Source organism: Lactuca sativa, chromosome 5, assembly GCF_002870075.4.
Source record: "Lactuca sativa cultivar Salinas chromosome 5, Lsat_Salinas_v11, whole genome shotgun sequence".
NCBI lineage: Eukaryota > Viridiplantae > Streptophyta > Magnoliopsida > Asterales > Asteraceae > Lactuca > Lactuca sativa.
In genome coordinates this window covers 219,657,698-219,729,786 of record NC_056627.2, presented here as the reverse complement: position 1 = coordinate 219,729,786, position 72,089 = coordinate 219,657,698, and the positions used below count along the sequence as shown (strand labels likewise).

Sequence of the window (72,089 nt, the reverse complement as noted above, 5' to 3'; positions counted from 1 at the left end):
TGGAGTTTGGCTATGCGTTTCTTGTTGACATGTCCAAGACGACAATGCCATAAGGATGCTTTATCCATACTAGTGGAAGAATCAATATTCAAAACATCATTTCCAAAGTCATCAACAATCATAACGGTTTCATATATTCCATTACATGGTAAAGCTTCAAAGTAAAAGACACCATTTAGATAAGCTAAAATAGAACCATTCTCATTATTAAAATAAAATCTAAATCCTTGTCTATATAAACCATGAAATGAAATGATGTTTCTAGCCATTTCTGGCGAATAGCAACAATTGTTCAAATCTAAAACCAAACTATTCCTAAGCACTAAAGAATACACTCCAATCTTGGTCACAGGCGACGATCTTCTGTTCCCCATGATTAGATTTATCCTTCCTTGCTCCACATCCCTACTTCTTCTTAGTCCCTGCACATTAGAACAAATGTGATAACCACAACCGGTATCAAGGACCCAAGAAATAGCATGATTAGAATCGTTAGATTTAATTATGTATATACCTGCGAAAGATGGCTTGATCTTTCCTTCTTTGATTGCTTGCAGGTACTCTGGGCAGCTTCTCTTCCAATGTCCTATCTTGTGGCAGTGGTGGCACTCTGCCTCCTTCGGGTTAGGACAGGGCTTAGCGGGATCAACTTTGGTCCCACTAGAAGAGGCACCATCTCGGGCTTTGACCTTGCGATAGTTCTTCGATGAGGCCTTCCTCTTCTTTCCCTTTCCTTGACCAATAGCCAAGACAGGAGCAGCAGGTGGATTGGGAGTCGGTGCAGCAGACTTGTCTTTGAAGTTGCTCTCAGCAACCCTCAAGAGACCTTGGAGCTTGCTTAGGGTGACCTCCTCTTTGTTCATGTGGTAGGTCATCCTGAACTGGTTGTACATCGGAGGCAAAGAGTGAAGCACCATGTCGATCGCCAAGTCTTCCCCGAAGTCAACATTTAACTTGCGAAGGCGGTCGACATACCTTTGCATCTTTTGCAAGTGCACGGTAAGAGATTCTCCATGACCCATCTTCGCGGAAATCATGTTAGTGAAAATCTCATACCACTCTTGTCTCGCGTTTTGGTGGTACCTCTCCAATAAGTCTTGGTGCATCTCGTACGGGTACATGTCCTCGTAGGACTTTTGGAATTCGGAGTTCATGGTAGCAATCATGATGCAATGTACCTTCGTTGCATCTCGCTCATGAGTTTCAAAGGCGGTGATTTCGGCTGGAGTAGCGATTTCGGTGTTGATTTTCTCGAGCTTCTCATCAAGGACATACTCCTTGTCCTCATAGCAAGCAATGGTGCGAATGTATCTTATCCATTCGCTAAAGTTCGTTCCATTGAAAGTGACCTTTTGGCAAAGGCTCATCAACGTGAAAGAACTAGCAGCAGCGTTGTTTGCGTTCGACATCGATAATTAGAAAAGGACAAGGATAGATTAGAATATGAATCCCTAATTATCACCCAATAAGAAAAATTAGGGCTAGGATCCAACAATGACATTTACATATTAGAAAAGGGATGCCGTAATCTAACATGCAAATAAATTGAAGGTAAGTGAATGACGATTCACTAATTCTCCATCACAAAAACCTAAACTATTAGTCCTAAGTGTTTTTGAGAATTCCTAGGTTCGGATGAGATTCATTGAAACTATTCAATGGCATGTTTAAATCTCGATATGCCCCTCTTGTTTGTGACTGGGATACCGAGGATCACAAAGCGGGTGTGAATTACCATGCAAATTCACATGGTGCCTTCATTGTAACGATCACCTATTCGATGTGCCGGTAAACCACACACGCTCCATCGAACTATGATAAACAATGAATCACCCTTTGCCACCTTCGCTTAGAACCAATTAGTGTGCCGGTAAACCACACATGCTCCACTAACTTCTTAGCAAGGTGCAAAGTGTAATTTCATGGGATTACATCAATTCACTTTTCCTAAAGTAACTAAGATTGGGAATTTTAAAATATGTGTAGTTACTTTATATTTCTTATTATACTTTTAATGAGAGGATGAGGTTGCCCTATCCTACCCGTTCGGCTAACGACCCTCCACCAATCAAGCAAGCGGTGGGTGTGAGTGTACACCCATTAAGCGCCATTTTATAGGCCGCAACCTTATACCCACCTTATAGATCGGCTTCGTGAATGAGGCCTACTAACGGTAAGACTAGCATTTAGTTATACATATATATATTATACTAGTAATATCATATTAGTATAGGGTTGTATTTTAAACCTTTTAAAATCTAGGGTTTTGAAATTTAAGTTGTCTAAATTAAAACTTTTAATCATAAATATAAATTTCAAAACTTGAGGGCAAGTTTTAAACATTTAAAACATGGAGAATCAAATAACAAATAATTCCAATTAACAATTAATATTCTAATTATCTATATTTGATTTATTCAAGATTTCTTTTAAGATAATTACCAAAATAATCAAAATAATTAATTAATTATCATATAAGGAAATTAAATATTTAATTAGTTGATAATTACCTTTAACTAGATCAAGATTGCAGTTGTATTTATCAGAAAAACGAATTAACATTGATCTAATTAGTTTATGGAAAGTTTAGATAAGATAATTACAAAGAAATCCCGAATCTGGCCATTCCTGACGCCTGGACTCGCCGAGTGCACAAGGGGACTCGCCGAGTCAGGCCTACTCGCCGAGTCCACCTTGGAACTCGCCGAGTCCATGACTCAGAAACCTAAAAATCGAATTTTGCAGGTTTGTTTCAGTTAATCAAGCAACAATTTAAAGGAAACCAAGCTAGGCTCTGATACCACTGATGGGTTTTAGCCATAAGAACTTTCCTATGTGCGCATGCAAAACCCTAATGCTCGGATCTAGGCTTTCTAATTAAACATGCTTTGAATCCAAGACTTCTAATAACTATTTAGGCTAAATAACAACATTGAAACAGATCTATAATCATACCTTTGAATTGCTTGTTGACCTTGTTGTCTTGGAGCTTCTAGAGTCACAAATGTCACTCCTCTAATGGCTTACAAACACCAAAGCAAGAAGGATGATTTAAGAGAGAGGAGAGGGGAGGAATTTCGACCAGAGGTTCCTTACTTTTGGTTAAGTGTCGAATTCCCCATGCCATAGGGTCTATTTATACTTGTAGACTCCTTAAGGATTACAGATAAGTCCCTATCAGATAATCTTCTCTTAAGGCTATCCAAATCCATTCCTAAGATAATCATATGGACGATTTTAGCTATCCTAAATCCCTTAGGATTCGTCCATACCATATCCAAATGGATTTACAGTCCAAAGTTTAACTATCAAACAATTGACAGTTTATACCCCTTTATTTAATTAACCTCTTTAAGCCACCAAATTAATTCTAATTAATTCTATGACTTATATTAATCAAATAACAAATATATTATTCATTATATTATTCTCATAATATATTAATAATATTTACTCTCTCTTAATAAATCATCCTATCAAGTTGCTATGGTGAAGGCAACCCAAAAGGACCATGCACAACCGGGTCAAATACTTGCCTAATATAGTTGCAGCCTTAGACACTATTCCAACATTAAGACCCGCTGAAATCGACTGTATAGTTTTGGACAAAGAGGGACTCGGCGAGTCGTTCTTGGGACTCGGAGATTCGGGTCATATTTTTCCATCAAACCCTTTCTATTTATGGACCAGATGCTAGTGTAGAAGAACACTCAGTTTTCTAGGCTCATTAGGGACCTGGAAATCATGGAACTCGGCGAGTGGATGAACAAACTCTGCGAGTTCAAGGCGATGCCCCAACCCCTATGGAGACGGACTCAACGAGTTTAAGGAGAACTCGGCGAGTCATAGACTGGACACATTCATGCGGATGAAGACGAACTCGATGAGTTCAAGGATGAACTCGGCGAGTCGGTTGAAGATGGTCCCGATGCTATGGTTGAAGGAGAACTCGTCGAGTTCTTGCTATACTCGACGAGTAGAGTCGGGGTTGTAGCATTTTGTAAGGACATGGACTCGACGAGTTGGTGGACCAAATCGGCGAGTCGAGTCAACTAGATGTTGATTTTGACCAAAGTTGACTTTGACCAGGGTTTGACTTTGACTTTGACCTGGACTTGAGTTGACCCTTATAAGGGAGGGTTGTGAGTATGAATTAGTAATCGAGAAAAGTTGTTGTGTAGGGATTGAGGAGTTGAGGCGAGTGGATTTCCGCACCGAGGACTGTGCAAACACTACGCGATATCGAGGTGAGTTACCTTCCGGTAGAAGTGGGTCTAAGGCCACAATGTCGGCCCACTAGTAGGAGTTGTAGTTAGATAATTTTTTGTGTGATAATTATTTGGTATGTCACTATCTGTTATGTTCTATGTGCCAGTATGTTATGAATTTAGGTGGTAGTGGTAGGGGTGAAATAGTCTCCGGTATCCGGTTGAAATAGGCCGAAGGGGAGGCCAGCACCCAGATATGCTAGGAAACTATCCAGTTGAAATAAACCGAAAGGGAGGCCAACACCCAGATATGCTAGGCAACTATCCGGTTGAAATAGACCGAAGGGGAGGCCGACACCCAGATATGCTTGCTAGATATGTTATTGTATGGTATGTGGTATGATGAGGGAACTCACTAAGCTTCGTGCTTACAGTTTTCAGTTTTGTTTCAGGTACCTCTTCGTCGAAGGGGAAAGAGTCGACTCGGTAGCAGCGCATCACACATACACACCAGATTCTGCACTTTGAGGTTCATGGGATTGTACTCTGATTTTATTGTTATTTGATGATATGATTTTGAGACATGTTTATTATGATTTTATATCGACAATGTTTTTGGTAAACGATTTTATAAGTTACATAATTAAAAACAAAATTTTTTGCCTTAAAAATTGGGATGTTACAAACACATACACATTATATGTTATTGCTATAACATCTTATAAACATGATTTTTTTTTTTTTGAATTTTGGTAACTCAAGTCATTGCTATTTTTTATTAGATTTCCTATTACCCTCGCCGCCACCCCCAATTTTTTTAACAAATATCCCCCATATTCGACGACCCACAAGACTTTTTGACATCCCCAAACTTTATAAATAAGAGGGTAAATGTTTAACAAAAACGCTTGTATGTATTTTGCATTTATTTATTGGAAATTTAAGATGTATATTTTGTTAACATTGAAAAAGTAACTGTAACAAAAAAACGTACTTTTATTTATTTAAGTGTTAACTTTGACCCAAAATAAATGTTTTTCTAGAACATGATATCAATGGTGATTAATGGGATGAAAGGAGAGTAGAATTTTCTGCATATAAAAGGTAACTAATTCAATATCAACAAAAAAAATAATAATAAATACACCTTTTATGAAAGATATTGATCTCAGGATGAGTTGTATTAACATTTATCCAACCAAATATATACCTACAATACAATGATGGCAACACATCAAATATCCAACCAAATTAATACTGTAGGCCGTGTATCATCATGAGGCCCGGGGTGGTCACATGGTTTATCCCTGGTAGCAGCATAAGCTAGCCCAACAAGGGCAACTGCTAGAAAAAAAAAAAATCAATTTTTCAAACATCCAGATATAACCTTATACAGACAACACTTACCAGAAACTACCAGAAGAGAACGCTTCCAGACTGTTTCCGAGAATTGGGAATTCTCAAATGAGGCTGCTCAGCTGCACTCACAATTTTTCTGTATATATGATTACAGTCTCCAAACTTTGTACTTATGGGTATAGGCACCTCTATTCCCATACTCACCTACAAAGACAAATACAATGTCACTTTTTTTAACTTAATACAGACAGAAAGACAGGGAAAGATGTATATGTATACCCTACCCTTGTTGTATCTTGTATTGTGGTTGCAAAAGGTACGAGATCGCATTTAGCTGCAACAATGAGACAAGGGACCACATACCCTGTGGATTCTACTTGAACAAGCAACTCTGTTGCTTTTGCCGACGAAGTCGCGCTTGCACTGGTTAGAAAACAGCAAAATAAAAAGACAAAAATGTCCCTGATTTAAAAACAATAAAAATAAAAAAGGTTACCTGTCATAAACAAATACTGCTATGTCACAGGCTGCCAAAGCATCCTTATGTGTCAACAACTTTCGGGTCGCATCTTCGGGAATCTCTCGCAAAATCAAAGTTTTTCTCCTTCCCTGTAAATAATGAAAAAGAAATTACACTTTTGGTCCCTGACAATACATTTGCAATTGGTCCCAGAAAGTTCTCTTGCAATTTTGGTCATCATTTTTGGTTTTTAGTCCCCTTTCCAAGTAAACCAACTATTTTTGGTCCTTGCGTATAGCTTTTCTGCAATTATGGTCATTTTCCATGAATAGGGAACACAAACATTACAAAAAACTCAAATAAAGACCAATATTGCAATAAAAAAACATTTTGGGACCAAATTTCCAAAAAACATATATACTCAAGAGACCAAAAACATAGTTTACTCAAAGAAACATCAATCACACTTGAAGCACATATATTATTGAGTAAAACACATTTTTGGTCATTGGGTATAGCTGATTGTTGCAATTTTGGTCCAAAAAATAGTCGTTTTACTTTGAACAATGACTAGACTCCATCCAGAGATATTACAAAAACCCTGAATAAGGACCAAAATTGCAATAGAAAAGTTTTTGGGACCAAATTTGCATAAATCATATATACCCGGGACCAAAAAAGTAATATACGGTACTATGGATTACAAAAGCATATATCAGGATATAAAGAAATGTACTTACATCCGGGAAATCAACAATATTAACAGCATAGCGCTCCTCGATTGTTGGAGTATAATCTTGAGAAAACGGCCTATGTGTAAAAATAAAACATAATATCATGAAAAACCAATACAAAACAAATAGTAAAATTTTGTCTTATTTAGTCATAAGAGAAAAACCTTCCAACAAAGGCATGCATAAGTGAGGATTTCCCAGCCTCTTTAGCTCCAAAAACAAAGCACTGGAAGACATTTCTGTCTGACCGGTCAACTCTTCTTCTTTGTGTGACTTTGACTGCAGAAGTAGGATTTCCAGCATATCCCATGTCTTTCAGAATTTCAACAGTAAGTACAGGGTTGAGCAATGCCATTAGAGCCCACTGCAAAAAGATTCAGCAAACATTAATAAAGATCGCTGGATATATATATATATATATATATAATTTATTTAATTAAATGGTTATATACCTTTGATAAAAATCCTGTGACTGATAACTCTCCCAATACATTTACCTCTACAGATGGAGCTTCATCCAGAGACTGTAATGTAATATTTGCAATATCAGTTTAATTAGTGTAGACAAAGCTACTTTTGATGAACATTGCCTTTTTTTCTACAATTCACTTTCAAAATTAACATCTTATTAAACTTCAGGGACCATTAATATTAATCTGATAATAGTCTATATTAAGTATTAACTTCCCGTATTACTCTATTAGATCTACCACTTTTGTTGTTTGTCATTTGTATATGGAGACGATAAAGATTGGTTCACTGATTACAGAATGGTATTTTAGTCTATACTAAGCTGTTTGAACTCTCCAATATATGTGATTAAAACAAATACAATGATTGTTATTAGAATTTGTATACAAACAATGGAAATCAATGTAACATTCTCTTGACCAGTTAAGCATAAAAGTTGACATTTTGCAATTTAAAAAGTTACTTTATTCAATATATCTTTTGTATTTATGCGTTTCACTTTCAAAATTAATATCTTATTAAACTTTGGGGACCATTAATATTAATTTGATATTAGTCTATATTAGTTCATTGTTTAATTTGTAAATAGTTTTATTTCGTGCTGTTGTATTTTGTATTTTGTTAATAAAAACTTAATCTGTTTAGGTTTAACCATATTTGGACCATTTTGCCCCTGATATTTACTCATATCTGTTGGGTTATTTTCTCATACCCATGCAGCCTTATAATGGTTTTCATTGCTCAAAAGTATGATGCTATTAGATGGAATTAAAAGTGTGGGGGAGGTTTGCTTTATTTTAGATTTTTTATAAAAAAAATTCATTTCACATATGTCAATTGGACTACCTGTATTCAACTTGTATTCAGGTAACTCATTTCCAACAAAGTTAATTTTTTGAGTTTGTTTTAGGATCGTTACGAAATAACTTGAGTTTGTTTTAGGACTATTTTACAGTATTTGGACCATTTTGCCCTTGATATTTGCTCATCATCTTTTTACTTGTGTTTTGATATGGGTGATGAATTATCTATTTGACAGGAAAATGAGTGAAGATCATGTATAGGTAGAGGAGAGTGTGTAGTTGAAAGATAACAGTTAATATTGGGAAGTCACCAATGGATGATTTCCACTTTTATTAGTAAAAAAAATGTGAAAAATAAAAGTATGGCGTTATTATGGGATCAAACTTTCTAAGACCGATGCTATTATGTGATACAAATGAAAGTATGCTGCTATTAAGGGAAAAAAATGCAGATATTAATTTTTTTTAAATAAACCCGTGTAGTACACGGGTCTCACACCTAGTTGACATATACAAAAAAACACAGCAAAAGAGAAATAACAGAATAAACTACAAAAAATGGTCCCTGCACTTTTTTAATTTTAGCTTGTTTAGTCTAAATCCGAAACCTTTTTTTCAGATTTGGTCCTTATTTCAAGGTTTTGTGTCGACTTTGGTCCTTATTTCGAGTTTCATATGGATTTTGAATTTTTGATCCTTATTCCAAGAACCAAATTCGATATAAAACCTTAATATAAAAATTAAAAAAAAAAATTAAAATTAAAAAGACCATGACTGAACTAGAGTACCTTACTGGTTGGGTAGAAAAAAGATCTTCTAGCTCACGTGCATTAGAGGCCCCGTCCTAATTAAAAAACAAGCATACTATCAATTTATTCAAATATTTAAATATTACAAAAAAGATTCTAGAACATACACCACGAATGTCAAACAAGGAGAAAACTCTTCTAAGATGTTCCAGAGCTTCAGTTGTCAGCTCCACACTCTACAAAATATAAAAAATAACTGTATTATTTTATTGCTAGAATAAAAAATTTTGCATTTCAAAAATGTTTACCAAATATAAAATCACCTGATCAAGGGTTCTTTTAATAGGAGGGAGCAATCGATCACAGCAGAACTTGATTTCATTGTCATATTCATTCTTTTTTAAGATGGTCCATGTAATTTCTGGATGATGATGTTCAATAAGCTCCGCATGGTTTGTGAGAAAGCCTCTTAATGTAAGCTTATTATCAATGACAGCTCCTTCTGGCATGATCTTTTCTACACAACTTTTCACACACTGCACCTTTATATCTTCCATAGGTGTCCCAAAACATTTGGCCTGTTCAAAAAATAAAAAAGGATATAAATCGTTAAACAACCATAGAACATGCAGTAACATAAAATAAATAGACATAACCTGGAGGTCGTTAAACTCTTTGTCACTTAAACACCCATCTTTATCAGAATCAAAAAGAGTAAAGACTCCAATCAACGCCCTCAAACATCGAGGCTTTAAAGTTTTTGTTTCACGATCGTAAAGTGGTGGAGTGGGGAAAAGGACGGCTTTTTGTGCGTATAGAAAAATATCGGGTGTCTGAAAAAACAAAAACAATATAAACATTAGAAACTTTAAACACAGAGAAAAGAGAAAGTATCATGTTGAAACAAAAAAAAAAAAAACATGGGATCTTACTAGAGTACGCAGTTTGGCTGAACACTCCAAGTAATTTTCAAGCTGAGGATACCGTTGGAGAATGGGTAACATCAGCTTTGGCAAATGAATTGGTTGTTTTATATCTGACTTACAAAATGCCACGACGACAGGAGCTTTTACCTGTATGTAAATGTTTAAAGATGATATTAGAGATTGCCTAATCAAGATAACAAATCTATTTTTGAAAACAAAAAAAATTAAAAGCCAATTGCCTTCTCAAAACGTAGGGGTGTTTTTAAAACCCAATAGATAGTTGGTTACCCACTTTTGACATTAAAGCTTAAAGTTACCTGTAAGTCTTGGAGATACTTTAGCCAAAATGTGCACAATCGATGATCAAGATCAAGTGTAGCAAGTTGATCATACGAACACGTAACCACAATCGCATCAGCTGTCTTGAGCTCCTCAGCAAGTTCATCTCTATGCTGCAAACTGGAATAAGAAAAAAAAAAAACATACTTAATTATATCTTCTTGAAATTAAACAAGGGGGTGTTATTCAATAACCCAATACCTTGAAGACGTATCGATCACCGTTATAGGAACACAGTAAGGGAACATATCATCAGGTAACCGGATAGGGGCCAACACAGAAGGAACTTCGGGTAAAACCGGAGGATCATTTGCAGGAATAGCAGTGCTAATCAAGCTGGACTTACCGGTGCCATGGTCACCGGCAACAACAATCCGAAGGCCGATCATGGGGCCCGGCTTGGGTGCAGACATACCTCCACCCATTGACAGTGAAGATGAACAGGAAATTGGACTGCAATTAGATTACTATAATATAAGCAAATTATAGCACAAGCTATACCAAACTTTACAACTAAAGACAAAACCTAACTTGTTGTACCCAAAACAATTAAAAGCTCCAATAAAAGAGCTTCATGATTCTTTCAACTATAAAAAGGGTACAACATGATTAAACTCCATGTATAACCTAAAACATATCTAAAAAGCAAAAGTCTTCTCTTCTCTTGTCAACTTTCACTTATTCCCCTCAAAAACCCCATTCAAAATTTTCCTAAAAAGAATGGTCAAAGAAATTGCATTCCTGCATCAGTAAGAGCACAAAAACAAGCAAATGGACTATGTTATTACTGTGACCAACCATATGATAGGAATCACAAATGTCAGTTCCAGAAAACTCAAATCTTTACAGTAGAGATTATGGGTTTAGATGAAGATGATAGTGGTAAAAACGAAGATGATATTGATATGATTCTTTTGGGTGATCAAGAACCATGTATTTCTGTGAATGCTTTGTCAGGAATTCAAGGATATCAAACAATGAGAGTTGTGGGGTTTGTAGGTAGAAAGCCTATACATATTCTCATCGATTCTGGAAGTACTCACAACTTCTTGGATTTAAACTCAGATTAAAGACCAGGGTGCAAAGTTGAACAGATAGCAACCCAAAATGTAGGGGTAGCTGGGGAAAATCATCTTCATTATCAACACATTTGCAAAAAGTTTACTTGGATGATACAATCTAAGGAATTCATTACGGATACGTTGCTTATACCATTAGGTGGTCATGATATGGTTTTAGGGCTCGAATTATTAGGGCCTATACAATGGGATTTCAAGAAACTGATCATGAAATTTGAATGAGAAGGTGAAAGTATAGTTCTAAAAGGAGAGTCGCTTCATAAAATCAAGATATTACACGGAGAAGTTTCAGAAAAATTGGTGCAAAATGCAAGTCAATTGTGCCTGTTACAACTTCTAACAAAACAAGATGAAGAACACCGGAGATGCGGAAGTAATGAAGGAAGCGAAAAAAAAAATCAAATTTCTTCACCTTGTTTGTGAATCGTGATTTCAGAAAAAAATCGAAAAATATGTTGCTTACCTGCGCTACTGTGGAAGGCTGAGGAACACCGGCGGCAATGTTCGATGGCGTCGCCGGCCAGGAGTAAGGAGGCACCGAAAATTGCAGACGTGAGGAAGGAGGCGATAGTTGCTCTCTGTTCGCGTTTTTTTCTAAATGGACATAGGGGCAAATTAGGGCAGGGCTTATTTTGCTTGGGTCAGCAAGGGAAATAGGGTGGACCGAGTCAGAGCCTGGGTACCTGACTGAATACATCTGACTGGATTATGAGTCTACGAATGACCATTTTACCTTTTTATTTTATTTTTTTGTTTTATTTATTGTGAGATAATTTTTTTTTTGTTAAGTACCATTTACATTTATATTGTTATAAAATTCTAAAAAAAGAAAAAACAAAACATAAAGTACAATGTTATTTATTTGTTTAAAAAAGAACACAAAAAAACCAAAAAAGTACATTGCCATCTAATGTAGGTTTTAAAAAAAAAAAACTAACCAAAAAACTAAAGTACATTGCTATGTAGTGCATGTATGAAAAAAGAAAAAAAAAATACATTGCATCTTTAAGAGCATGTTTCACCAATTTCTTTGCAAAAAACTAAAATACATCTAAATTCCATTGTAAATTCTTTTTTTGTCATATTTCATACTTGCATCACAATTCCATCTTTAATAGTCTTTTTCACACCCTTCTCTTGCACCATCAGAACCTATTATGATAAAAAAAAAATGTTATGTGATAGATTTTATAATAATAAATATATGCAATTTATGATTTACATCAAAGTATAGCCAAGAGATATAAATAGGGCCACAAAACAATTCAGTACATTATATGAAAAGGTCCTAAAAGTTTGATCAACTTGGAAGCCTTATCTAGAATTATATGACACCAAAATGCGATGAATCTAGTGTTATTTTAAATTAAATGAAGCAATCGTGACTTCACGTTTCTTGATATTGAAACTTTTATAGGCAAAATAGGCAGATAATCATTCATTTTCATCAAATTCTTGTTTTGGCTCCATACTTGAATCTAGTTGAAGTTATCAATTTTCCTGATTTGGGATCACCAACCCCAAAACCCCAAGAGTTTCATCAATAACAAACGATAATATGAAAAATATCCAACTGAAAACGTAAAACAACTAACTAATAATCGAGCACAAAAAAACTCAGTCAAAACAAAAAAGCAGCAAAAAATGTTATTTACCTGAATCGAGAGGGGAAGGATCAAAGAAGAGAGAACGAGAAAGGGTATGAAGCTTGATCGGCGCTGGCGAGAGGCGGAGGCTGGCGGATCTGCTTGAGACGGTGGCTTCAGAGTGGTGGGAAGGAAGAACTGCGTCAAGAACCTTGTGTGGAAGAACAAAGGGAGAACAACAATAGATGAAGAGATGCGTTCTTTTTATTAGGGCATATCAGTCTTTTTTTGGGTCAGCTACTTTTAAAACATGGACTTGGTAAGTAGATGGGTCAGTAGATGCTGACCGAATCAGCCCATTTTCGTTTTTATCAAACAGACTGACCGGACCCGGTCAGCTCAATATCAAACAAGGCCTCACTAACATCAAGTCAGACACATTTGAAGTTCATCAAATTAAAAATATTAAATTTCCCTTCTTCATACTTTTTTTATGTTTTCTTCTATTTATTTTAAAGTTTTATTAAAAACCTCTCTCTCTCTCTCTCATTAATACCATATCATAAGAACCCATCTCATATAAATATTTGGGTTCATATTTAAGATACACACGTCTCTTTGTAACACCCCAATAATACAAAATCAATTGCCAATAAATCCAAAAATGCAAAAATTAGAACCATGATTTACCACATCTCTTTTTAAACTCAGAAAGCCAAATCAAAACCATGATTTACCAAGAACCTTATCAACACATCTTCTGGTTAGAAACGAAATTGGTCGCTTTCTCCATATATTTTCCCAACCTCCTCGCACTTTCTCTGATCGACAACAATCCATGTAGCTCTTTTTTCGCTTTGTGTTCCATCTCTTCCTAGAACCTTCTGAACTTCTCCATCGCGCTTTCCATGGCGGAATCGAGGTAATCTTCCGCCTCTTTCATCGAATCCTCACCCGTTACCACTTTTGTCCCGTGTTCAAGCTCCATCGCTGCCCATGATTTGTATGATTCGAGCTCAAATAGTTGATGGATTTATAAATAACAAAATTCATATTTTTGTTTGAAAACAAAAAAAAAAACCCTGAGTTCGCATACACCCTAAAGGATCTATGTTCTCACTATGATATGCAAACAACAATTTGAATTTAAGAACCCTAAAGTACATAGCTATTTTCAATTTAGGAGAGTGGATAATAAAAAACATACCTTTAGTTTGTTATTGTAAATAAACTAGAAATCATGTGTTTCTCTTTCTGCTCTTGCGACCGCAGCTCACATCTGATTCATCTGATCAGTAGTGTCCTGAGCCTGGTTACCAATATCTCGCGTACGCCTCACTATGACCGAAAGTGCTCGGTCGGTTGGTCCACCATTACTAAGATCATAGAACCTTCTCTCCATACCAAACAGGGGTCGTCCCTGCTGCCTGCTCCATCTCCAAATATCATGAGCCCCATGGAGGCGTAGGGCCATTGGGGCCAATCAGTGTGCGGGCACCCTCGCTGGATATGGTGGGTTGATGACCTCGGACTCTGCGTCCAAGTCACCGTCATCAGTGTCACGGGGCTCCTCTTCCTCGAAATCCACCACTGGCTCAGCAGGTCCATCTTCAATTTCCACTTCCTGTTCCTCCTCGAGGTCCTCCTCTGGGTCAAGCCAGCCTGCGTTCCCCTGATTGGGGAAGTAGGGGTCTCCTGGCAAATGGAATCCAGCCATGTCGACTGCACAAAATGTATAAATACCAGAGATAAATAACACACCAATTTTTAATTGTTTAAATTTGGTTCTCTAATCTCTTTGGATAATTAGGTGGTAAGTTTTTGATTCATTGACCATCATGATTACTCCCGAACACATGTTGGTCGTATTTTGAATAAACGTAGTTGATCAGGCTACATTTACCCCCAATACGACTACATAATTGTCCGGGTTTAACCGCGATGTTCAAATCCTCCAAAGACTTTTACTGTTTCTTATTATGTTATTACCCTAAAATTGCACACATAGGTATGAATTTTTATTTTGTTCAGAGTATTTTAGTCTCAATGTATTTATTTATAGTTGCATATCTTGTATGACTAGATATGTCAGTTCACTATAAACATTGCTCTGATACCAATTTGTCCCCCCCCCTGAACCAAAATAAATCGGCGAAAACGTTCGGGGGTTTGGGTGACTTCGTCTTGGAATATCATCACACTGAATATAAATGAAACATGACAAACACCATCATCATACATACCAAATACAACCATCAGTGTTTACATCAAGTATTGTATTATATATTACATGCCCAAATAGTTAATGTATGATGATACAAAATATGACAATTTCCACATGTTCCTGTCGATCTTTCTGCTTAACGATTCCCTGAGAATACAAGTTAATTTGAAAACGTCAACACATATAATGTTGGTGAGTTCATAAGCATGTTTGAGTAAAATGTTTTGTATTACTTTGTAAACACCAGAAATCCGATATTTTCTGAAAAACGGTTTGAAGTGTTTGTGTACGATCTTGTATTAATGCATGTGTGTTAATATTTGAAAATGTATAAAGTGAATGATCCCAGAAAATCTGATATTTGTTGTTGTAAGTAGAAGGCATTGTATAGTTGTATGTTTTTCCCAGACAATCTGATATTATCTGTTTATAAAACGTTGTGGTCTTAACACCCTAAGACTGAGTACAAGTGTATGTATGTTACCGTGTTACCAAACTGTAAATGTATTCCGTAAATTTTATAATGGAGTTAATTTCTCTGTGAGTTCGTTATAACCATACTTGATATGACTGATCTGCCTGTCATGACGTTTTTCAGGCGCCGACTTGTTTAAAGTAAGGTTTGTCGCCCTAGACTGACCTAGTCTAACTGTAGCGAACAGCTCAGGCGTGGGGTGTCAACCCCGTATAGATCTATACACTAACTCTCGCTCTCCCTCCAGGAGACTCTGGTTATAACTACATGACTTAAGGTTGTACGCTAGATAGGTACGGATGAATACGTGTCTCACAAGAAACTTAACTAAATTTACGCGAATATTGTATCACACTATTTAACATAGTAAATAATGTTTTTCCGAATATGTTGTATTTATACAAGGCCCAAAGTGTATGTATGAGTATGTACAAAGTCACAAGTATGTAAATGGACTACAAGGGCCCAAATAAACATGTAATGTAAGTTTCAGGTCCAATAGCATGAAAAAGGACAACTAAGGCCCACTAAACATGTATTGTATATATTCCAGGCCCAATAAGCATGCAAAAGGACAACTAAGTCTCACTAAGCATGTAATCTAGAAGATAATCCAGCAGATCCCCTTACGAAGGGACTAGGTAGGGTTAAGCACTTGCAGCATGCTAGGAGCATTTGGCTAAAGGACGATATGAGTTTACTTTGCCTAATGTCTGGCTTTGGTTTCACAATGAAATTAAAAGTAATAGTTATGTTGTTTAATTTTTTTCATATAGTCCTATGAAAGGAAAGGACATCATGGCTAATCTTGCATTAAGATGCCAAAAGGAAATGTGACTGCCTCAACAAAAGTGCACAAGGAGTACAAAAGACATGTTTGATAGTCAAGAAGGAAAGTCTAACCCGAAAGGTATGTTGTAAATTATTTTTATTTATTTATTTATTTTTTTAATCGTTTTTCCAGAGGATTAATTAGTTCGCTTTTATGTTAAACTTTTTCTAGTTGATTTTATTTAATTTTAGTTCGTTTAAATTTTTTCGTTTATGTTTATTTTATTATGGTTTAATTCTAAAAATAAAAAAACAAGTGGTGACAGGTGGTGTGTAGGTCTTCTCGGCAAAGTTTTTCAAGTGTAAATTTTCTATCAACTGATAGAAATATAAGGGGAAGAATGCACTGAAGTATCAATGGAGTTAAACGTTCAACTCCAGGAGACAAATTTAACGATGTGTCTGATGTTCAAATTATCTATGGACATTAGAGCTTATTTACCCCTAAAGCTCCTAACATTTTTATCTTTTTGTGTGTTCAAGGTTCTTTGATCTCAGGCACTGATTTGAAGTTAAACAAGATATAACATGGATGCTTGATTGTGTGATGTTTTTAGATAGTTTCAACTAGGTCTTGATGATGGTTTACCTAATGTGTCAATATACATCTAGTTCATGATTTGCAATTTCATTGCATCACTTTAATGGAATTGTCGAGAAATGTCATGATGGTCATACATTGTGTTTAAAAGTGTCTCTAGCTATTGGAAGAATTGAACCACAGGGGTCACACCTCCAAACCGGAACGGCGGAAACGTTCGGGGGCAAATGACTTCATATGGTAACGTAACAAATGAATACATAGTAAAGAAAGCAATACAACCATCATATATATATATATATATATATATATATATATATATATATATATATATATATATATATATATATATATATATATAATTGAAAGTTTACATTGTCAAAAGGTACATGTTCAAAATCAATTACAATATGATGTCAAAATATGAATTTAAACTAGCGCCGCAGCGTCCTTTCTTCAAAAGCGGTTTGTTACCTGTAATTACTGAATCCCTGGGACATACAAGTAGTTTTGAAAGAGTAGATCAGCATTTAAGCTGGTGAGTTTCATAAGTATTAAATGACAATGTTTGTATGAAATGAAATGTTTTGTTCTTGTTTGTTTGCTTCTAGAAAATCCTATATTTTCTACTAGTATAAAAGTAGCCTTCTCTCAAGACCAATGTTTGTTTCTAAAAATGTATGTAAGTATAAAATTTCCAATACTTCTGAAAAACCCCGTAAATCAATATGTTTTTAATACTCCATGTGAGTTTTATAACCATGCTATTGACTAGAAATGCCTATACACAACGTTCTTCAGGCGTTGGAATGTTCTGACGTTTGTTACCCCAAATGGTGGACTGTAGCTAACAGTCAGGGCGCGGGTTGTCAAGCCCGTATAGATCTATACACAAACACCATGCTCCCCCTCCAAGGGATTCTGGTATATAATACAGGACTTGAAATGCGTACTCGAACGTACGTGAAGTTAATGTCTCACAACATTTAGTATAAAACTGATTTACGTGTGAAAATGTTCATTAGTTCTGGTATGTGAAAGTAAACTTCTTGAAATAGTGTTTCTAGTATGTAAAAGTTCGTAATGTTCTCGTAAAACTATATCTATTATAGTTTTCTAAAAGTGTGTCTCGTTTGTATAGTAATCCCTAGTAAAAATGCTCACTTGTTATGAAAAGTTATAATTTATATAGTACCCGGATGAACATATATACATACAGTACAAGCAGAGTGTTTGATCTATACATATATAACCACATTTTTCATTTCCAAAAATATGATGTTATCGTGATATATTTTGCATACGAAAGTTTCCCTATAATAGTTATAAATCACATATGATTCCGTTGATAAAAAGTGTATAACGAAACTTTATATTTAACACACGATAATTATCGTATGTTTTACTTGTATTCCCCCCTTAAAAGCATATAAAAGTTATTTATAAAACATTTAAAAGTGTAGATTATAAGGGTATGAACTCACTTGAAAGATCGGAAAAAGCGTGATGAAAAACTGGGCAGAAATTCTTCTCGGGAAAGCGGATTTTCTCGGGATTCTCGGGAATCTCGGGAGCACAAACGACCTTCGGGACTTGAGCAAAGTGATCGGGGCTTCGGGTTAGCACGGGCACGGAAAACAAGGCAAAACGCAAGAAAAATGAGAGAAAATGAGCAAGTTTCCCCGGAACCCTTGCATCCCTTTTATAGGGGTTGAGTGGCCTCGGTACGCTGGGCGTACGAGGTTACACGGGGCGTACTCGTGCGTCATGCGTGACCGGGTCCTCGACTGCCTCGGCTTCGGATGGGACGGGGCATAGCCTCGCATAGGGGCGACGTGGACGAACCGGAGCCTAGTCCTTGAGTACGCTGGGCGTACGAGGGTACGCCGGGCGTAACTCGGATGGACCCGGTGACTCACCCTTCGGATAATACCGATTTTTGAATTAAATTTATATATTAATTATTTAGCAAACTTCAAAAATTCATATCTCCTTCATACGAACTCCGTTTTCGACGTTCTTTATATCCACGCGTAGGTGAGACTATGCTCTACAACTTTCGTTTAGATTCCATCGGCAAATTTCGAAATTATTTTTATTATTTATTTTTAAAAGGTCGGGGTAAGAAAAGTTCGTTAATAATTCATAACTTCTTAATCTGACGTCAGTTTTTGCCAGACTTTTTACCGCTGAAATACCATTGTCGAGACCTTCGATTCTCGTTTAGGTCATTCCAGCCAAAAGTCGCTCGATCTCCGATTCGAGTTTTTAGCTGTCTGTTGCTAGGCCGGACTTGGAAAAATCATAACTTCAATATACGAAGTCGGATTTGGGCGTTCTGTTTTACGTACGATCACGGTTTAAAGACATCAAACATAGTAGGTAATTAAATAGAAACTTTTTGGACATTTTATTTTCGAAGTTAATTTCATTAACTCAAAAGTGGTTACAATACTTGACTTTTTAGGTCATTACAAAGAGTTGAAATATCGGGTTGTCACATCATCCCCCCGTTAGAGGGAATTTCGTCCTGAAATTTTAAAGTAGTAAAGATACTAGTGAATCAGAGAAAAAGATGAGGGTACTTTTGTTTCATCTGATCTTCGCGTTCCCATGTGAATTCAGGTCCTCGCTTGGCGTTCCAGCGAACCTTCACGATGGGTATGCCACTTTGTTTCGTTTGTTTGACCTCTCGGTCCATGATTTATACCGGTTCTTCCACAAAGTTGAGGCTCTCGTTGATCTCGATCTCGTCGAGTGGAATAACAAGAGTCTCATCGGACAGACACTTTTTCAAAATCGAGACATGGAAGGTTGGATGCACGTTACTAAGTTCACGCGGTAGATTAAGCTTGTAAGCCACAGGGCCGATTCTGGCAAGAATCTCAAAAGGCCCTACGTATCTTGGATTTAGTTTCCCACGCTTTCCAAAGCGTATTATACCCTTCCACAGTGAGATCTTCAATAAAACGTGGTCTCCTACCTGGAATTCCAAAGGTTTCCTCCTTTGGTCAGCGTAGCTTTTCTGTCGGTCTCTAGAGGCTTTCAATCGTTCACGAATTTGAACGATCTTCTCTGTCGTTTCTCGTATGATTTCCGGACCAGTGAGAGTGCTTTCAGGAACTCGTCCTTTAGCTAACTGGGTGTCGCCAACTTCAGTCCAACACAAAGGGGACCTGCACTTTCGACCATAGAGGGCTTCAAACGGAGCAGCCTTTATGCTTGTATGATAACTATTGTTGTATGAAAATTCGACAAGAGGTAAATGGATATCCCATGCCTTTCCAAAATCAATCACATAGGCTCTCAGCATATCTTTCAAAGTTTGTATCGTTATCTCACTTTGCCCGTCTGTTTGTGGGTGGTAGGTTGTACTCATGTCTAGCCTAGTCCCCAGGGAACTTTGTAGTGACTGCCAGAATCTTGAAGTGAATCTACTATCTCTATCGGAGATAATGGATATCGGAACACCATGCAGTCGCACTATTTCCCTTATGTAAGTTCTTGTAAGCTTTTCCATCTTGTCAGTCTCCTTGATTGGTAGGAAATGCGCAGATTTGGTCAATCTGTCGACGATGACCCATATGGTATCGAGTCCACCCGTCGTCTTAGGCAACTTGGTTATGAAGTCCATAGTAATCTGTTCCCATTTCCATTCTGGTATCTCCGGTTGTTGTAGTAATCCTGACGGTTTCTGATACTCGACCTTAACCTTAACGCATGTAAGGTATTTACTTACGAAGGTAGCAATTTCTGCTTTCATGTTAGGCCACCCGTACAGTTTCTTAAGATCCAGATACATTTTATCTGAACCTGGGTGAACGGAATATCTCGTGTTGTGTGCTTCGGCCATGACTACGTCTCTGAAACCACCATGTTTCGGTGTCCAGATTCGGTCCATGAGATAATATGCTCCGCCTCCCTTGATTTCTAGATTCTTTTCCATTCCTCTCAGGGATTCACCCGCTATATTTTCAGGTTGTAAAGCTTCCAGTTGTGCCTCCTTAATTTGTGTGGATAAGTGGGAATGGATAGTCATAGTCAGAGATTTGACTCTCCGACCAGTGTATTCTTTTCGACTGAGGGCGTCAGCTACCACGTTGGCCTTGCCAGGATGATAACAAATTTCACATTCGTAGTCATTGAGTAACTCAACCCATCGTCGTTGTCGCATGTTAAGTTCCTTCTGATCAAAAATGTGTTGAAGGCTCTTATGATCGGTGAAAATAGTACTCTTTGTTCCGTATAAGTAGTGTCTCCAGATCTTCAGAGCAAATACCACTGGTACTAACTCAAGATCGTGTGTCGTATAGTTCACTTCGTGTGTCTTAAGCTGTCGGGAGGCATAAGCAATAACCTTCCCTCTCTGCATAAGAACACAACCAAGTCCTTGGTTTGATGCATCACAATACACTATGAAATCTTCTATCCCTTCAGGGAGGGATAGTATCGGTGCGGTGCACAAGGCCTGTTTCAGTGTTTGGAATGCCTTCTCTTGTTTCGCTTCCCAGTCAAAGGCCACGCCTTTCTGGGTTAATGTAGTAAGAGGTTTCGCAATGCTAGAGAAGTTCTTTATGAATCTACGATAGTAGCCAGCTAGACCTAGAAATTGACGAATCTCTGTAGGTGTCTTTGGTGCCGACCAGTTCTCGATGACCTTAATTTTGGAGGGGTCCACGTGTATCCCTTTCTCGCTAACAACGTGGCCCAAAAATTCGACTCTTCGAATCCAAAATTCGCATTTAGAGAATTTCGCATAGAGTTTCTCCAATCGCAGTGTTTCTAAGACTTTTCGTAGGTGTTGACTATGCTCTTCCTTACTTCGGGAGTAGATAAGTATATCATCGATGAAGACGATGACGAACTGATCTAAGTAAGGGCGGCACACCCTATTCATTAGGTCCATGAATACTGCTGGTGCGTTGGTTAATCCGAACAGCATTACTACAAACTCATAGTGTCCGTAACGGGTTCGGAAAGTTGTCTTGGGAATATCCTCCTCTAGTACTCGTAATTGGTGATATCCGGATCGTAGGTCTATCTTTGAGAAATAGTTTGCTCCTTGAAGTTGATCAAATAGGTCGTCAATGCGGGGTAGAGGATAACGATTTTTGATAGTAAGTTTGTTCAGTTCTCTGAAGTCAATGCACATACGGAACGATCCGTCTTTCTTCTTTACGAACAAGACCGGTGCTCCCCAAGGTGAGAAACTTGGTCTAATAAATCCTTTTTGATGGAGTTCGTTAAGTTGACTGGAAAGTTCTTGCATCTCCACTGGTGCCAAACGATAAGGCGATTTCGCTACTGGGGTAGCCCCTGGAACTAAGTCGATTCTGAACTCGACTTGGCGTTGTGGCGGTAATCCCGGTAGTTCTTCTGGAAATATATCGGGAAAGTCGCGTACTTCTGGAATTTTCTTGATGTCCTTCCATTCCTGACTCGTATCGACGATGTGTGCAAGGAATGCTTGACAATCCTTCCGCAAACACTTTCGAGCTTGGATGCACGAAATGATGCGAATGTTTGTACTTGATTTGTCGCCGTAAATCACTAATGTTTCGTCGTTAGGGAGATTAAGAAGAATTGCTTTTTCAAAGCACATGATGTCGGCGTGAAGAAGACTTAACCAATCCATGCCGACTATAACGTCGAAGCTTTTAATTTGGAATGGCATGAGGTTGATTGGGAAAGAATGGTTGTCTAAAGTTAATGTACAACCCATGTATATGTAGTTAGTGTTTTCCGTTAATCCGTTTGCCATTTCTATAGTGAATGATTTTTCTAACTTGCTAGGTGCACGTTTAAGTAAGTGAATAAAGTTTTGACTCACGAAGCTTCTCTCCGCTCCACTATCGAATAGTATGCATGCATATGAATTATCGAGAAGGAACGTACCAGTAACTACAGTCGGATCAGCTACGGCTTCATCGTGGCCTATAGCAAAAACTCGTCCCACACCGCCGGTGCCTGCTGCCTTTGGGCAGTTCCTCTTGTAGTGGCCCGCCTCGCCACAGCCGTAGCAAGTTTGGCCTACACCTGCGTTGGGAACTTGAGTGATCGGCCTTGCGGAATCCTTGCAGAAACGGACAGTGTGTCCCTTTCTGTTGCAGTTGGAGCACTGCATTTCCCGACAAGGTCCATGATGGTGGTAAGCGCATTTGGTGCACTTTGGAAGGTTACCTACATAAGGCTTTATTGGGTAGGCATTTGTAGGAACGGTAGTATGTACAGTAGCAGCATTCACTGAAACCAGTTGTTTCTTCGCGGATGCTTGGGAGGACCCACTCTTCCCTTTATTCCATACTCTCTTCCTGTTATTGTTGTTGTTGTCTCCCCTCTGTGGTTCTGGTGCAGAAACTGTTGAGTTCTGATGACCTCCATAGTCAACAAGAGATTGTGCCAGTTCCTTGGCACTTTCAAAGGTGTTGGGTTTTGAAGCTAACACGCTTGACCGTATTTGGGGCGTCAGTCCCCAAATGTACCTCTCTATTTTCTTGCTCTTAGGAGCAATCATATCTGGGCAAAGGATTGTCAGGTCGCAGAATCGGTTGGTATAAGTTGCTATGTCGGTACCAACCATTCCCAGAGTCCAGAGTTCGTTTTCGAGTTTTTGAATCTCTCCGCGTGGACAGTATTCTCTCATCAGCATGATTTTTAAGCTCTCCCAGCTTATGGAATTTGCCACTATCAGAGTAAGTACCTTAACGTGGCCATTCCACCAAGTTAAAGCTCTATCGGTAAGTGTGAAGGTGGAAAACTTAACTTTGTTGTGTTCGGGACAGGAGCAGATTTCGAAGACTGACTCTGTCCTTTCAATCCACTGCCTCAAAATCATCACACCACTGGTCCCATTAAATATTCGTGGTTTGGCATTCGTAAAGTCTTTATAGGTGCACTCTCGGGGTTGTCCATGACTCTCGCCATGGTTGGAAGGAAACGTGTCAATTCCCGAGCCAGTAGCAACAGGGGTATTGAGTTGTGACATGGCAGCCGCTACAGCTGCGGTGACTGCTGCTTGGAACATGGAAGCATCAAATTGAGGTGGTGGAGGCGGTGGTGGTATCGGTGCTTCCTCACCGTTGTTTCGTCTCGGGTTTCTACGCGGAGGCATCCTTCAACTATAGGTTGAAAAGATAAAGATAAGATTTTTATAGCATAGAAAATGTATGTGTCTCATGAACTAAATTGTTACGGTTCAACAACAGATGATAGTATGAGTTTTTAAAGATAGAAGGATGAAGGTTATTCGTAAATCCGAATATATGAAACAAGCGCATGGTTTCTCCATAATATTTTAAAGGATTGAACGAAATACTCAAAGTAGTAATAATAGCGTGCCAATTATATTAATATAATAGTTGATACAATGATCACGAATATTTGACCCCTAAAAGGGTCTCCGGTTACAAAGTTTAAGAAAAATAAAAACTTTTAGCCGAGGTCCTAACTTATAACAAAATTTGAGATTTTGGCAAGCACTACTTGCGACGTAGGTTGCGCTTGGAGCTTGACTCCGCATCCGATTGCTTTGACTCCATTAGACGCCTATCGAAGACGGCCTGTTGTTCCCTTAATTCGGCGAGGGCTGCAATCATTTGCGCCTGGAATGCCTCGGTTTGGAGTTGGGCATTGTCCTGAGCTCTGTCCAGCCTACGGATGTCGGAAGTGTGAACCTATACTTCCATGTTGACTTCCCGAATCCGGCTAGCTTGCACTCCGGATTGGTAGGATTGGTTGGCGAGTTTGCCCACCATGACTGGGAGTGCCCGATCGGCTGAACCTCCGCCGCGGACATCATAGAAGTCTCGGCACATGCCATAGGGAGGGCGTAGACTTTGTTGTTGGCTCCAATGGTGGAGGTGACTTCCCCAAACGGGAGTCGGTCCTTGAAAGTTCCTTACGATGGCGGGAGGTTGTGCGGGTGGTGGGTTGATCACTTCCGACTCTGAGTCGGTACCAGAGTCATCCTCTTCATCCAATTCTATGGGTTCTTCGTCCTCCTCGGGATCATCTTCGATCCATCCCCCGTTACCTTGGTTGGGATAGTAGGGGTCGCCGGGGTGATGAAATCCAGCCATTTGACTGTACGAGAATAGGGTTATAAGAATTGAATAAAGTTGGAACATGTAAGACTAAACATGTAAGTTAAACTAGTTTATGTAGTAAATACTCCTATAGTATTTAAATTCTTGTGTTTGATCCTCGTGATGTTTTTGGTAAGTTTTCACTTGTTGCTCACTACAAGCGTTCCTCGATATACATTGTTCCGATCTCGGGCAAATATAGTTGATCACGCTATATTTGTCCCAAATCTGATTAGATATATCGAGTCTTAATCGGAGTGTCCAACTTGTCTAAATACTTGTTGTATAGTTAATAATCATGAAAATAATTTGTTGTATGCATGTATTTGTACTCAAATGAAAATAATTACTGAATCCCTGGGACATACAAGTAGTTTTGAAAGAGTAGATCAGCATTTAAGCTGGTGAGTTTCATAAGTATTAAATGACAATGTTTGTATGAAATGAAATGTTTTGTTCTTGTTTGTTTGCTTCTAGAAAATCCTATATTTTCTACTAGTATAAAAGTAGCCTTCTCTCAAGACCAATGTTTGTTTCTAAAAATGTATGTAAGTATAAAATTTCCAATACTTCTGAAAAACCCCGTAAATCAATATGTTTTTAATACTCCATGTGAGTTTTATAACCATGCTATTGACTAGAAATGCCTATACACAACGTTCTTCAGGCGTTGGAATGTTCTGACGTTTGTTACCCCAAATGGTGGACTGTAGCTAACAGTCAGGGCGCGGGTTGTCAAGCCCGTATAGATCTATACACAAACACCATGCTCCCCCTCCAAGGGATTCTGGTATATAATACAGGACTTGAAATGCGTACTCGAACGTACGTGAAGTTAATGTCTCACAACATTTAGTATAAAACTGATTTACGTGTGAAAATGTTCATTAGTTCTGGTATGTGAAAGTAAACTTCTTGAAATAGTGTTTCTAGTATGTAAAAGTTCGTAATGTTCTCGTAAAACTATATCTATTATAGTTTTCTAAAAGTGTGTCTCGTTTGTATAGTAATCCCTAGTAAAAATGCTCACTTGTTATGAAAAGTTATAATTTATATAGTACCCGGATGAACATATATACATACAGTACAAGCAGAGTGTTTGATCTATACATATATAACCACATTTTTCATTTCCAAAAATATGATGTTATCGTGATATATTTTGCATACGAAAGTTTCCCTATAATAGTTATAAATCACATATGATTCCGTTGATAAAAAGTGTATAACGAAACTTTATATTTAACACACGATAATTATCGTATGTTTTACTTGTATTCCCCCCTTAAAAGCATATAAAAGTTATTTATAAAACATTTAAAAGTGTAGATTATAAGGGTATGAACTCACTTGAAAGATCGGAAAAAGCGTGATGAAAAACTGCGCAGAAATTCTTCTCGGGAAAGCGGATTTTCTCGGGATTCTCGGGAATCTCGGGAGCACAAACGACCTTCGGGACTTGAGCAAAGTGATCGGGGCTTCGGGTTAGCACGGGCACGGAAAACAAGGCAAAACGCAAGAAAAATGAGAGAAAATGAGCAAGTTTCCCCGGAACCCTTGCATCCCTTTTATAGGGGTTGAGTGGCCTCGGTACGCTGGGCGTACGAGGTTACACGGGGCGTACTCGTGCGTCATGCGTGACCGGGTCCTCGACTGCCTCGGCTTCGGATGGGACGGGGCATAGCCTCGCATAGGGGCGACGTGGACGAACCGGAGCCTAGTCCTTGAGTACGCTGGGCGTACGAGGGTACGCCGGGCGTAACTCGGATGGACCCGGTGACTCACCCTTCGGATAATACCGATTTTAAATTAAATTTATATATTAATTATTTAGCAAACTTCAAAAATTCATATCTCCTTCATACGAACTCCGTTTTCGACGTTCTTTATATCCACGCGTAGGTGAGACTATGCTCTACAACTTTCGTTTAGATTCCGTCGGCAAATTTCGAAATTATTTTTATTATTTATTTTTAAAAGGTCGGGGTAAGAAAAGTTCGTTAATAATTCATAACTTCTTAATCTGACGTCAGTTTTTGCCAGACTTTTTACCGCTGAAATACCATTGTCGAGACCTTCGATTCTCGTTTAGGTCATTCCGGCCAAAAGTCGCTCGATCTCCGATTCGAGTTTTTAGCTGTCTATTGCTAAGCCGGACTTGGAAAAATCATAACTTCAATATACAAAGTCGGATTTGGGTGTTCTGTTTTACGTACGATCACGGTTTAAAGACATCAAACATAGTAGGTAATTAAATAGAAAATTTTTGGACATTTTATTTTTGAAGTTAATTTCATTAACTCAAAAGTGGTTACAATACTTGACTTTTTAGGTCATTACAAAGAGTTGAAATATCGGGTTGTCACAACAAGCGTAGGGGTAACAATCAAGTTTGACAAAGGCAAATGAGCACAAATTAACAAGCAGGTAGAAATGGTTTTTGAAGCTAAAACCTATGCCTTATCTAGTTTGGTCTCTTTTGATAATATCATTGTACTTTTCATGATTGGATAATGGTATTTCATAAGCCAAGTATGTAACTTTTGAGAAATCAACGTGCCTGGAACAAATGTTGTCGCATATGCCTTAAGTCTTGTGTCTACTAGCAGTTGGTGACCTAATGAGACGTCACTTCAGAAGTCTTTAACCCGACAGGTCATAATCTTATCTGTTAAGACTAAATGAGCCATCCATCTCTTATGGTGAATCTAATAGCAAAGTCTATTTTTCAACTAAGAGATATTGCCTGGTCACAAATGAAAACTCTTATAAGGCAAGGATGTTATCCCTTCTCATAGCCAATATTTTTCTCATGTCCTTTACCTTCTAGAATGAAGTATAACATGGTATCATTACGAATTGACGGTGAATCTTTGATTCTAGACTGCAACTAACTCTATGATGCAAGGATTAAACCAATTCTTACGAATTTAGACATCCTACTTCTTTTCCACAAGTCTTCTTTATAAGAACTTGATGATTCACTGTGAGATACTACAAACTGATAAAAGTTTGAAATTTTGTGCTGATGGTTAGTCTATGTATCGTAGGCTATCACACGCACCAACCCATTCTTGTCCTTATCATTCTTCTTAAAAGTTTTATGATTCCGTGTCAAATACCAGACATTGATGAGAACTTGAAAACTTTGTGCCAATGGGTATATCATTACCATGATATATTACACGCACCTATCCACTCTCGCCCTTTTTCTTCTAATATAAGAAGTTCATGATTCAACGTTTAAAACCATATGCTGATGAGACTTTGCAATTCTATGTAAATGATCTACTATTTCAACAACACAATAGTGTGATACACCTATCTTATCCTCTAACTTTGTTTGATTTTTTCTTTTTATTTTAGGTTACTTGATGTCTTCAAATAATAAAAAAAAATAAGTAGTACCTATTAATGTTGTCAAAAAGAGGGAGATATATGTAGTTATGCTATTACTATGCTATTACTTGATCATTCTACTTTCAATAGCAAACACTCTTGAAAGAAGAAGATTATACATATAAGGGGGGGAAATCTAAGGGGGAGCAGAAATCAATATATTACTTCAGTTGTATTTATCTATTAGTTCATTCTTTATTAGTTTAGTTTTGAAATAATCAAATAGGGGTAGATTGTTGGGTCACTCAGTTGTATAGGTTTGATGATGCAAAATATATAATGTATAGTTATGTTTAGCGAGTTAATCTGAAGATATGTTGATGGAAGTTCATATCTCAAAGATTGAAGAACATCCCCTGATGACTGAAAGACCCTGAAGACTCTATCAGCACGAAAGGCATGAGGAAACCATCTACGAAAGACTGATTAGTGAGTCCAGGCGTTGATGGTTATACAATGATGACACACTGATTAGATGATACGCTTATGATACTCACTGATGGTCATTCACTATCTCCAACTTACCCTGACGCTGATGACTGAAGTTGAAGCTGATATCCAGACACTGACACCGCTTGACCCTGACGTTGATGACTAAAGCTAAAGCTGATCTCCAGATGCTAACACTAAGGACCTGATAAGTGAGACTCCTTGAAGTTGATGCTCTGATCAACTTCTGATGTGTTGGTGCTGATATCTGAATCTAGAGAATATCTAATTTGATACATTCCTTATGTACTAGATCAGTTTATACTTAGATTAGATACAATCCCTTGATTGAAGAGATTCTCCATAATAGTTTAGTATATAATCTTGTATAGGATAAAATCCTAATTAGTTCTTTGTGATGGCTTTGTATCAATAGTCTTTGTGACAACCCGTTTTCTTGGTGAAAGCAAACCCTTTCTTGGTGAAAGAAAAGTTTTGATATTTCTGTGTTCTTCATTGTTCTTTCTTGTTTATATTTTATTTATGAATCTACAAAGGATTTGGGACTTTCAAGCCTGCTTCAATGTAACACCCGATTCCTGGTACGCATTTAATTCAAAGTATTCTTGTGTTTTCTCTGGGACTCAACGAGTTGGAGGCCCAACTCGTCGAGTAGAGTCGAGATCTACGGTCAGTTTAAGTGACCTACTCGATGAGTCGGGAGACTAACTCGACGAGTAGGTGTTGTTTAAGTGAAACCCTAAATTTGAGGGTTTACACCCTATTTAAACAACTTATTCCAGCCTCCATCGTCCCTTATGCTCCCAGAACACATCATATTGAAACCCTAACCGTTTTTGTGAGATCTAAGGCCATTTTGGTGCATTTGGTGGTTTGTGAAGGTTGAGAAGAAGAAGGAGGCGAGAGAGTTCGAGTTGGGGCTTGTAGATCCAGAGATCTTATTCCATTTTTAGCTTAATCAAGGTAAATACCCCTATTTTGGTCTTCCATTTGCTTAATCACCTTTAGGGCTTAGATTTTGGGTGCATTTAGGGCTTTCCAAGCCATTGTTGGATTTGTGAAGTGATTCATGGGATTCTACTTTCAGATCTGAGTCATTGGAGGGGTCTCATGGCATAAAGGTGCCAACTTTATAGCCATGAGAGCCCCATGCACATTATAGAACACTTTTTATGGATTTTTGAGCCAAAAACCCCATGCATGTGCATCAAGTTTTGAACTTTACGTATAAAAGGGACATTAGGAGGCCAGATCTAGGGTTTTGATGTGTTAAGACCCATTTAAATCGATTGTATAGTAAGGGTCAAGGATGGACTCGACGAGTTGTTCTTGGAACTGGCGAGTCGGTGTGTATTGGCCATCAAATCCTTTCTATGGATGGATCAGTGGAAGGAAGGAAAGTTCCTTAGTTGTTTAGGTACAAAAAGGCACCTGGACATCATGGGACTCGACGAGTGGATTGAGCAGACTCGATGAGTCCAAGGCAATCTCCCAACCCTTGAAGATAAACTCGACGAGTTGTTCATACAACTCAGCGAGTCATAGGCTAGACGTGTTCTTATGAGGGAGATGAACTCGATGAGTTCAAGGATGAACTCGGCGAGTCGGATGAAGATGGTCCCGATGATATGATTGAAGGAGAACCCGTTGAGTTCTTGCTAGATTCGACGAGTTGAGTCGGGGTTTGTATCTGTGACAACCCGAAGTTTATTCCGTCATTTTAACCCCTCCTTCCGTTGATAAGCCTCGCTGTATCAATTGTCCGTTAACCTTTTGGAAGAGGTTAATTAAATTGGGACTTTTATAATGATTTGGTAAGGGTTGAAATATATTAGAAACACCCACAAAATGTCCTTAAAAATGTTTAGTTTCAACATACCAAGTCAAAATTCGACCGTTTAATCGGGTGCGACCAAAAAAAGCCCCGTTTAACGGCAGTATCGGGTAGATTTACACTGAGCCCCAACTCAAACCCCTATATAAGGGGGAGTGGACTCCATTCACACTCTTTCCACTCTCTCTCTACACTCTCTCTCTACAACTTGTTTTCGAGCCAAAAACGCCCGTTTCGAGCCCCAAACTAGTAAGTAATCCATCCTAACTTGTTGTGTGGCTTAGTTAACATACAAATTCATGTTTAAGACATCAAATAGGGGCAAGATTATGTGTTTATGGCCCAAGAACACTCTTGGACCGTGAACACCCTTAAGTGGGGTTTTTAAGCCCCCAAACCCCTCTAAACTACCCCTAGGGCTTAGATATGACTTGTGGACTTACACCTTCAAGCTTAGAACACTAAAAACTTGCATTTTGGAGAGTAAACATGAGTTTACGGCCCAAGAACACTCTAGGACCGTAAACCCCTCTTCATAGGCTGTGAACACCTTTTAAGGTGTTAGAAATGCCCTCAAACACCTCCTATGGCCTTGGAAAATGTCTAGAAGCAACCCCCATTGAAGTAAAGGCATTAAACATCAATTTAACCAAGGAAATAGGAGTTTACGGCCGTAAACCCCCCTAGAATTGGTCCATGGGCCGTAAACTCCCAAAAGGTGGCCAAATGATGCCTTAACACCCCCATTTGACTTGGAAAAATGCATAGAACTTTATTTCCTACCATTTAAGACCCTAATACACCAAAGGAATGTGCATCTAGGAGATTACGACCGTAAACTCCTTGTTTATGGCCGTAAACTCCTAAAATGGTCCATTTAAGACTTTAAACCCCTTCATATGCATTATATTTGGACCTAGCCTAATTCTATGAGTGAGATAAGACCATTTAGCATCCTAGAACACCTCCACCATGAGTTTACGGCCGTAAACTCATGGGGACATGGTCTTAGGGCCGTGAACTCTATAAAGAGTTTACTCTTGAAGAGTAAACTCCCTATCTAGGCCATACATACCCATAGATGTTACCCGGGACACCCCTAGCACTTAATCAAAGTGTTTTCCGCACTTTAGGATGCATATACATGTTTAATTAGTATTATATTTACTAATTATATGTAAACATTGTTGGATAAGGTGTCTAAGTCCATAACTTATTTGGTACATACTTGACCCGACCCGGCATGGTCCATTTGGGTTGCACTTCACCCGAACTATTTATGGATAATTTTATGAGAGTTATACACATATGTTTATTAATATATTGTAAGTTATAATATATTAATATGAAGTTATTTAATTAGTCTTAGTTTTAAATTAATTATGAATTAATTTAGAGATTAAAAGGAAGACTAATTAAATTGTGGGCTATTGTTTTATATGGTGTGGGCTAACACTCATTTGTTAATGGGCTAGGCTTATATGGAAGTCCATGGATGATCCATGGAGCTTTTAACCCATGGATCCTTGGAAAAGGAAAGGTCATGGGTTATTAGGGTTTCACCCTAACCATGCACACTATATAAGCATGCTTATGTTGCATGAAATAGCCACTAGTGTGGTTTTGTGTGTGTGGCCGATTTTCTATGTGTGTATACACTCTCTCAAATTTTTCCAAGTGTTTATGGTGATTTGTGATTCCATTTGAGGCATTCACATTATTGGTGCTAGGCTCTCAAACTCCAAGCAATCAACCACCATCAAAAGGTATGTATTTCTACTAGTAGTTTTATGATTCATAATCCTTATGCTATGCTAGTTAGGAAGAAACCTTGGAAATTATTATTTGCATGTATTTTAGAAGAAAACATAGATCCAAGGTTTATTAGGGTTGCATGCACACTTAGGAAGTGTTAGATTGCTCAAAACCCAACAGTGGTATCAGAGCCTAGGCTTGTTTTCTTGAATACTTGATGTAGATTGCTGAAAATTGAAGTTTATGTGCTGTCTACACAGCAGACTCGCCGAGTCCATGAAGGGAATCGACGAGTCCAAGACAAAATTCATCCAACTCGGCGAGTTGGTTCATCCACTCGACGAGTTGGACCCCCAGACAGCATATCTTCGAGTTTTGGTGCTGGAATTGGTCTAGAATCATTACCTTAAACTGTTTTGGACTCATAAAACCTGTTTTTGATGTGGTAATGATGATGATGGTGGACCAATTTCAAAGTTATAATCAAAATTTCAAGTTTATATGTGTTCATATGATTCTTGAAATTGTTGATGTGGATGTTCATGTTCATATGAGTTTTGTTAGATCATAGGAATTATTTGCAAATTGTTTGTTAGTTAATTCTCGATCTTAATGTGTTTTAATGGAATTCATAATTTGTCCTCAAGTTATGGAATTCCAAAAGTTTTTTCTTTTAAATGTTTTTTTAAGAAGTCATAAGTTACACTTTAGAAGAGTTTTTCTAATAAATGCTTTTATGGACTTCATAACTTGTCCTCAAGTTATGGATTTCCAAGAGACTCTTCATTAAAAGTATTAAACACTTAATTAAAACTCATAAGTTATGAATATCCAAAAGTTTATGAATTGTTCAAAACTTGCCCTCAAGTTTTGGAATTTGTAAAGTCTCACACAAACTTTAATTCCATACCCTAGAAGTTTTAAAAGTTAAAATTCTACCCTTATACTATTATAAGATTAATGGTTAATTATTATATATATGTATAAGAACAAGTCGTTTTACCGTTAGTAGGCCTCATTCACGAAGCCGGTCTATAAGGTGGGTATAAGGTTGTTGTCTATAAAATGGCGACTTAATGGGTGTCCACTCTCACCCACTGCTTGCTTGATCGGTGGAGGGTCGTTAGCCGAACGGGTAGGACAATGACTTTAAATTCTCATTAAAAGTATGATGGATATTATAAAGTAACTAAATGTTTTATTTAATTCCCAATCTTAGTTACTTTAGGAAAAATGTGAATTTGGTGCTAGCCCATGGAATTCACACTTTGTACCTTACCAAGTCGTTGGTGGAGCGTGTGTGGTTAACCGGCACACTAACTTGGACTAGTAAGGATCACGAAGGGTGACTTAATGTTTGTCATAGCTCAATGGAGCGTGTGTGGTTAACCGGCACATTGATTGAGTGATAATATTAAGGGTACCAAGTGAATTGGTATGGTTATTCACACCTTGTTTTGTGATCCTCGGCATCCCAGTCACAAAATTTGAGAGGGCACACTCGAGATTGAAACATGCCATTGAAAAGTTCAATGAATCTCAAAAGATCTAGGAATTTCAAATCCAATTAAAACCTAATAAATTATTTCGTTTTTCATGGTGGAAATTGGTGAATCGTCATTCGCCTACCTTTAAATATTTTATAGCTTGGATTATGGCATCCCTCTTCCAAATTATAAAATATTGTGTTGGGTCCTAGCCTTAATATTTCATATTGGGTGTTATATTAAGGACTTTGAATCAACTAACTTGATTTTCTCCCATTATAGATGTCTGGTTCAGACAACTATGATCTTCCCAAATCTCTTGAAGATGGTGTCCCTCAACATCATGCTTCACTTCCTCCACCTCCTCCAATTATTCTCCCTCACCCATAAGTTCTTGAAAAGTTTAAAGTCACTCAATCCCTATTGGCAAGCATAGTCTATGTGTGCTCACATCTTGGAGATAAAGTCACATATTGACAAGCCGGGAGAGTTGGGTGTCAAAGTCTCGTGAAAGTTGGATATTCAATCACTTTCTTAGTAACATAGTGAGTCTCTTTGGGACTACTATGAGACAGACTATGACATGACGCTCCATGATGTTATCTATTTGCTTGGTGTTGTGGAATCAACAATGATTTGGAACACCAGTAAAGCAAATTTGATTAAAAGAACAACTTCCCAAGTCTACATAGACATTGACAATGGTAGCATTGGATATCTAGAAAAGCATTTCTCTTCCCAATGGAAAGGGATCGGCCATAGTCAACTTGGTTGACCAAATGGTAAAGAGAAAGGCTAAGTCTGAGATAGTCTCATGTGCCATTACCAAAGGGTCTATATGTTTTATTGCCAAAGGAAGGGGCATTGGTTGCGAAGCTGCCCTATTCACCTGAAAGGTCATAAGGTTGATCAAGTCAAGAAGTTTGACTCTACTTCGGGTAAAGTCCACTGTCTAACTCTATTAAGTTCCTATTTGGAGATTCTTATTACATAATGTGAATGGGTCACATGCTGATGTTTTTAAGAATCAAAGAAAAGATAGGAAGCTTAAAGTAAGTATATGTTGATTCTGATTGCAAAGGTGGGTTTCAATCGCATGGTTCGACAATCAGAATTTTGAGCTATTGCTTAAGAGTTATTATATATTGCTTATGAATAGATAACAACAAGGTTTTCATGTGGATTGTAAGGATAAGTTTTTCTGCAAAGTTTTAAAATAAAAGAAAAAAAGGGTTTTAATTTTATTTATTTTAAAAATATCCTTACAATGGCATCTGTGGAAAATTGTTGCTTATATGTTTCCAGTAATAGCAATATTGGAAAGTGGATTTGATTCTTTCATTTGTGGTAGTGTCTGAATTTACCAAATGAAGAAAGTTTTTCATCACCCAAGTTTCAATTGGACAGAAACTTGGAATCATACAAGTTGTATTGTATGATGAATGAGAATTTTCATCTTTGAAAATTAAGACTAATTCTTTGATCACATGTATATGTGAGTCAATTGAAGGACTAAGGAATTAGGTACACTGGGTGTGCGCTGGTCAAGGTGTTGGATAAGGTGTCTAAGTCCATAACTTATTTGGTATATACTTGACCCGACCCGGCATGGTCCATTTGGGTTGCACTTCACCTGAACAATTTATGGATAATTTTATGAGAGTTATACACATATGTTTATTAATATATTATAAGTTCTAATATATTAATATGAAGTTATGTTATTTAATTAGTCTTAGTCTTAAATTAATTATGAATTAATTTAGAGATTAAAAGGAAGACTAATTAGATTATGGGCTATTGGTTTTATATGGTGTGGGCTAACACTCATTTGTTAATGGGCTAGGCTTGGATGGAAGTCCATGGATGATCCATGGAGCTTTTAACCCATGGGTCCTTGGACAAGGAAAGGTCATGGGTTATTAGGGTTTCACCCTAACCATGTACACTATATAAGCATGCTTATGTTGCATGAAATAGCCACTAGTGTGTGTGCTTGTGTGTGGACGAAAATATAAGTGTGTGAACACTCTCTCAAAGTTTTCCAAGTGTTTGTGTTGATTTGTGATTCCATTTGAGGCATTCACATTATTGGTGCTTGGCTCTCAAACTCCAAAGAATCAATCTCATCAAAAGGTATGTAATCTCATCTAACTCTTTTATGTTTAAATGTTCCCCATGCCATGTTAGATAGGTTATGAACCTTGGAAAATTATTATTTTGCATGTATTTAGACAAACATAGATCCAAGGTTTATTAGGGTTGCATGCACACTTGCTCTAAACCCAACAGTGGTATTAGAGCCTAGGCTTGCTTGTTTGATACTTGATGCAAACTAGTGAAAAAAGTTGAAATTGTTGCTGTCTGGCTGATGGGCTCGCCGAGTCCATGGGGGGACTCGATGAGTTCAAGGCAAAATGCATCCTACTCGGCGAGTAGGTTCGTGCACTCGGCGAGTAGAATGATCAGAATGCAGAATTTTGACTTTTGCTGCTGGAAATGGACTAGAAACATTACCCTAAACTGTTTTGGTGTTATAAAACTTGTTTTAGTTGGTGTAATGGTTGTTATAATCCATTTGCAATAGCATATATCAAAATTCCATGATTTTTGTGTTCATATAATTCTTGAAATTTTGATGATCATGTTCATGTTCTTATGAATTTAGAAGATGATAGGAATTATTTGTTGAATTGTTTAGAATTAATTCTTGATCATTTATGTGTTTTAATGGAGTCCATAATTTTTCCTCAAGTTATGGATATCCAAAGGTCACTTTTCTTTAACACACACATTTAAACACATAAGTTACATGAAAATGAAGAGTCTTCATTTTATGAACCTTTAATTCATAAGTTATGAAATGAAAAGTTTTAGATAGTTACAAAACTTGCCCTCAAGTTTTGGAATTTGTAAAGTTTCACACACTTTAATAAACTTTAATTCGAACTCTTAGAGTTCTAATAGTTAAAGTTCAACCCTTATACTATTTATAACATTAATGGTTAATTATTATATATATGTATAAGAATAAGTCGTTCTACCGTTAGTAAGCCTCATTCACGAAGCCGGTCTATAAGGTGGGTATAAGGTTGTTGCCTATAAAATGGGAACTTAATGGGTGTCCACTCTCACCCACCGCTTGCTTGACTGGTGGAGGGTCATTAGCCGAACGGGTAGGACAATGACTTTAAATCCTCATTAAAAGTATAATGATTATTATAAAGTAACTAAACCTTTTTAATTCCCAATCTTAGTTATTTTAGGAAAAATGTGAACATGGTGCTAGTCCATGGTATTCACACTTTGTACCTTACCAAGTCGTTGGTGGAGCGTGTGTGGTTAACCGGCACACTAACTTGGACTAGTAAGGATCACGAAGGGTGACTTAATGTTTGTCATAGATCAATGGAGCGTGTGTGGTTAACCGGCACATTGATTAGGTGATAATATTAAGGGTACCAAGTGAATTGGTATGGTTATTCACACCTTGTTTTGTGATACTCGGCATCCCAGTCACAAAACTTGAAGGGCACAATCGAGATTGAAACATGCCATTGAAAAGTTCAATGAATCTCAAAAGATCTAGGAATTTCAAATCCAATTAAAACCTAATAAATTATTTCGTTTTTCATGGTGGAAATTGGTGAATCGTCATTCGCCTACCTTCAAATATTTTATAGCTTGGATTACGGCATCCCTCTTCTAAGTATAATATATTGTGATTGGGTCCTAGCCTTAATATCACATTTGGGTGTCTTATTAAGGATTATATATATCTAATCTAAACTTGCTTTCTTCTTTCAGATGTCTTCCAACACTAATGCTTCAGGCTCTAACCCAACTGGTTCTTTCTCTCTCATGAATCTTTGTGGGAGGGTCATCTTTGATGGTTCCAACTTCATGGATTGGATTAGGAACATCAGGATGGTTACTCGTTATGAGGACAAGGAATATGTCCTCGATAAGGAGTTAAAAGAGCTTGATGAGTCTACTGCTACTCCTGAGGAGATCGCTGAATTCAGGACACATGAGAGAGATGCTACTAAGGTGGCATGTATCATGATGGCCACGATGACAGACGAGCTCCAAAAGTCATATGAAGATTTCTACCCTTTTGAGATGCACCAAGACCTGATGGAAAGGTACCATCAGAGTGCTCGTCAGGAGTGGTATGAAATAATCTCCTCCATAATAACTACCTGAATGAAGGACGATGATTCCGTCACGGCTCACATGCAAAAAATGCAAAGGTATGTGGACCGTTTGCTGAAGCTGAATGTGAACATCCCTGAGGAGTTGGCAATTGACATCATTTTGCACTCCTTACCTTCTTGTTATGATCATTTTCGTATGACATATCATATGAAAAAGGAGGAAGTTACCCTCAGCAAGCTTCAAGGACTCTTGAAGACCGCTGAAACCGGTCTTAAGGGCAAGGCGGTTGTTACCTCTACTACTCCTACTCCAACATCTACCCCTGTTTTAGCTATCGGGCAAGGCAAAGGGAAAAAGAGGAAGCACCCTTCGAAGGGTACCAAGGGAAAGTCTCTTGAAGGCTCCTCATTGAAGACCAAGAACGTTTCTGTCACTCCTTCTGCCATTCCCAAGGATGCTGAATGCTTCTATTGCCATGAAAAGGCACACTGGAAGCGAAACTGCCCTAAGTACTTGCAGGATCTAAAGGATGGGAAAGTGAAACCCACCCATGCAGGTATTTACACTATATTGTCTAATTACTCAACATATTCTAACTCTTGGGTGCTTGATACAGGATGTGGTATTCACATATGTTCTGATTTGCAGGGCCTAAGAAGAAGTGAGGATGTGGAGCACGGGAAGATAAACTTGATCATGAGGAATAGGAAGGCTTCACCTGTTTCCAAGATTGGAGTTTATACTTTGTTGCTTAATAATGGGTTAAAATTAGATTTGAATAAATGTGTGTACTCGTCTGAAATGGTGAGGAATATTATTTCTTTTCATGCTTTGTACAAACAAGGTTTTACCTTTTCGTTTGATAATGAATGTGGTGGTATTAATGCTTTCTTTAAAAATGTGTTTTATTTTAAAGCGTTACCTTGTGATGGTGTGTATGAAACTGTGTCGATTGTAGACAACTTAGGAAATAATGTGTTGTATATTGATTCTTCTACTAGCCTAGATAAAGCATCATTGTGGCATTGTCGTCTTGGACATGTAAACAAGAAACGCATAGGCCAACTCCAAAAGAGTGGAGTCTTGGAGTCATTCGACCTTAAATCGGATGATAGTTGTGAATCTTGTCTACTTGGAAAGATGACAAAATCACCCTTCACTGGAACTTGTGAAAGGGGTGAGGGTTTGTTGGACCTAATACATACTGATGTATGTGGGCCATTCAAAACCGCCACAAGGGATGCTAATCGGTATTATGTGACTTTTATTGATGATTTTAGTAGATATGGGTATGTCTACTTAATCAAACATAAGTCAGAAACCTTTGAAAGGTTTAAGGAATTCAAACAGGAAGTAGAAAATCAATTGGGCAGGAACATTAAGATGCTTCGATCCGATCGAGGTGGTGAGTATCTTAGTACCGAGTTCCTTGACTATCTTAAGGAGTGTGGGATTGTCTCACAATTGACTCCTCCCAGGACACCACGGCTGAATGGTGTAGCTGAGAGGCGTAATCGAACCTTGTTGGACATGGTTCGCTCTATGATGAGTCGAGTTTTGCTACCAATCTCTTTTTGGGGGTATGCCTTGGAGACTGCCGCCCATATCCTTAATCTAGTCCCTACAAAGAAGGCTACCAAAACACCTCATGAGATGTGGACTGGGAAGGTTCCCAATTTAGACCACATCAAGATTTGGGGTTGCGAGGCTTTCGTGAGGCGTGATAAGCTCGAACCCCGAAGTGAAAGGTGTATTTTCATCGGCTACCCACATAAATCTTTTGGTTACCTCTTCTACAGACCCAGTGAGAATGTGGTCTTTGTAGCGAGAAGAGGGGTCTTTCGTGAGAGAAAATTTATAAGCCAAGGAGACAGTGGGAGGCAAATTGATCTTGAAGAAATTCAAGAAGCAATTGGTGAAGGAACCTCAGACACTAGCAATCAACCTGAGGAGGAAACTCCTGTTGAGCAGGCTGACATGTCTGTACCTCCGAGGCGTTCCACACGGGTTAGGAACACACCTTCGTTTTATTATGGCTTTCATATTACTACGGAAGGTGATGCGTTTATCAGCGATAGTACACTGGTAAAATTGGATTAACCTAGCAGTGTTAAGAAAGCCATGGCAGGCCCGGAGTCTGCTAAATGGAAGGAGGCTATGGACAGCGAGATACAGTCCATGTATGACAATCAAGTTTGGAACTTGGTTGACAATGTACCAGGCCGTAAAACAGTCGGGTGCAAATGGATCTTCAAGAAGAAGACCGACATGGAAGGAAAGGTGCATACTTATAAGGCTCGACTGGTTGCGAAGGGTTTTACTCAGACTCAGGGTATTGATTATGACGAAACCTTCTCGCCCGTAGCAAAGATTAAGTCTATTAGGGTTATGCTAGCCATTGCAGCATTTCATGATTATGAAATATGGCAAATGGATGTCAAAACCGCTTTCCTTAATGGAAAGTTGGCTGAGGATGTGTACATGAATCAGCCAGAGGGTTTTGTCAGTGCAGAGTACCCTAACAGAGTATGCAAGCTTGAGAAATCCATTTATGGATTGAAACAAGCATCTCGTACCTGGAATCTTTGTTTCGATGAGAAAGTCAAAGAGTTTGGCTTCTCGAGAAGCGAAGATGAGTCTTGCGTGTATGTCAAAGCTAGTGGGAGTATAGTTAGCTTCTTGGTACTGTATGTGGATGACATACTACTTATAGGAAATGACATCCCAACCTTGCAGGAGGTTAAGTCCTGGCTTGGGAAGTGCTTTGCTATGAAGGACCTAGGGGAGGCTGCCTATATCCTAGGGATAAGGATATTAAGAGAAAGGAGTAAAAGACTAATTGGACTTAGTCAGAGTACCTACTTGGATAAGGTGTTGAAAAGGTTCAACATGTAGAATTCCAAGAAAGGAGATTTACCGATCCAAAGCAATGCCAAACTGAGTAAGACTCAGAGTCCGAGTACAGAGGCAGAGATAGCTGAGATGAGCCAATTACCGTATGCTTCCGCAGTTGGCTCGATTATGTATGCTATGACTTGTACCCGCCCTGATGTGGCCTTTGCTTTAAGCATGGTCAGCAGGTATCAGGGGAACCCTGGCAAGGCTCATTGGACCACGGTAAAGAACATTCTCAAGTACCTGCGGAGGACTAAGGATTGCATCCTTACCCTTGGTGGGAGTGATGACTTGAGAGTATTAGGGTATAGTGATTCTAGTTTTCAGACTGATAGGGATAACTTCCGCGCTCAGTCGGGCTGGGTCTTTACCTTTAATGGAGGGGCAATTTCTTGGAAGAGTTCCAAGCAGGAGACGGTGGCTGATTCGACTTGTGAATCAGAGTATATAGCAGCGAGTGAAGCAGCGAAAGAGGCGATATGGCTAAAGAACTTCATCGGAGACCTTGGAGTTGTACCAACTATTAAAGAACCTATGGAGATTTTCTGTGACAGCAATAGTGCGGTTGCCTTAGCCAAGGAACCAAGAGATCATGGCAGATCCTGACACATTGACAGGAAATATCACTTCATAAGACACAAGATTGAAGAAGTACTCCTCGTGGCAAAGAGGGTATCGTCAGATGAGAATCCTGCAGATCCCCTTACGAAGGGACTAACGAGGGTTAAGCATTTTCAGCATGCGAGGCGCATCGGGCTGAGGGACGATATTAGTTTTACAGATTAGATAGTTTTCCTGAAACTTGTAAAATGTAATCGACATTTGATGATGAATAAAATTTGTGATTTATTTATGAGTAAAGTGTTACTATCATTGTCAATTATTTACTATTGTTTCAGTTTTGCATGTTTTGACTTCCAGAATAATTAATTTATTCAAACCTCCACAATCGGTCATACGTCGGAAGTAGGTATGAATCAAGATTGTCATGAATTGGGTTTGTAGATGGCTAAAGGTGTTTAGACATGGCAATGGTTGCTGCAACGTTCATGAGTACTCATAAGTTATGAGTATTGGTATAAACCCACGCTCACTTGTATCACTTCATGGAATTTATCTCGAGTGATCGTGAGATGATAATATCATATAAGTCTTCAAACCTAGAGATATGAGTTGTTACCTATGAGTTGGTTGTGCATTGATTGCACGTAAACGCATCAGTAACTTGATGTTATAAAACGTGCCTTTATGTACGATTTAACAAGTAGTAGAACAAGCATATGAGTCAAAGTTTATCTGTTCCTTCTAGAAATAGAAGCGATATCTGGGCCCCTCGATGATTTTGTGTTGACCCATGTACCGGGCCCGGTCAGAACTAAACTGATGTGTTCAGTAAAGTTCTTTGTCAAACAAATCGGAAATCGAGAAACAACTGCCAGACAATAAGCAAGACATAGTTCCATGTGTTTGTCCGGCTGATATCATGAGAACAGAGGATTATATGATCACTTGTCTTAAAATGGCGCTTCATAGTTCAACAGAGTTTTTGAGAGCTACGATTGCTGGTTGGTTCCTGAAGTTATATAGGCAAATACAGTTATTAGACTTATCCAAGTGGGAGTCTATTGGATAAGGTGTCTAAGTCCATAACTTATTTGGTATATATTTGACCCGACCCGGCATGGTCCATTTGGGTTGCACTTCACCCGAGCAATTTATGGATAATTTTATGAGAGTTATACACATATGTTTATTAATATATTATAAGTTATAATATATTAATATGAAGTTATGTTATTTAATTAGTCTTAGTCTTAAATTAATTATGAATTAATTTAGAGATTAAAAGGAAGACTAATTAGATTATGGGCTATTGGTTTTATATGGTGTGGGCTAACACTCATTTGTTAATGGGCTAGGCTTGGATGGAAGTCCATGGATGATCCATGGAGCTTTTAACCCATGGGTCCTTGGAAAAGGAAAGGTCATGGGTTATTAGGGTTTCACCCTAACCATGTACACTATATAAGCATGCTTATGTTGCATGAAATAGCCACTAGTGTGTGTGCTTGTGTGTGGCCGAAAATATAAGTGTGTGAACACTCTCTCAAAGTTTTCCAAGTGTTTGTGGTGATTTGTGATTCCATTTGAGGCATTCACATTATTGGTGCTTGGCTCTCAAACTCCAAAGAATCAATCTCATCAAAAGGTATGTAATCTCATCTAACTCTTTTATGTTTAAATGTTCCCCATGCCATGTTAGATAGGTTATGAACCTTGGAAAATTATTATTTTGCATGTATTTAGACAAACATAGATCCAAGGTTTATTAGGGTTGCATGCACACTTAGGAAGTGTTAGATTGCTCTAAACCCAACAACTTGTCCACCACAAAGATTGATTTGTCATGATTTACTAAAGATTAGTAAATATGATTATACTTATAAGGTTAAGTATAATTCTGTAACATTGGAAAGGTTACAATGTATGACAAAACTAATGAGAAGAATCAAATTAGGCAGAAAGATAAAAGTTTCTCAAATCTGAAAGGATGGGAGAGTACTTTAGTATCGTATTTCATGATTATCTTAATGATTATGAAACCATATCACAAATTCATACTCTAAGGACGTCTTAGTGTATTGTTATGGCTAAGAAGAGAGGTCATGAATTGTTGGATTGGTTAAAATCAAGAAGATGAGTCATACTTCGTTCCAAAACAATTCTTAGAGTCATACTCCAAGATTGTAACTTTGAGTGACATAAAGGAAGATTTATTAACACTAGTCAAATGTAAGAGTAAAATGTTTTCTACTCTTGTACATTTGAGATTGGTAAGTTGTGATGTCTTGGATGAGACAAAGACCAACTAAGACCAATTGTGTGAAGTGTTAGTCTTGATAAGAATCCACACTGTCCCTTGAATATTTGTTTTGTCAAGGAATGGTTCTTGACTGGGAAACTTATATGTCAAGGGGACAGTGGGAGCCTTAAAGATCCTGAAAGAGTTTCAAGATTTAATCAAAAGTAAAACCTGTAATTTATCACTAGCACACAACTTAAGGTTTGCAACCTATCGTGTTGACATAATTCTTATTTCTGTACCTACTTCAAATAAGTTGAGTTTGCATGTGAGTTATCAGAGTTCAACTTGGAAGCATTGGTGGGCCTTGTACTACCAAGGTGACAAGAAACTAAGACTGAAAAAGTTTAATCCATGTAAGGCTGAATTTGTCACTAATCTTATCTTGTGATTATGGTTTTGACAAATTCACATGGATAGGAACTCATACACTATAAAATCTAAGTATCATAAGGTTTCTCTCTGATTCATGAAAATGATGGTGAGGAAACGCTTTCACTAAGTAGATTTTACGTAGATATCAATTGTGTTATTTGCATTTTCAAAAGTCGTTAGTGGAGCGCGTGTGGTTAACCGGCACACTAACATGGACTTGTGAGAAATGGAAAATGCCTAAGCAATTGAGACTATGATTACGACATCCCTTTTCATAGTTCTGAAAATTGTTTAGACACACATGTGAACTATCTAAGAAAGGGTGTATAAATCTAAATTTCAGAAGTCCAGTAGATTTCTGGAAATATGTCAGAGCTAGTGGGAGCATAAGTGTTATGCTGATAATCATCATGTTAGTGGGAGCATGATTATTACATTTAGTGTTGCAAGTTAGCAATGTTAATTATAGAAAACAAAGTTTCAATTCGTGAAGTTGCAGGGGTTGAAAAGTTGTTTTGCTATAATTAAGGGAGAGGAAATTATACTTCATTTCAAGTCTAAAGCTTAGATTGAGATTTTAATCATCTTTAGTCAAGAATATATATATATATATATATATATATATATATATATATATATATATATATATATATATATATATATATATATATGAATTTTATGTTGGAATGGTTCAACTTGAAGAAATTCTATATATATTGCGTTTTCAAAATTCGATTATGATTACGGCATCCCTCTTCATAGTTAAATTTTGAAAGCATGGAAAATAAAAAAAATATTGTAGCAAAAGACTGGTCTAGTATCATGTCTTTATGTCAAACATCATGAATCGTGTCCCATATGCTTCGGATATAGGATCGATTGCATGTGCTATAATATTCATCTTTTCTAAATTTTCCAAATGCTTAAGGCATTGAGAAGGGAAAAGTCTAGAACTGGATATGACTAAGGTGATTAAGCAATTGTCGAGGACAATCTGAGGTTTGCCAAAGATTGGTTGCTCAGGGAAAGTTGGAAGTATGATGTAAGTTGTCGGAAAGGACCATATTGACATATTCTGAAAAGAAGTAACTCTTGTTCGGAAGTGATAGTCAAAATGGGATTATGGAAATGTCTCCATAGGTGGAAGTTATTCAATCTATGTAAGATTAGAAAACCTTAATGCAAGAAGGATGTTCAAAGCAATGTACTTTGAATATGAGACTTCCGTTCCATAGAGGTTGACCTTCTTTGGAATACTCTGTAATGACTGGTGACAAGGTTTTGGTAACTTTGTGCATAATCATTACAAGAGGAACATTACATAAAAGTTTAAAATCTAACAGATTTTTTGGTAAATGATAGGAATCGGGGATTCTCACATTTACAATAAGGATTTGGGATTGTGAAATGAGTATCAATGGAATCATGTTCAATTGATCTACATCACAATGTAAGGATCATAGACAAACATAGTGTGCATACTTGGAGTATGGCATAACTATTGTTTTAGAAAAACAAAGTGTACATGCTAGGAGCATGGGACGACTGTTGTTTTTTATTCAAGTCTTAAGTTGATTGTTTGAAACATTATACAATGAATAATGTGTAATCAATATGGTGATAAATAAAAGGTGGTTCTATTTATATTCAAAAGGGTTCTGAGACCATATTGGATTCGATTATTATTGTGTTTCACTTTGCATGTTTTGACTTCCAAAATAGCTAGGTTATTCTTTCCGAATGACTAAGTTATTTAAACACTCCACAGTCGTTCATATGTTGGAAGTAGGTATGAATCAAGACTGTCATGAATCGAGTTTGTAGATGGCTAAATGGGTTTAGTCATAGCAATGGTTGCTACAACATTCATGAGTGCTCATAAGTTATGAGTATTGGATTAAACCCACGCTCACTTGTATCACTTCATGGAATTTATCTCGAGTGATCGTGAGACGGTAATATCATATAAATCTTCAAACCTAGAGATATGAGCTGTTACCTATGAGTTGGTTGTGCATTGATTGCACGTAAACGCATCAGTAACTTGATGTTATAAAACGTGCCTTTGTGTACAATTCAACAAGTAGTAGAACAGGCATATGAGTCGAAGTTTATTTGTTCCTTCTAGAAATAGAAGCGATATCTGGGCCCCTCGATGATTTTGTTATGACCTATGTACCGGCCGGTCAGAACTAAAATTGATGTGTTCGATTAAGTTCTTTGTCAAACAAATTGGAAATCGGGAAACAAACTGCTAGACAATAAGTACGACGTTGTTCCATGTATTTGTCCGGCTGATATCATGAGAACAGAGGATTATATGATCACTTATCTAAAATGGCGCTTCACAGTTCAACAGAGTTTTCGAGAGCTACGATTGCTGGTTGGTTCCTGAAGTAACATACGCAAATATAGTTATTAGACTTATCCAAGTGGGAGTCTGTTGGATAATGTGTCTAAGTCCATAACTTATTTGGTACATACTTGACCCGACCCGGCATGGTCCATTTGGGTTGCACTTCACCCGAACTATTTATGGATAATTTTATGAGAGTTATACACATATGTTTATTAATATATTGTAAGTTATAATATATTAATATGAAGTTATTTAATTAGTCTTAGTCTTAAATTAATTATGAATTAATTTAGAGATTAAAAGGAAGACTAATTAAATTGCGGGCTATTGTTTTATATGGTGTGGGCTAACACTCATTTGTTAATGGGCTAGGCTTATATGGAAGTCCATGGATGATCCATGGAGCTTTTAACCCATAGATCCTTGGAAAAGGAAAGGTCATGGGTTATTAGGGTTTCACCCTAACCATGCACACTATATAAGCATGCTTATGTTGCATGAAATAGCCACTAGTGTGGTTTTGTGTGTGTGGCCGATTTTCTATGTGTGTATACACTCTCTCAAATTTTTCCAAGTGTTTGTGGTGATTTGTGATTCCATTTGAGGCATTCACATTATTGGTGCTAGGCTCTCAAACTCCAAGTAATCAACCACCATCAAAAGGTATGTATTTCTACTAGTAGTTTTATGATTCATAATCCTTATGCTATGCTAGTTAGGAAGAAACCTTGGAAATTATTATTTGCATGTATTTTAGAAGAAAACATAGATCCAAGGTTTATTAGGGTTGCATGCACACTTAGGAAGTGTTAGATTGCTCAAAACCCAACAAACATATGTCATCATATGTTAATAGGTCACTAAGTGTGTTCAAGTCTTTACTTGACACCGAACGCCCAACCGACACCTTCGTTCGATCCACTTACAATAGGTGAGTTCATACCCCAGAATTAACCTTTTAAATGTTTTTACATGCTTTTATGGGGGGGAATACAAGTTAAACATGCCAGTTATCATATCAATCACATGTGATTGATAACCCGCATGCACAAGGATTTATTACACTGTCAACCATTTTACCAAGAATGATACTGTAAATGGTTTTCTAAAATGTTTTCACTTGTTCAAAGCTCTTCTCAAATTGTCTCTCGCGCTGTATGTTTTATTTCAAATTCAGTTACAGCGGCATTTTAAACAAAGGTTTTCTTTACCTATAATGTTTTATCAAAGTTTCATTTAAAATTTGTTTATGAAAGGTTTTCAAAGGATTTCTAAAGGTTTCCAAACTTATTTTATAAAAGAATACCAAGACGTGATTTTCCCAAGTATAAAGGTTTTCCAAAGTTTTCATCGAGTTTTCTTCCGTGTTTTTATACTCCTACTTTGTTAGATACTACTGCTTCGTTATACTTCCACTTAGTTAATGCTACTACTTCGTGATACGCTTTTACTTCGTGATACGCTTTTACTTCGTAATACGCTCCTACCTATTAACGCTTCTACTTCACGATGCACTTCTACTTATTAACGCTCCTACTTCACGATACGCTTCTACTTCAAAATACGCTCCTACTTCACGATACGCTCCTACTTCACGATACGCTTCTACTTGTTAAACACTTTAAATTCGTTAAATGTTCCTATTGGTTAAATGTATGCCTGTGCTTGTATAGATATATATAAATAATGCTTAAAGGACTTAGGAAGGCTAGTTTGCCCTATTTCCTTTTCTTCGTTAAGATGTGGTTTGGTGGGAATCGGTATCAAGTCTATCGGAAAGGACACCCTGAAAATCTCCAACTCACATCATCGGTAGACCGAAGAAGCAGGAATCCCGTGTTCATTCGCGATGGAGACTCGCAATGGACACTCTAGCTCACCTATTGGCATACTGAACTCCCTACTGAAAGTCTGAGATGCAAACGACCGACTCGCCCCCGAGTCAAATATCACCAATGCGGGTAAGGAGTTTACTAAAAATGTACCTAAGCACAGGTACAAGAGATAAGCATAAAACAGATATAACAAATGGGAGTAAGTATAGAAACATACCAGCAACCACATCTGGTGCTGCCCTGTCCTCCTCGGCTGTAAGCCGGAAGGCACGAACCTGAGCCTTCGGAGGCTCTGCCCTGACTGGTCTCCCATCCATGATACTCAAAGTAGCCGTGCTGGAGCCTGCGCCGGCTTGGTGGCTTGTAGAGGACAATGGGCCTTTATATGGCCCACCTTCTCACAATGATAACAAAGCCTGACTCCGGAAGTCGAAGCCGGCTGCCTGCAATCCCTGGCCAGACGCCCCCACTTGCCAAATCGGTGGCACCCACTCCCTGCCCGACATGTCCCTGAATGAGCCTTCCCGCACTTCCCACACGTGTGGCTTGGCTGTCCCCCAGTCCTGGTATCAGTGGTCTTGAACCGCTTCGGCACCGGTTGCGACTATGTCGGGGCCTGCCTCTGCTCCCTCAACTGTAGCTCAAGCTCTAACTCACACCGCCTGGCGGCCTCCTGTAACTCCAGTAGAGTATCACATCTCTGAGTGGCAACAAACTGATGGATGTCAGTCTTGAGCATGCTCAGATAGCATGTCATCTGAGCCTGCTCTGAGGCAAACTCCGGGAAAAACATCGCCCTCTCAGTAAACATACGGGTGATTTTGGTCACTGTCTCCGTACCCTGTCCCAGCTCCAAAAACTCTTGAGATAACTGCTCACGCTCGACCCTCGGAATGTAGCGAGCACTGAACATGTCCCTGAACTGCTCCCAAGTAACAGTAGCTCTCTGGTCATCTGTATACGACCCTGTCATCAATCTCCACCAGTCCTTTGCCCTGGACCTCAGCAGGTTCAGGGCGCATCTGACCTTCTGGTCAGTAGGACATGAACATGTAAAGAAACACCCCTCCACATCTGACAGCCACCTCATGGCCACAATGGGATCCTGAGTACCATCAAAAGTCGGGGGCTTCGTGTTATCGAAGTCCCGATACTGAAAAACTCGGCCTGCTCCCCCTCCTACCGCTGTTACAGCCGTGGTGGCTGTAGCGGCAACTGTCTCAGTAAGGGTTGCATATCTGTCATCAAAGTACTCCATCATAGCGGACTTGATAGTCCCAAACAACTCCGGAATCTGACCCCGGATAATCCCGACCACCTCCTCGCGGATGATCTCCCTGACTCGATCCTCTGTCAATAATGGCCCCTCCTGGCCGATAATCTCATGTGCTGCTGGGGCCTCCTGATCACCCTGTCCTGATCCTGATCCGGATCCTGTCACGAAACGCTTCATAACCACCATACTGAAAATATAATAGGAAGATATCAGCAAATCCGCATAAATGACCGGGAACCAGCTCCCGACTAAACCCTAGGGGTTGTGACTTCCTTGTTACGCGTATGGGTCCTATGCTTTCAGTAGTATGGGCCCCTACTACCTTCCATACCTACGTATATTTTTCTCAAGAATCACCACAACACCCTAACACTACACATACATCTGGTGGTCGCTCAACCTCACTCCTAGAGGAAGGCTAACTGTCTCGTAACTGACCTACCGGTCTCGCACAACCCACCTATCCATGAAACTTCCACCAACCCTGCAGCACTAGTGTATGAAAATCATACATAACGCTGGACCCTATAGACTTTCGAATACCTGATCCTACCCTAAGCCCTTCATCAAACAAGAAAAGGAAATAAGGCCAAACCAAACATTCTTAGGCTATAAGATCTTAGTTATGTACGATCGTGATGTATACACTAAACAACTATAGTAATGATGTCAATTTCATATAAGGAAAACCCCATGCTACCAGGAATCATGTAATCAAGCAATTCTATCATGCAATTCCTGAAGATCCCTAGCCTAGCACTAGCATGCTGTTCTAACATATCACATAATCAAATAACTGTATGGTATTTTGGGGTCACTTACTGGCTCCGGCTGATCGTACACCCTGCATCCTCCTTTACTTATTTTGAAAACCCTTTGAAAATCAATTTGAAAATCTTTTCCTTGATTTGAGACTGGAGTCACATGATTGTTCCTCCAATTCACTCAAACCAAGGCTCTGATACCAACTTGTAACACCCATAAAATTAAAGCCAAATTAAAACTTTTTAAACAATCCAAAAACCATTAGTTATTACAAAACTTGTTTTCAAAAGGTATAATATCAGAGTATCCCAGAAACATAAACATAAATATGAGGAGCTGTACGATCACGCCTTCGCCTTGTCGCAATCCCCTGATGTACCTGAAACAATAAACTGAAACTGTAAACCAGAGGCTTAGTGAGTTCCGCCAAAATACCCATACCCACAATAATACACATATAATCGTAAACAACATACTATGGGTCTAGTTAACCATCGGGTTGGAATACCCTAGGCCCTCAACCATCCGGTTGGAATGCCAACATACTATGAGTCCAATCATCCTCAGGATGGAATACCCAAGGCCTATAACCAATAGGTTGGAATGCCCACACACTACGAGTCCAATCATCCTCGGGATTGAATACTCACGACCCACAACATACAGGTTGGAATGCCCAGGTCTATTGGCCTTCGCACAAAGCAGATAAGCCTCAACCGCTAAACAAACATGTGCACATATAACAAATAATCACATAACAGTCTATAGACAATACTTGATCTAACGGATCATACAACGTAGCACATAACACCATCCTATCTACCAGGATGCCGATCTAACAGATCATACCACATATCATATAATATTATCCTACCCTCTAGGATACCAATCTGATAGATCATACTAGCATAACATAATCAGATAACAATCCAAAGGGATGGCCTTGGTGCCTTAGACCCTTGAGTATAGTGAGGAAAACTCACCTCGCAAGTAGTGCTGAAATACTGTAATTCTCTAACTGTTGTCTCACCGGGAATCCCGAACTGTCACATAATAATAAATACTAGGTTAGTACCCAACATTACTCCCTTGACTAAGTGTCCTCATAACTCATTAAGTCCATTCCCTTTTTGTTGGCCAAAGTCCCACACCAATCCCTCAACTTGGAAGTCCATATACATAAGTCCACTATTGGCCCAATTTACTAAATTGGGCCCAACCTCCTTATTGGGCCTAACCCCATGATCCACTACCACTCACTGGCCCAAAACATTTTATTTACTAAGTCCAGTAAAGGCCCAAGTCCCTTTACTCCATAAGCAGCCCAATACCCGAAGCCCAAATGTCAATGGCCCAACAGAGGACGTACGCGGGGCGTACTCCTCTGGTACGTGGGGCGTACGCGACCAGATGTTGACCACCATCGGGGTGGTTGACCCAGTACACTAGGCGTACTGGATTTACGATGGGCGTACTCCATAACTGGGCAAAACCTTATTAAGTGCTTAATGACTTAAGCACTTAAGTCCTAATCTCAGATCTAGAGGCCTAACATGCCCAGGGTCCATAAAGTCACGAACTTTATTACTTTGGACGTCCATAAAGTCCTAAATGCTTGGTTTTAATCCATTAAGACCTTATTTCTCTTGCATGGGACACCTACAACTTATGGGACCTTATTTTTATTACTCAAAGTCCCTTCAAGAGCCTGGAAGGATAGCTCTTTACGTCCACAACACAAAATACACCACTTTATGGCTTTTGGGACAAGAGATGCTTCTAATAAAGTAAAATGATGAGATCTAAGCATATAAGCATAAAGTTTGGAACTTTATACCTTTAGGAGCTTCTTGAGCACAAACTAACTTCAGATCTATGAACTTGATCTTCTTCTCCAACACTTGGATGCAATGCCTTCCTCTTGAAACACTCTAAAACACACCAAATAAGCTTACATCCACAAGGAAGAGCTAGGATTTTGGGGAGGACGAATGTAGGCAGTGGATGCTGAGGATAATCAGAGGAAATGATCCATAAGGGTGTTAATATAGTCCCCAAACCCTAAATATTAGGGTTTTCTCCTGACATGAGTACGTCCAACGTACATGAGTGTACGCCCAGCGTACTAGGGCGCGCCTAGTACGCTCAGCGTACTCCTTCCTGACCCAAAGTTGCAACTTTAGAACTTATACTTCTCATGGCCCAACTGAAACAACTCCAAGGACTACAATGGCAATTAAATAAAGAGAAGGGATTCGAAATATACCGGCGAAGTTCGGGATGTTACATATGTTGGGTTTTGAGCATTCTAACACTTCCTAAGTGTACATGCAACCCTAAATACCTTGGATCTATGTTTTCTCTATTATACATGCAAATAAGAACTTCCAAGGTATTATCCTAATCTAGCATACAAAACAATGAATGTAACAAGATAGAATACATACCTCTTGATGTAGAAAGTCTTCATGAAGCTTGAGTGCTTAGTGCCCCAAGTGTGACACCTCAAATGGAATCACAATCATCAAAACACTTAGAATGATTTGAGAGAATTCTACACTCTTCAAAATCGGCTAGCCCTTTCTTTACACACACTAGTGGCCGATTTTTCCTCAATAATAAGATGCTTATATAGTTACACAATTAGGGTAAACTCTTAATTGTCATGGCTTTCCATTTCCTTGGATCCATGGGTACAAATACACCATGGAGCATCCATGGACCATCCTATGGGTTTTAGCCCAACTTGATTATCCATGGAGCATTAGCCCACTATACAAGTATGGATGATTTACACAATCAACCCATATATTTAATTAGTCTTCTTTTGATCACTTAATTAATCCTAGATTAATTCTTGATCAATACTAATTAAATAATCTTATTATTCTTATTATTAATATACTAGAACTTATAATATATTAATAACCATAAGTGTCTTATTTCTCTCATTCAAGTGCATGATGGTATGCAACCCAAATGGACCATGCCGGGTCGGGTCAAGTCTTACCAATTATAGTTATGGACTTAGACATTAATCCAACAGTCTCCCACTTGGATAAGTCTAAAACTATTATTGCGTATGACTTCAGGAACCAACCGGCAATCGTAGCTCTCAAAAGCTTTTGTCGAACTCTGACCTTGTCGATGAACTCTGACCTTTGTCAATGACTTGTCCATTAGATAAGGGATCATATATTCCTCCATTCTAGATATCATATGGACTGAGACATGGATTATAATCATTCTCTCTGTCCATTTGTTGTTTCCCAATTTCCGATTTATGACGACTGACTAATTGAACAAATCAAATCAGTCCTGGCCCGGCCGAGCACTTCCATTTGTCATCATCAAATCATCGAGGGGCCCACAGATATCGCTTTTATCCCGAAGGTAAAAGGAACGGATAAACTTCGACTCATATGGCTTGTTCTACTACTTGTTGAATCATACACAAAGGCACGTTTTATAGCACAGAGTTACCAAATGCGGTTTCGTGCAATCAATGTACTATCAACTCATAGTAACAACTCATATCTCTAGGTTTGAAGAATATAAGATATTATCGTCTCATGATCACTCGTGATAAAATCCATGAAGTGATTCCAATGAGTGCGGGTTGAATCCAATACTCAGAACTTATGAGCACTCATGATTGTTGTAGCCTTGTCCAACACCTTAGACCTCTACAACCCATCATGACAGTCTTAATTCATATCTACTTCCAAAATATGACCGACTGTGGATGGTTTGAATAACTTAGTCATTCCGGAAGAATAACCTAGTTTATTCGGGAAGTCAAAACATGCAAAGTGAAACACAATAATAATTGAATCTAATATGGTATCAACCCTTTGAACATAAATAAAACACCTTTTATTTATCACCATATGATTACACATTATTCATTGTATACTGTTTCAGCTATCAACTTTATTCTTGAATTTAAAACAATAGTTGTCCCATGCTCCAAGCATGTACACTATGTTTTCTTAAACACTAGTCATGCCACACACCAAGTATGCATACTATGTTTGTCTATGATCTTTACTTTGTGAACTAGATCAACTGAACATAACTTCAATGATTCACTTTTCACACTCCCAAATCCTTACTGCAAATGCAAGAATTCCAAATTCATGCCATTTACTGAAATCTGTTAGATTCTAAACTTATATGCATTGATCCTCTCGTAATGATTATGCACAAAGTCATAAAGACTTGGCAACAATCATTACAGAGTATTCCAAAGGAGATCAACTCCTTGGAAATATCCTTCTTGCATTAAGTTTCCTTAATCTTACACAGATTGAAAATTCTAACTTTGAAACATTTCCAGATTCCATTTTGACTATCACTTCTGAACAAGAGTTGCCTCCTTACAGATTATGTCAATATGGTCCTTCCAGAATTATCACTATACTTCCAACTGTCCTTGAGCAACCAATCTTTGGTAAACCTTAGATTGTTCTCGACAATTGTTTAATCCTTTTAGTCATATCCAGTTCTAAACCTTTTTCCCTTCTTAATGCCCCAGGCATTTGGAAAATTTTAGAACGGATGAATATAGCACATGTAATCGATCCTATATCCGAAGCATATGGGACACGATTCATGATGTCTCACATAAAGACTAAACCAGTCTTTTGCTATAATATTTCCATTTCAATTTGCCAAGTTCTCATAATTCAGATTATGAAAAGGGATGCCGTAATCATAATCGAATTTTAGAACGCAAATAATGGACCCGTATACAGAATTTCCTTATGTTGAGCCATTCCAACATGAAATTCATATATATCCTTGACTAAATGATTAAAACCTCACGATCTAAGCTTATAGATTTGAGATGAAGCATAATTTCCTCTCCCTTAATTATAGCAAAACAACTTTTTCCCAATTAAAACTTTTGTTTTCTATAATTAACATTGCTGACTTGCAATACTTATCATAATTATCATGCTCCCACTAACATGATGATTATTAGCATAACACTTATGCTCCCACTAGCTTTGACATGTACTCAGAAATCAGCTGGACAGTCTGAAATTTAGATTCATACACCCTTTCCGTAGATAGCTCACCTGTGTGTCTAAGCAATTTCAAGAACCATGAAAAGGGATACCGTAATCATGGTCTCAATTGCTTAGGCATTTTCCATTTCTCACAAGTCCATGTTAGTGTGCCGGTTAACCACACGCGCTCCACTAACGACTTTTGAAAATGCAAATGACACAATTGATATCTTCGTAAAATCTACTTAGTGAAAGCGTTTCCTCACCATCATTTTCATGAATCGGAGAGAAACCTTATGACACTTAGATTTATATGGTGTATGAGTTCCTACCCATATGAATTTGTCAAACCATAATCACAAGACAAAGATAATGACAAATCCAAAACCATATGGATTGAACTCAATCTTAACTTCTTGCCACCTGGCAGCTCAAGGGCCTGCCATTGCTTCCAAGTTGTTATGCAACAAACTGAGAACTCTAAGAACTCATATGCAAAGCCAACTTTAACTGGAATGGGCACAGATATGTCAACACGATAGGTTATAAACCTCAAGTCGTGTGCTAGTGAAGAACATGAGGTTTTATTCTTGATTATTTCTTGAGACTTTCAAGACCTTTAAGACTCCCACTGTCCTCTTGACATATAAGACTCCCTTGTCAAACATCCAAGAGATAGTGCGGATTCTAATCAAGAAAAACACTTTACCCAATTGGCCTAAGTTGGTCTTTGTTTTATCCAAAACATCACAACTTACCAATTTCAAATGTACAAGAGTAGAAAACTTTTACTCTTACATTTGACAAGTGTTTTAAACCTTCTTTTGAGACATGTCACTCAAGTTACAATCTTGGAGTATGACTCTAAGACTTGTATTGGAACGAAGTATGACTCATCTTCTTGATTTAACCATTTCAACAATTCAAGTTCCTCTTCTTAGTCATAAGAATGCACTAAGATTTCCTTAGAGAACTAATTTTGATATGGTTTCTTAATCATTAAGATGATCACAAAACTGATACTAAAGTACTCTCCCATCTTTTCAGATATGAGAAACTTTTATCCTTCTGCCTAATTTGATTCTTCTTATCGATCTTTTGTGGTGGACTTAATCAGTGCACAAGAATGTGTACTCGATCTCTTAGTCCTTTACTTGACTCACACATCCATGTGAACAAGTAATTAGTCTTAATTTTTCCAAAACTCGAAAGTTCTCATTCATCATGCTATACAACTTGCATGATTCCAAGTTCCGGTCTACTTGAAACTTGGGTGATGAGAATCTTTCCTTATTTGGTAAATTTAGACATCACCACAAATGAAAGAATCAATTTCATGTTTCCACTCTTGCTGTTAATGGAATCATATAAGCAACAATTTTTCCTCAAATGCCATTGTAAGGATATTTTAAAAAATTTTCTTTTATTTTAAAACTTTGCGGAAAAACTTATCCTTACAATCCATATGAAAACTTGTTGTTATCTATTCCTTAAGCAATATCTCATAACTCCTAAGAAGTAGCTCAAGAATCCGATCTTCAAACTACGCGATAGAAATCCATCTACGCCATCAGATTCAGCATATTCTTTCTTTAAGTTTCTTCACTTTTCTTTAATTCTTAAAACATCACCATGTGACCCAGTCACATCATGTATCAAGAATCTCAGAATAGAAACTTAACAGAGTTAGATAGTGGACTTTACCTGAAGTAGAGTCAAACTTATTGACTTTAACATCCTTAGGTAAATTTTGGCAGCTTCGCAACCAATGCCCCTTTCTTTGGCAATATAAACATATGGACCCTTTGATAAAGACACACAGGACTATCACAGACTTAGCTTTTCTCTTTACCATTTGGTCAACCGAATTGACTATGGCCGATCCCTTTCCATTGGGAAGAGAATGCTTTACTGGATTTCCTGTGTCACTATTGTCAATGTCCATCAAGTATTAAGGAAGTTGATCTTAACAAATAGATAAGATCATTAAGGGTCTTGTCATAGTCTGTTTCATAGGTGTCCCAAAGGAACTCACTATGTGACTTAGAAAGTGATTGAACCACCAACTTTCTCAATACTTTGACACCCAACTCTCCCGGCTTGTCAATATGTGACTACATCTCCAAGATGTGCTCACACCTAGACCTTGCCTTGCCAATAGGGCTTGAGTGACCTTAAACTTTTCAAGAACTTGTGGGTTAGGGAGAATAATTGGAGGAGGAGAAAGAAGTATGATATCCATGGGACATCATCTTCATTAGGAAACCTTGTTTCAAGAGATTTGGGAAGATCATAAGTGTCTAAACCAGACATCTTTTGGGAGATATTCAAGATAGTTGATCTTAAGTCCTTAATATGACACCCAATATGAAATATTAAGGCTAGGACCCAACAAACTATTTTATAACTTAGAAGAGGTATGCCGTAATCCAAGCTATAAAATATTTGAAGGTAGGTGAATGACGATTCACCAATTTCCACCAAGATAAACGAAATGTATTATTAGGTTTTAATTGGTTTTGAAACTCCTAGATCTTTGAGATTCATTGAACTTTTCAAAGGCATGTTTCAATCTCGAGTGTGCCCTTCAGGTTTTGTGACTGGGATGCCGAGGATCACAAAACAAGGTGTGAAGTAACCATGCAAATCACTTGGTACCCTTAATAATTACCCCTCAATCGATGTGCCGGTTAACCACACACGCTCCATCAATACTATGATAAATATTAAGTCACCCTTTACCTACCTTGTTAAGTCCAAGTTAGTGTGCCGGTTAACCACACACGCTCCACTAACGACTTAGACAAAGTGTAAAGTGTAATTTCATGGATTAGCACCTTATTCACATTTTTCCTAAGTAACTAAGATTGGGTATTATTAAGAGTTTAGTTACTTAGTATTTTTCATTAATACTTTTAATGAAGGGAGAATCCTAGTCCTGTCAAACCCGTTCGGCTAACGACCCTCCACCAGTCAAGCAAGCGGTGGGTGAGAGTGGACACTCATTAAGTTGCCATTTTATAGGCAACAACCTTATACCCACCTTATAGACCGGCTTCGTGAATGAGGCGTACTAGCGGTAAGACTGACTTTACTCTTATACATATATATATTATTAACTTATAATATTATAAAGTATAAGGGTTGAATTTTAACTTTTAAAATTCTAAGGGCTAACTTGGAATTAAAGTATTCATAAGTGAAAACTTTACAAATTCCAAAACTTGAGGGCAAGTTTTGAAACTATTCAAAACTAATTAATTCCATAACTTATGTGTTTAAAGTAGTTTTAATCCAAAAACTCTTCAAGTTCCATAACTTGAGGACAAGTTATGGAAGACTTTAAACTAATAAAAAAATTAACTTTTCTTTATTTTATAACTTATGGAATTAATTAAGGTTACACCTTTTTTTTATTTTATTTTATTTTATTAAATGAAGAGACTCTTGGTCCTCCATAACTTGAGGACAAGTTATGGAGTCATAAAACCTTTTAATTAGAACTAGACTCTTCATTTTTGTAACCTTTGCCAATTTTTATGAGTTTTATGATTCTTAAATGTGACTTTTCATATAACTTGAGGACAAGTTACAAAAACACATTTTAGAATCAATTCTTAGATTAATTTGGATTAAAACCAACTATCACATAATTTTCATCATTAATCTAAATTCACTCATAAAACAAGATAACACAAAAAACTTTTGGTGATCCATAACTTATTCTTAAGTTATGTAATCCTTTAAAACATTAACACCAAATTTTGTAACTCCAAAAAAACTTTGAATCAATTTTTTTTTAAAAACCTTTTCATATCCATAACTTATGGAGGTTTCAAAAAATAAAACTCTTTAGATCAAACTTTTAAAACTAATAAAATAATCATATTATTTTATCTTTTATTAAATTTGACCTAATTCAACTCATAAAGCAAATTATTCAAATTTTACAAATAATTAGTTTTTCACAAGAACAAGTAATTATCGTAAAATTTGACAAACTTCATGTTTTTTTTTTCTTTTTTTTTCAACTTTGAAAATAAAATATTTGCATCAATATAACAGAAAACAACCCGTGGCTCTGATACCACTGTTGGGTTTTGAGCATTCTAACACTTCCTAAGTGTACATGCAACCCTAAATACCTTGGATCTATGTTTTCTCTATTATACATGCAAATAAGAACTTCCAAGGTATTATCCTAATCTAGCATACAAAACAATGAATGTAACAAGATAGAATACATACCTCTTGATGTAGAAAGTCTTCATGAAGCTTGAGTGCTTAGTGCCCCAAGTGTGACACCTCAAATGGAATCACAATCATCAAAACACTTAGAATGATTTGAGAGAATTCTACACTCTTCAAAATCGGCTAGCCCTTTCTTCACACACACTAGTGGCCGATTTTTCCTCAATAATAAGATGCTTATATAGTTACACAATTAGGGTAAACTCTTAATTGTCATGGCTTTCCATTTCCTTGGATCCATGGATACAAATACACCATGGAGCATCCATGGACCATCCTATGGGTTTTAGCCCAACTTGATTATCCATGGAGCATTAGCCCACTATACAAGTATGGATGATTTACACAATCAACCCATATATTTAATTAGTCTTCTTTTGATCACTTAATTAATCCTAGATTAATTCTTGATCAATACTAATTAAATAATCTTATTATTCTTATTATTAATATACTAGAACTTATAATATATTAATAACCATAAGTGTCTTATTTCTCTCATTCAAGTGCATGATGGTATGCAACCCAAATGGACCATGCCGGGTCGGGTCAAGTCTTACCAATTATAGTTATGGACTTAGACATTAATCCAACAACATATATGTAGCTTAACTGAGATGACTTTAGTTGTTTGTCACTTTGTTGTCATGAAGTCATCAATAAGCCATTGGATTGTCTTGATCAAACAATCCAATAAACAAAAGCTTTTCGCTTTGTCGGTGTTCGTAAGTTTTTTAGGTTATTCTTTCAAATTATTGCATGAAGTTAGGTTATTTTATCTTGCAATTTACTACGCTTGTGTATGCAATGTTATATAGCCAAAAAAATGGAACTATTTTCAAAGAATCATAGATTTATCGGATTGTTGCATTTTATTTGTAACATCCAAAAATTACTATGTAAAAACTTTTGTTTTTAAAACTATCAAAATCATCATTCATTCATTTAAAAATCCATAAAGATGTGATAATATATAAAATTGTCATCAAAGTATAAATCATGTCATAAAAAGCAGAATACAGATGGATGCGTTCAATCACACCGGGTCCTTCCATTTCAAATTGAAAATACCTGAAACCATAAACATAAAACTATAATCACAAAGCTCATTGAGTTTTCCAAAATACCACCTGCAGAAACATACATAACAGAAAGAAATTAAGCTCGGTCTATTTCACCCATGAGTCTATTTCAACTCCTTTGGTATCTTTCAACCGATATTGAGACTATTTCACCCATGGGTCTATTTCAACTTCTTCGACATCTTTCAACCTGGGTCTATTTCACCCTATAGCTAAACATACAGTAATAACAACAAGAGTCACAAACACAAAAACCACATGCATGCGTATCAACAAGTGTCACAAAGACAACTATCATTCTACAAATCTAATTTACTGGGCCGGAATTGATGCCTTCGACCCACGAGTATAGTGAAAAGACTCACCTCAAAATGCGGCTCTAAATCCGCAAGCTCACAAAGTCCCAAAATGGTGCTAAATGTCACCTGGATATACACGCAAGGAAGACCCTTAGTCTACCTTTCTAAAACTAGAAATTTGACCAAGGTCCACAACTCAAAAGTCAACCCTCAATGCCAATGGACAAAGGTCAAGTCAACAATCGAACATTTAGCTTCAGCGACGCGCCACACCGTGGCCGTCCTTGGCTATGTCGTGGCACCCGATCAGGACAAAACATTCGATCTAACCCCAGTCGCCACGACGTGGCGACCTGATGCCACATCGTGGGCACTGGATCCAAAACAACTTAATGGATTAAGCTGCTTCCTTCAGTCCCAAGAACTCCAAAGCTTAGATCTAGTCCAAAATATTTTCTAGAAGGATAAAGTTTCCAACTTTATCCATTAAGTCCACCCAAAAGGATAAAATCTCTAACCCTAGCTTCTATGAGGCTAAAAATGGCAAAAACTCAACCATTAAGCACTTAATCCCGAAGGTCCTCAGTCCAACTTCTCCAGTATGCTTCTAGGACTGCTAATGGTCCATAAAAATCCAAACTTTATGGACAAGTATGACCCATGCATGTCCTTCTTCAATCTAGGTTAAAAGGGGAACAAAATGACCCAAAATCTATGCATGGTTCACATCTTACCACAAAATTCCATATCTATAAGATATAACATTCAAGGGACATAGAGAAACCAGAAAGTTGCAATCTTTATCTCTTTTAACCACTCAAACCACTCCAAAATGACCAATACATGCTCCAAAACCTCGATCTATGAAGAAGAACACAAAAAGGTTGAATCGTGAGGACTTATATGGAGTCCAAAAGATGTAGACAAATGGAGGAAAGGATCACTTGCTGAACCAAGGCAATAACTCTTCTTCTTCTTCCTTCAAAACCACTAAAAGTTTACTAAAATGAGAATAAGAGCACCAAGGAGGATTAGGGTTAGGGTTTCTAGGGTTCGAGAGTGATGGCGGGTGAGAATGAACAACCCCGGCCTCCCACTTACCTTTAAATATATGGAAAATCAGGGTTTAAGACGTCAGCGGTGGCCACATCATGGCCTTTACTTTCTAGTCGTGGCGACCCCTAAAATCAAATTTATAATTAAAATAAAATATATGGAAAACCTCATAAAAACCCTATATATTATATCTTAATGCTTAAAAAAACCTATATCATTTTTTTGTACAAATTAACCACTATTCTTTCTAACCTTTGATTGTTTTCATCCTTTGTGACTGTTAGCCCAAGCTAACCGGTAAAATAGATGATGTGGCTTATATTGGATGACATGGCCTTAAATAGATGATGTGGTTTTAATTTAATATGGGTTAAATTGGGTGTGTCTCCATTCTCCTTCTCCAGAAGCTGCAATCTTGTTTCTCGTTCTTCTTTTGTCAATCACCTCAAAGCTTCATTACAAAGACATGGACAATATACGCCAATTATTGGCTTTACTCATACTACAAAACCATTTAACATTTCTCAAATCTTATAAAATCTTTTCCACTCTCTAATTTCTCAATTCCATCTACTGCCATGGACGCCGCCATCGCCGCCGCCGATGATTCTAGCACACCACCAATCCCCATCCTCAGACGACGGAACTCCAGCGGGACACCAACTGTCGTCACAAAACCCTGCCACTCTTCTTCCTCCTCCTCCATCGCCACCACAACAACTGCCACCACATCTTCATCATCTTCTTCTTCAGTGGATTTTGAGCTGATCCCGATCAAACCCACTTGTTATACTTCCCTCCGGGACATACTTCCATCGCCGACAGCACATGTCCAACCCCCTAAAGTTGCTTGCTCCGCCGTCCATTCGGGTTATGAAATGTCGATAAGGAATCACCTTGTGAAACATGCGGCATGGGCTTACCTTCAACCCATGTCCACCTCCCCTGAATCCGACGGAACCACCGTTCTGCATCGCCTCTGGATTTAATTCTTCAGTGTTGTCATCCTTCTCATAACCGCAACCTTCGATTGCCTCCTCCAAGCAGGAATCACCGCCTCGAATTTGTACATCCGTCCACCACTTCTATTCTACCGATCAAAGTCCCCTCGAGCGTCTAAATCTTAGCCAAACGGGTTCTCTTTGACCCGAATTCGACCCGGATCTACGTAGCTACCATTTTAGAAGCAAACATATATGGTTCTTTGGGCAAGTGGCTTGAGCAAGATTGAAGCCATCGAACAGAAAGAAGAAAAGAAAGATCACCACTGCTGCTTACGATTGAAGCCATCGCCATGACACTATTCATCATCTCCTTCCTTTATCCCTGCAATAAAAAAAAGGGAAACACCTACTGCGGAGACCTCCCTTATACCACCCTCATTCGAACCCAAAACATCCGAACAGCCTCCTCCTTCGATCGAACCAAAAAAAAAAAACTTGTGAATTTTTTTTTCGAGCAAAAGAAAGAAGAAAAGAAGGATGTCTTGATTTTTTTTTCCGGATACACAGCAAGAACAAACAACAAATTAGAAGCTATGTTTTGTTTCTTTGTTTTTATTCTGGCTGCACAAAGGAACACGTCGGACTAATGAGAACGGGTAACCTAGGGTTACCTGATGAATTAGATAGTTTAAACGGTTTCAGCAAAAATAATGATTAAAATGACCAAAAAAATAATATAAGGGTTTTATTAAGCATCCAAGAATAATGCATAGGGTTTTTATGAGGTTTTCCCTAAAATATACCTAAAAAACTGGATGTTACATTATTATTAGTTGATGTGAGTGTCTTATATGTTACTATTAGGATTTATAGTTGACGGGAGTACGATAGATGTTATTTTAGGATTTTGAAAAAAAAGGAACTAGAAATATTTATTTATTGATGTTTTAATTCAAAGTCTGTAAGCATACAACGTTTTAGATGATATTTGCAAGCTTTAGATAACATGGATATGGATCCATAGCTTATAATACATAAGGTTAAAAAATACCTTTAAGTGTTATTAGTGTTGTAAAAATCTCGAACTGGTCCCGATTAATCTCCGAATAGCACTTAGGCGCTACCCAACCGACTAGGAGGAGCCTAGCGATTAATCTCTGCCTACAAAATGAATGAAGCAGTAACAAACGATGAAATTTTAACACTTTGAAGAAGTTATATCTCAATAGAAATTATTGGAGGAATGGTTATAATTATATTAATCATATTAACCTATTTTTATGATGTTAGCGACATTTACGAACTTTGTTATGATATTAATAGGACTGTTCACTATTTGGATAAAACTGAATTGTCCAATTACACAATTTGGATTGGACTATTTGGTTTAGATATTCGGATTTTTTGATAGGTTTTCAACAAAACCGTATTATTATTTTGTATTTTAGATTGATTTTGGTTTATAAAATAAGAACAGATTAGTCTAAAAAAACCTGAATAACAATTTATTATTAGATTAAAAAATATTTACTAATTTTGTAATTTATTTTTTCAAATAGGTTCAAAAAGTGCCGCCAAATAAAAAACATTAGTATGCATTTACTCTCAATAGTTTTTTATCTACAATATATTAAACTATAATATTACTTGTTAGTAGTTTTTTATAAATTTAAATCACAATTAAATAATTTGTTTTTACTTCTTTTGTAAAATTGGGTAATACTACAATTATATGTCGTTTTAAAATGTTTCAGTTTTTGAAAACCGAATTATAAAAACCAATGTTGTAAAAATCGTTCGACGTTAGCTAGTCGGTGGACTGGGGTCAATGGATTAATTGACTAGGCGGAGATTAATCGGGGGTCATTAATTGCTAATTTGTTGGATTTTAAAAAATTAAATATGACTAATATCATATAAAAGTTCATAAATACCACTAATATCATAACAAAATAGGTTAATATGATAAATACAACATTAATTATACCTCAAATAGTTTCTATTGAGATATAACTATTCAAAGTGTTAAAATTTCATCGAGTTCTACTGTTCCAGTCTTTTTGTATGCATGGATTAATCGCTAGACGCTCTCTAATCGGTCAAGTAGCGCCTAGGGATTAATCGGGATTTTTACAACACTGATAAAAACGATCCAACCGAATTATAATTGGATCAGATTGGATTGGATTAGAATTTAGTTTGGACTATTTGGATTCATGTTTTGAAAACCAAAATTATTTTGGATTCACTTGATTGGATCGGATCGAACCGATCCATCCAAACGAACACCCCTCGATATTAATCATATTTAAGTTTTTAAAATTTAACGAATTAGCAATTTATGGTCCCGTTTAATCCCTCGATTAATCTTCGCCTGATCGATTAATCCTTAAAACGTCAAACGTTTTTTACAACCTTGAGTGTTATTGAAGGTCTACAATTTACTTGCTCAAACCCTCAATGTCTCCTCTAATGCTCGATAAACCTAGTTGTCTGGTTGACATACTCCTACGTAAAATCTCTTAAATCACTCTTGACAGGTGGATTTAAAAAATAATTTAAGAATAAACTAGATTTACGATTTATAAAAAATATCTCTTGCACCTTCCTAAACCATCTCTATTCTCTCTCTCTCTCTCTCTCTCTCTCTCTCTCTCTCTCTCTCTCTCTCTCTCTCTCTCTCTCTCTCTCTCTCTCTCTCTCTCTCTCTCTTACGAATTTCTTCTTGTCAGGAAGGAAAATATCTATTAAGTAATGGGCTTGGAGTCCCGGACTACTATTTGAAGCCCAAGCTTACTTAAAACTAAGTTTCCAGTTTCGCCTCATACTTGATTTCCCATAACATCTATACTAATAAATAAAACCTATTTTCTGCCACATGTCATGTCCTCATTGATTTGGACATATGAGATTTTAATAGATTTTTAGAATTTATTTATTTCCACATGTAATTTTCTGATTTGTTCACATATCATAATTTATTTCGGTTATAATATTGAGAGAAATAAATGCTTCCTTGAAAAAGAATTGATATATTTATAATGTAATAAATGTCATAATTAATGAGAGCTCTAAAACTGATATTGATATTAAATTTAATGTTTAAATATTGATATTAAATTTTTATTTTTAATAAACCCGTGTATTTTCGAGTCTTACACCTAGTCTATAATATGTATAGTATTATTTATAATAATATAATAATAATGCATTTCATGGCCCAACTACAATACTTATTATCAAATCAAAGTAATATATATATATATAATATGCTCCAGAGTCTTCCACCGTCGAACAGAACAGCTGCCATCTTACAAAGCTACACGTGTAATTTAAGACTTTAAGAACCACGTGTCGCCACCAAAACACCTATCCACCCACGTCATTAACGGTACCTTCTTCCTTGTTGATCCTAATACAAGAAATGAAAAGAAACCAAAACCCACACACAGACACACACGACAAACCCCTCTGCGAAGAAATGAAAAGAATTACTTCTTTTATACCCACAACTTTGGCAACATTGGAGAAGCATGTAATCCCAACATCTTCACCCGTACGAATCAGTAAGCAAAAACCCATTAAACGCACAATCATTCGTAAGCACAAACACAAGAAACACACCACAAAAGATTTGTTCATGAATCAAGTTGTCTCCTACCTTATTTCTGATTCTTATATGTATAACCCTTTGGTTTCTCCTCAACCCACCTTTGATTTGCTTCCACCAAAACAGCTCTACTCCACTTTCGCAGGTAAGTTTTACATCTATGGTCCCTTCGATTCTTCTAGTTCCATAAGTCGAAAAACACAATCTTTTCCCGTATAAATCGGGGTTTATATTACTTGTTATTGTAGGAGGCTATGGAGATGTGGCTCTACCAATTAGGGGGAGGAACAAGAAATTGATTGAAAAAGTTGTTGACTTTCTTGAAGCCGACTGCTATTTGTATTCTCCTTTGCTTACTAATGAGCATGTTTGTTCCAAGAGTCTTCCAGCAAATCCAAGTTCAGGTACACTCACTCAATTAATCTTTGAGCACTAATAATATGTTTTCATCTAGGTGTTTGCAGATCATTTCATTTGCTATAACACTATTACCTAATTCGATGAGGTTTCATTTTGTTGATTTTCCAGTTCAGTGTATTTTTTCTTTCTTGTTCATAATATTTCATCAAGAGAAATAAAGAAGCCATAGTTTTGCTTACTTAATTATGAAGCAGTGACATGTTAATTTTCAATCCAGAAACACCTGTACACAATATTTGCACAACAAGAGAGATTATAACAACCCATAAAGAGAGGACAACATATGGATAGAGGTTCATGAACCCAAATCTTGTTTTGGTTTCAGGACATTTCAAGACTCTCGGGGGAAGTGAAAAAAGCACAGAAACACAGGGAAGACCTGTGGTTACTGGAACTGTAGCTTATCGTGAAACAATGAAGCACATGTTTCGCCAGAATTATGGCACTAAACCCATCCGAGGTCCTTCATTATGGTTATTTACTACTGATATATAGGTTTCCTTCTGAGGCCAAACATGTTTTTTAAACTAAAGAACGTATTGTTTTAAAAAAAAAGACAAACATCATGTTATTTTAAATTATTATGAAGATAACTACAACCGTTATTCTACTAAAATCTTTAAACAGTTCTCTGGTTGTCCTCAAAAAACAGACCGTAACCTTTTTTTCTGGACTTTGCAAGTCGTTTTATATTTTCTTATGTATCAGGGGCAATGCTTGAAACTGAGACAAAGAGCTCTGTGGAATAAATATTGACAACTTTCTGGAGAGAATATACATGTGTGTGGTCTTTCATGCATATCTGTAAGGCGACTAGAATGCTGTTCTTATAGTCATCATGTTCTAGTCTGTTCTTATAGTCATCATGTTGTAATGTGGATAGATTTGAATGGTTAACGGTTTAACTGGTTTTATCTAATGTTCATTTTAATGAGGACAAACTACAAAGTCTAGGTTGTAACCAAGTGACTGAAATGGTTCTTTGTATTAGATTATGTTACAGTATAAGTCGTTAAGTCATTAGAGTTTGTTTAGCCTTAAGGGCATTTTAGTCTTTTCCATTATAAGTCGTTAAGTCGTTAGAGTTTGTTTAGCCTTAAGGGCATTTTAGTCTTTTCTATGAAATCTTCTGTTACAAGTAGTTATAGACAGTTATATATTCATGTATAGTTTTCAGTTGTAACTTAAGCATTCAGATAATAAGAATCAAATACAATTTTCTCTTTCAATCATAACATCTCAACATGGTATCAGATTAGGTTCTTTGATCTTCATCTTCATTTCTCATCTGTTCTTCAATTCATCCTACATTCATTTTCTTTTCTTATCATCATGTCTTCATCAAGTACTAATTCTTCTCCAACTATCGATCATACCAGTCCTTATTTCATTGCTTCTTCCGATAATCCAAATTCTGTTCTTGTTACCTCTGTTTTCAATGGTGCTGGGTTCAATTCATGGAAGAGATCAATGATGATCTCTTTAGCTGCTAAGAACAAAATTGGATTCATCGATGGCTCAATCACAAAACCTTCTGATTCAGATCCTTCATTTTCTAATTGGTTTCGAGTTAATTCCATGGTGATCAGCTGGATATTGAATTCTCTACATAAGAACATTGCTGATAGTGTTCTGTTTCTTCAAACTGCTAGCGAAATCTGGAATGAACTTAATCATCGCTATGCTCAATCTGATGGGGCTCTACTTTACCAAATTCAACAACAGCTGTATTCAATTTCACAAGGATCTGAAGATTTTTCGGCTTATTTCACCAAATTAAGCAAAATTTGAGACGAATTAAGGATTTTTCAAGGAATTCCTCCATGTTCCTGTGATTCTACTACTGCAATTCATAAATTCCTTGAAGATCAACTCCTCATTCAACTGTTAATGGGACTTAATGAGTCTTATAAGATCATCCGTGGTCAAATACTAATGATGAAGCCCTTACCATCAGTTTCGACTGTGTATTCTCTCATTATCCAGGAAGAAAGACAACGAGGTATTACTGCAACCTCTTCTATCAACCCAGATGCCATTGCTATGAATGTTTCTGTTGATTCTTCAACTTTCAAGAAACAATTGATCTGCAACCATTGTAAGAAATCTGGTCATACCAAATCACAGTGTTACAGACTCATTGGATTTCCTGCTAGTTTCAAATTCACCAAATCCAAGAAAGAAGATCCTAAACCTACAGTTCACAATGTTTCCACTGTCACTGCTCCAAATATTTCAAAAGAACAATATGAACATTTGCTCCAACTTTTGAATACTAATTCCATTAATCAAACCTCATCATTCAATCAAGTTCATTCATCCATCACAGAAGGTTCTATGAATGATGGAGGTACATCCTTTTCTTTTAGTTCTTTTGTTGCAAATGTTTCTAAATCTTCTTCGTCATTGACTCCTCATTATTCATGGATTATTGATACTGGAGCAACAGATAACATTTGTTCTAATAGTTCTATTTTTCTATCCATGACTAAACTTGTTCAGCCTATTCAGATTGGTCTTCCTGATGGTCATTCTACTGCTGTAACCTTCATTGGTGATGTAAAACTTCATGACACCATCATTCTTCATGGCGTTTTTTATATACCTTCCTTCAAATACAACTTACTTTCGATAACCAAACTCACCTCTCAACTGCAAACCTTGATTCTTTTTACTGATTCTGTTTAATGCAGGACCCCTTGTTGAAGAGTAGATTTGCATTTGGAATTCTTCGGAACAAGAGTGAATGATCTTTATGTTTTTGATCATAATTCTCTTAAATCTACTTTGTCTTTTACTCTACCTCTTCCTTCTTGTTTTCATATAGCTGTAATAAAATCAGATTGTAATGCTTTGTTATGGCATAGACGATTTGGGCATCTTCCTGACAAAAATTGCAAACTCTTTCTCTCATTCCTAATTCACATTCTAATCATAATCTTGACATGTGTTCTATTTGTGCTAAAGCCAAACAACATAAATTGCCCTTTCCAAAAAGTGTTACTAATACAAATACATCATTTGAAATTGTTCATGTGGATGTATGGGGTCCTTACAAACACACTTCTCATGATGGATACAAATACTTTCTCACTATTGTTGATGACTACGGCAGACATACATGGATTCATTTTTTGACTAATAAGAGCTATGCTTTTTCATTGATCAAAAGTTTTGTTGCGTTTGTTGACACTCAATTTTCAAAAAGGGTCAAAGTTATTCGTTCAGATAATGCCTATGAATTAGGCTCAAGCAATGAAGGTCAACTGTTCTATCAGCAAAAAGGCATTATTCATCAAACTTCCACACCCTATAATCCTCAACAAAATGGTTTAGTGGAGCAAAAACTGTTGGAATAGTGTCTAAGGCTGTAACTATATCCGGTTGTGCATGGTCCTTTTGGGTTGCCTTCACCATAACAACTTGATAGGATGATTTAATAAGAGAGAGTAAATATTATTAATATATTATGGGAATAATATAATGAATAATATATTGTTATTTGATTAATATAAGTCAAAGAATTAATTAGAATTAATTTGGTGACTTAAAGAGATTAATTAAATAAAGGGGTATAAACTGTCAATTGTTTGATAGTTAAGCTTTAGACTGTAAATCCATTTGGATATGGTTTGGACGAATTCTAGGAGCTAAAGGATAGCTCAAATCGTCCAAAGGGTTATCTAGGAATGGATTTGGATAGCCTTAAGAGAAGATTATCCAATTAGGGTTTAGGTTGTAACCCTTAAGGAGTCTACAAGTATAAATAGACCCCATGGCATAGAGAATTCGACACATCTCCTAAGGCAAGGAACCTCTGGTCGAATTCCTTCCCTCTCCTCTCTCCTAAATCATTCTTATTGCTATTGGTGTTTGTAAGCCATTAGAGGAGTGACATTTGTGACTCTAGAAGCTCCAAGACCTCAAGATCAACAAGGAATTCAAAGGTATGATTCTAGATCTGTTTCAATGTTGTTATTTAAACTAATTAGTCATTAGAAGACTTGGATTCAATGCATGTTTATTAGAAAGCCTAGATCCGAGCATTAGGGTTTTGCATGCGCACATAGGAAAGTTCTTATGGCAAAAACCCATCAGTGGTATCAGAGCCTAGCTTGGTTTTCTGTAAATTGTTGCTTGATTAACTGAAACAAACCTGTAAAATTCGATTTTTAGGTTTTTGAGTCATGGACTCGGCGAGTCTCAAAGTGGACTCGGCGAGTAGGCCTGACTCGGCGAGTCCCTTTGTGCACTCGGCGAGTCCAGGCGTCAGGAATGGCTAGATTCGGGATTTCTTTGTGTTTATCTTATCTTAACTTACCATAAACTAATTAGATCAATGTTAATTCGTTTCTATGATAAATATAACTGCAATCTTGATCTAGTTGAAGATATTTATCTTATAATAAAATATTTAATTCCTTATATGATAATTAATTAATTATTTTGATTATTTTGGTAATTATCTTAAAAAGAAATCTTGAATAAATCAAATATAGATAATTAGGATATTAATTGTTAATTGGAATTATTTGTTATTTGATCCTCCATGTTTTTAATGTTTAAAAACTTGCCCTCAAAGTTTTGAAATTTATATTTGTGATTAAAAGTTTTAATTTAGACAACTTAAATTTCAAAACCCTAGTTTTTAAAAGGTTTTAAAATACAACCATAGAATATGATATTACTAGAATAATATATATATGTATTACTAAATGCTAGTCTTACCGTTAGTAGGCCTCATTCACGAAGCCAATCTATAAGGTGGGTATAAGGTTGCGGCCTATAAAATGGCGCTTAATGGGTGTACACTCACACCCACCGCTTGCTTGATTGGTGGAGGGTCGTTAGCCGAACGGGTAGGATAGGGCAACCTCATCCTCTCATTAAAAGTATAATAAGAAATATAAAGTAACTACACATATTTTAAAAAATTTCCCAATCCTAGTTACTTTAGGAAAAGTGAATTGATGCAATCCCATGAAATTACACTTTGCACCTTGCTAAGATGTTAGTGGAGCGTGTGTGGTTTACCGGCACACTAATTGGTTCTAAGCGAAGGTGGCAAAGGGTGATTCATTGTATATCATAG

At 37.3% G+C, this 72,089-nt stretch overlaps 3 protein-coding genes and 1 long non-coding RNA gene across 11 annotated transcripts; 2 read left to right on the top strand and 2 right to left on the bottom strand.

Annotated features, from left to right (window-relative positions):
• Positions 1 to 5,340: 5,340 nt before the first annotated feature.
• LOC111883691 (mitochondrial Rho GTPase 2) lies at positions 5,341 to 11,756 on the bottom strand. 6 transcript variants are annotated; one of them, XM_023880012.3, is made up of 15 exons: positions 11,592 to 11,756; positions 10,251 to 10,502; positions 10,028 to 10,169; positions 9,717 to 9,857; positions 9,441 to 9,617; positions 9,108 to 9,362; positions 8,952 to 9,020; positions 8,829 to 8,879; positions 7,214 to 7,285; positions 6,926 to 7,125; positions 6,768 to 6,837; positions 6,064 to 6,176; positions 5,852 to 5,990; positions 5,616 to 5,771; positions 5,341 to 5,552 (listed from the first exon to the last, which is right to left on the bottom strand). In XM_023880012.3, exons 2-14 carry the CDS (start codon positions 10,472 to 10,474, stop codon positions 5,622 to 5,624), a joined length of 1,803 nt encoding a protein of 600 aa, XP_023735780.1. In that variant the 5' UTR covers positions 10,475 to 10,502; positions 11,592 to 11,756; the 3' UTR covers positions 5,341 to 5,552; positions 5,616 to 5,621. The 6 variants fall into 6 exon arrangements, with proteins under 6 accessions (XP_023735780.1, XP_052627436.1, XP_023735779.1 ...); XM_052771476.1 differs by having other exon boundaries at positions 5,341 to 5,418; XM_023880011.3 differs by having other exon boundaries at positions 5,341 to 5,549; positions 11,592 to 11,755.
• Positions 11,757 to 50,552: 38,796 nt separating this feature from the next.
• LOC122198072 (uncharacterized) lies at positions 50,553 to 52,536 on the bottom strand. The gene is made up of 3 exons (XR_006191903.2): positions 52,158 to 52,536; positions 51,304 to 51,363; positions 50,553 to 50,699 (listed from the first exon to the last, which is right to left on the bottom strand). It is a non-coding gene; the product is annotated as an uncharacterized LOC122198072 (long non-coding RNA).
• A 10,065-nt stretch (positions 52,537 to 62,601) lies between these two features.
• On the top strand, positions 62,602 to 63,012 carry LOC111885246 (uncharacterized). The gene has a single exon (XM_023881518.1). The coding sequence runs from the start codon at positions 62,602 to 62,604 to the stop codon at positions 63,010 to 63,012; it is 411 nt and encodes a 136-aa protein (XP_023737286.1).
• Positions 63,013 to 66,400: 3,388 nt separating this feature from the next.
• LOC111885243 (uncharacterized) lies at positions 66,401 to 68,226 on the top strand. Of its 3 annotated transcripts, none has more exons than XM_023881512.3 (4): positions 66,401 to 66,722; positions 66,826 to 66,981; positions 67,323 to 67,457; positions 67,706 to 68,226. In XM_023881512.3, the coding sequence occupies exons 1-4, from the start codon at positions 66,449 to 66,451 to the stop codon at positions 67,744 to 67,746; spliced, it is 606 nt and encodes a 201-aa protein (XP_023737280.2). In that variant the 5' UTR covers positions 66,401 to 66,448; the 3' UTR covers positions 67,747 to 68,226. The 3 variants fall into 3 exon arrangements, with proteins under 3 accessions (XP_023737280.2, XP_023737282.2, XP_023737281.2); XM_023881514.3 differs by having other exon boundaries at positions 67,323 to 67,470; XM_023881513.3 differs by having other exon boundaries at positions 67,323 to 67,492.
• Positions 68,227 to 72,089: the final 3,863 nt, after the last annotated feature.

Coding starts and splice junctions, on each gene's coding strand:
- LOC111883691 (XM_023880012.3), bottom strand. CDS start 10,474: ATGGGTGGAGGTATGTCTGCACCCAAGCCGGGCCCCATGATCGGCCTT. Junction 10,170..10,250: donor GTGATCGATACGTCTTCAAG/GTATTGGGTTAT, acceptor TTCTTATTCCAG/TTTGCAGCATAGAGATGAAC. Junction 5,991..6,063: donor GCAGTATTTGTTTATGACAG/GTAACCTTTTTT, acceptor TTTTCTAACCAG/TGCAAGCGCGACTTCGTCGG.
- LOC111885246 (XM_023881518.1), top strand. CDS start 62,602: ATGGACGCCGCCATCGCCGCCGCCGATGATTCTAGCACACCACCAATC.
- LOC111885243 (XM_023881512.3), top strand. CDS start 66,449: ATGAAAAGAATTACTTCTTTTATACCCACAACTTTGGCAACATTGGAG. Junction 66,982..67,322: donor TCCAGCAAATCCAAGTTCAG/GTACACTCACTC, acceptor TTTTGGTTTCAG/GACATTTCAAGACTCTCGGG. Junction 67,458..67,705: donor TGGCACTAAACCCATCCGAG/GTCCTTCATTAT, acceptor CTTATGTATCAG/GGGCAATGCTTGAAACTGAG.